Source organism: Pleurodeles waltl, chromosome 7 (genome assembly GCF_031143425.1).
Source record: "Pleurodeles waltl isolate 20211129_DDA chromosome 7, aPleWal1.hap1.20221129, whole genome shotgun sequence".
NCBI classification, from domain to species: Eukaryota; Metazoa; Chordata; class Amphibia; order Caudata; family Salamandridae; genus Pleurodeles; species Pleurodeles waltl.
In genome coordinates, this window is record NC_090446.1 from 186,089,049 (window position 1) to 186,161,137 (window position 72,089).

Genomic DNA, 72,089 nt, shown 5'->3' on the forward strand with positions numbered 1-72,089 from the left:
TGCCAGTGCACTGTTACTGAGCTACTGCCGGGATCAAGCGCTCACTTTATTTAACACCTCGGCATAAGCCCGGCCCCCTCGCCCTCAAACTGCAACATGTTATAGGAGAGCCTGGGTTGCTCTCTACATCCCTCCCAGGTTTTAGTCACAAGAACCCACTCATGCAAAAAGTCACTTGTTGAGCAGGTAATGGGAGACCTCCAAGGAAAAACAGAAGAAGAGAAAAAACGACACAAAAAACAAAATAGAAACATTCAAACCCTTTTTTTTTTCACCGCAATAGTTCACGAGTTAACATGCAAAATCGCTCAGTCTCTGACTGGGTGCTGGGTTGGGCCACAAGTGATACCTCTCACTCTGACCCATGTCATCTGTTGCTTGCACAGGATCTTGTCCATGAGCTAACTAATCACACGGTTCCTCTTCAGCCACGATTTCCTCACCTCCTTCTTCGTCATCCTTACCAGCATCGTATCTCCCATCCTCATGTGAGACTTCCACACGCTTAAAGCAAGACACGTTCTACGTAACCTTCCACTGTCCTCTTTGGGTGGTCACCATGATCCCATTTACTTGGGTCACCCTCCAAACACAGACTCATAAGGGGTCCAGGACTTTCCACTGTGATGCCGGTCCTTGACCACCACTAGGTCATCCACTCGAAGATCAGGGCACCTTGTTCTCCTCCGATTGCTTACCTTCTGATTAGTCATCGTTGTCTTTTGTTGAGCAGCTTCTACATCCAACTCACTGTGTTCCCAATGCAATCCAGCCAGAATACAGTCCCTTTGGGGTTGCCTGAACATCAATGGTGCTGGAACGCAGCCAGTGGTACTGTGGGGCGTCTGCCGATGAGCTCGTACAAATTTGTCTGTACACCACTCTACATCATACCCTTGTTCAACACCAATTCTTAGCACTCTATTAAGAGTTTGTAAAAATCTTTCAACTTCACCATTGGCCTGCGACCAGTAGGGCGTAATGTTTTGGTGACGGACTGCCAACTGACCTAAATAGTCTCAGAGCTCTTGGCCCTCAAACGGCGGCCCATTTTTCTGTTCTGATCTCATCAGGGAGGCCAAACATGGCAAACGTTTTTTCCAAGATTGGCCTTACATTTTCATACGCCTTCAAGGTGACTAGTTCCATCACTGGGAACCGGGTATAGGAGTACATCATAACTACAGTCAGCCACCTATCAGGAAAACTCCCAAAATCCATGCTGAGCTTCGACCATGGCTTGGAACAGGGCTGATCGATGGTGGTGATGGCACAGGAATGGCACCTCCGTATTAGGGTATCAACTATTACATCCATACCAGGGAACCACACCTTGGTCTGAGGCGAGCTTTGGTCTTGGCAGCCACTTGGTGCCCTAGATGAGCTAATTCAACTACCCCGTACCATCAGGCACCAGGGGAGTACCATCTTTGGGCCTCACAGGAAAAAACCATCACTCCAAACCGACCTTTCATCCCTCGCCTTCCAGACTCCTTGCATAGCCAACACTCTTCTTGGTCAAGCCATGTTATGCCCTCAAGGAAATGCTTCTATTCCCTCTGATTCAAGGCATCTTTGGCACAGCCTATGAGAGGGTCTCTCCCCGAAGCGTCGGCTATCTCCCAGTGTTAAGGCCATGGGGCAGGCCACCTACACCACCATTTTCACAAAACATTCCATCATTTCCCCCTCATCCTCTATCACGTCACCTGGTTGTGACACAGGGGGATGCCTTGACAGATGATCCGCTGGGTTGTTTATCCCAGGCCTGTAGGTGACCTTAAACCAGTACGGCTGAAGCAAGACTGCCCGGAGCTCAATCCTCGGGGGAGCCAACCGGGTGGGTCCTGCAAACAATGACACAAGGGGTTTGTGGTCTGTAACCACCTGAAATTCTTGTGCAAACAGGTACAGGTGAAAGTGTTGACAGGCTCAGTGCATTGCCATTGCCTCTCTTTCAACCTGTGAATAGCAAGCCTCAACCTCTAACAAAGCTCAGCTGGCATACGCCGCTGGTGCCCATTCCTGGTCTCACTGGTCCTGAACCAGAACTGCTCCTAGCCCTGCGGGACTAGCATCCACCAGGAACTCAGTCTTCCTCCTGGGGTGGAAATAGGCCATAGTCACTTTATCCAACAAGGCCTCCTTCACATCCTAGAAGGCCTTGCCCACTTTGGGGCTCTAGTCCCACTTGGTATCAGCCTTCGTCAATCGTCTCAGAAGTTCGGCCTTTGTAGCCAAACGAGGAATGAAACAGCCACAGTACGTAGCCATACCAAGGAAGTTCCAGACTTCCATGGCATTACGTGGAACTGGGACACTACAATTGGCAACCACCTTCTTGGGGTCCACCCGCAACCCCTCACTAGAGAAAATGTATCCGAAGTAATCAACTGAGTTCTTGTAAAATGCACATTTCTTTTTGTGGAGTGTGAAACCCACGTCGGACAGCCGCTGCAGCGTGGCGCTTAACCGGCGATGGTGGTCTTCCAACATCTCGGAGAAAATCAGACTGTCATCACTAAGTTTTAGCACACCCTCAAGGCCAGACAATGTCTCTCGGATGGCATTTTGAAAAACTTCAGCAGCAGAGGACACACCAAATCTAAGCCTTTTGAAATGCCGTAGCCCCATATGCGTGGAGAAGGTGGTAATATTCCTGCTTTCAGGTGCTAGATCCAGCTCATGGTAGCCAGAATTCAAATCATGTTTTGAGAATCATTGAGCACTATTTAAATCTGCGATGATGTCATCCATTGTATGGGTGATGTGTCATATTCTCTTGATGGCGTGATTCGACAACCGCATATCCGCACAGAGGGGGATGGCACCGGGCAGCTTGGGTTTGGGTGCGATCACCAATGGTGACACCCAAGAGGCAGGCCTCATAATCTTCTCAATCACCCCTTGGTCTTCTAAGGCTTGCAGCTCTTTCTCGGCTGGGGTTGGAACGGAACTTGGCAGTGCCACAACGCCGGGGGGTCACTGCGGGGTCAATATGCAGCTTGAACTTCCCCTTGAGCTTTCCAAGTCCTACAAACAACTGTGGAAAGTCATTGAGCATGGACTCTGCGTGTGTGTCATGGATTTGGCATGCAAAGAAAACAAGTTCCAGATCCTATGTTGTGTGGCACCCGAGAAGGGTACCCCGGCTCCCCTTTACAATGTAAAATTTTGATTTTGTCAAGCGACCTTTGCTGACCACATTAACTTTGATAACACCATGCAAAGATGTCTTACTCATCATATCTCATACTCCCTACCCCCACCGCACCTTTTCTAACACAGCCTTCTGCTTGAACCGTCTGGTTTGGCACACCTTCAAAAAATGATTTACCCTTCCGCACTTGTTGCAGGTTTTGCATTTTGCAGGACAAATACCAGGCATTTTGTGGTCATACCTGCAGCTTCCACATTCTCTGTCCCATTTCTTTGGTGCACATGGCGAGCGCTGGGCGTTTTGATGTGTTAGCAGAGCGTTAACCTGCTCTTCCTTTACCACCGTCTGTTTAGCGGCACCAGACGCTGCTGATGACTGCCCACTCATTGCAGCCATGGCATCTACCCGGGTGGTTGAGAGTTTGTTCGAACGAGGAAGGATCAGAATCTCATCCAACGTGATGCCAGGTTGTTGCATCAAAGTTTCCGGAGCATGTTTGAACGGCATCCCTGGATGACCTGAGCACGGATCTCCTCGTGCTGGCTGAGGCCTATGCAGATGCTTGCAAGTTTTCGCAACTTTGAGTAAAACATGTTCACTGATTCAGTGTCGGTTTGCTACAATTGGTGGAGCTTGAATCGTTCATAAACAGGGTTCAATTGGGTGTCGAAGTACTGGTTCAGTGCTGCTACTGCAGCGTCGAAGTCATTAGCCACACCGGTGTTTGGGAGTGTTCCGAAGAGCTCGTTAACTTCGTCACCACCCATGTGCAACATGAGGGACCTGCGCACTGCACCATCTGTCTCTCGGGTATCACAGAAATAGTTGTCAAGGCGGGCAAGCCAATGACGCCATTGCGGTGCCCCCATGGCAGGATCCGCCAGCTGGCTGAAGTGGGGCAGCACTGCCACTGACGAGTGGACCCCCACATTGGGTGGTGGAGGCTGCTGCTCACAGTTCTGCTGCGATTAGCTCATTGCACTTTCCTTGCACCACTCACTTCCTCCATGGTCACAGATGCCTACAGGCCCAGCAGGCCTTGGTCTCTGCAGTTTGTGTCCTCACTGGAGGCAAAAAGCCTTGTAGTCTTTTCCAGTGCACATGGACCGGCACAGAGAGAAGCGCCTCTTCCGTCGTGCAGAGCAGGAGACAGCAGGCGGGACCCTGCACAGGCCCTGGAGCGCCAATTAGCGCAACGGCACTGCAGGAGGAGAGGGTGACGGCCCCGAGGCGAGCGCACTCAAGTGCTAGCAGAACAGCAGTGTGCCCTGCCAGGAGAGCGGAACGCTGAGGTATGAGATGATACGAATCGGAGCCGAGACGATACCTGGGGCTCGTGCCGTGTGGCATTGCAGTACATCCTTGTCGCCAATGTAAGGCGTGGCAAGGTGCCGGCATAGTTAGAATAACGAGGACACAACACTGCGAGTGTACTGTTACTGAGCTACTGCCGGGGTCAGCAGAGCCCACTTTACTTAAAACATCGGCAGTAAGCCCGGCCCCCTCGCCCTCAAACTGCAACATGTTATAGCCCGGGTGGCTCTTTACACGTCATCGTTTCAGTAAATCTACAAAAGAAACATTTATGTAAAATGAAGTTAAATGGGAATCAGCTGCATTGTCAGTGGATAGTCAGAAAACCAGTGACATGGACAGAGAGTCATATTAATTGTAATTGTATTTGACAGTATTTCTGTAGCACTTACTACCCCTGACAAGGCTTTGATGCGTTTGCGGAGAGTAGCAGCTGCTCTGGAGCCCAATATTAGAGGTAAATAGTTGATTAGTTCATTTGTTTTGCTTTGTGCATTAGTTGTGTTACCTTAGCGCTCTTGATTTGTCAAGTGATAATTATATGACTCCATTCTGCACCCGGAGCGTTTTTTTTGTTTTTTTTTGCATAAAGTGAGTAGAGGACGTTCACTGGACATAAATACTGTATAAGAGAATAATTCTGGACATTAGCATAACATACTATGACTCTGCAATGAGGTTCGATCTTGCTACTGGTTATATGGAAACCAAACCATACTTAGACATAGATCGGGAAAGAAATACTGGTCAACTTGCTTACTTGAGTTCTAGGACGTGTTTAGAAAAGTTCCCAGTTGTTTTAGGACATCCTCGCATGGAATTATTTTTCTCACTAGATCGAGTTGTCAGGCTCATAATTGTAAGGCATCATTAATCTTACAGAGGTAACATTACAAGCTGGCAGTTCACATAGTAACTTTACATGACTGAAGCCTAATGAAACTTATTAGGCTTTGTTGCTGGCATTGTTGTAGATATGAGATCCGACCGTGGCTGTATGATGAAATAAAGCCCCTTGGTAACAGCCCCTTGGTAACAGCGAGCGGCTTCAGCCACACAAGGATTAACAGTAGAAAGGGAAATGAAAGGACCAATAGTCGACGAGAGGGCTTCATGCAGCTTCCAGTATGTGTATAAAGCGTTGCTATGGGGGCCTAGGGGCAAGGTCCTAGACAGGAGCATACAACCTGACATCCATGGTTTTTGTGTGCTCCATCTTGTCATAGACTCAAATGGGGGCTCAATAAGTAGATATCCTTCTCTGTCCCTTTGTAAGCTTCCCTCACACAATTGTGTGTTCCTACCCTTATACCTTTCAATTGAAGATAGAAGGCCTGCCCTCTAAGCATCAGCGAGGCAGGGCAGAACTACAATGATGAGTAACGATCTTTGGGACAAGCTTCTTTACAACATTAGAACATAAGCCCTGAGTCCCTCAGTTTAAGGGATTGCTAGACTTCTGGCTTCTTGATTTACAGTGCCTAACAATGGATTCCATATAGTGACCCCCTGTAGCTGCATTAAGGACAGCTCCTGACTGTGCAAAAATCGTCTTGCGCACCTTTGTTTCATAGTAGCAGCGTTTTAAATACCTTGTTATCAGTTTTTACCATGTCCTATGTTGTGCTTTACTCAGATATGCATATTAAAGGATTCCCTAGACAGTGACGTTTTATGAAGTGATTTCCAACTGAGAATGCTACGAGCAATTATGTGATATTTTGTCTTCAAATTTTATTCTGTTCATAGGTAAAAAAAGAGCATGAGTCCAAACGTTGATTGGGCATATCACAAAAAGTGGCTGCAGCCCTGAAAAAAGAGGCACACCAACACATTTTTACACAGTTGTACCCGCAGGCTTGCTACACTAAAACAAGAAAGAGGTGCCAGACAAGTGTATACACTTAAGGTTCAACTTATTCCAAGTGAAAACCTCAAATTCTGCTGTTGTGACCAATGCAGTAATATGTGGGTTGTGCTCTAAAGTTATATGTGAAAAAAAGACTAAAGGAAATCAAGGGGCATATTTATAGACACCTTGCACCTCCTTCTGCAACAGTAGTATAATTTATTTCACTAATGTGGTGTTAAGGAGGCAATTTCCCTGCGCTATATTTACAAAGTGGCTCAATGCATACACTGCACCACTTTGTAAAGTCCTGTGCCACATTATGCCTGCAACAGGTATAATATGTGCAAGGGGGGCATCCCCCCCAGGAAGGCCTGAAAAAATGGCGCACTGAAATCTACAACATTTCCCTGCACCGTTCCATAATTTTTAATGCCTGCGTAAAAACAGGCAGTTAAAATGACGCACCCATATGAACCTATGGGCCTCCCTGTGCTTTGCTACACTATCATCAGCATTATTGGTGCTAGTGCAGCAAAGCGCCGCAATAGCGTAAAAAATGTTGTCCTCCCGGCCACCATATTGTAAATACGGTGCAACCATGGTGTTGTTAGCTGAGACAGGTGCTGGAAGAATATACATTTGGATGCTGGATTTGCAATCTACCTCCACACACCTCCTATTATCCACACCCTGCTACCCATATGGTAAATTAAGTAATGGAGTTCTTTTAGCAAGAAAAGCTCATAAAACTCTTATGGCTGATATGAGGTAATAGTATGTTTTCTATAGTCACCTCCCACTGTTTATATCCACATACAACACCCTCTAATGTTAATAAATATTGTTTCAGTAATATCATGAGACAAAAATATTGTGTCAAAAATATTGTGATCTCAAAAACATTTTGGGACAGAATAGAGAAGGTAAGCATATCACTTTTGTAAGTCTCATATGGTGTTTTTAAATATGCTTGGTCATAATATTCTTTTTTAAATTATTTACTTGTATTTTTTTGCATTACATAGCTATGGTTATTTTAACTTTAATTATGTTTCACATATTTATTTTATATCTTTTTTGGTGATTTTAATTATGTTTCACATATTTATTTTATATCTTTTTTGATGAGTTATTGGCTCATAGGGGAATATGGTGGGAAGGTTTTTAAATAATCTTTTAATTGATAATACATTTTTATGACTTTTAGTTTGTTAATTAGATAATTAATAATCGAATTTTGTTTAGTTATTTAAAAGATAAAGCTAAAAATATAGTAATACTTTTATTTGTCAATTGTTTATTTCGTTTATTTACTGTATTTACATCATTTTATTAATATAAATATTGTATTATGATTAAAGCTTTGTGTATGATATTTAATTGTAGTGTGTCATTATTATTTAACATAGTGCATATTGTTAATTTTTGTTATTATAATTAGATTTTGAGATTAAGGGAATTATAAGGTAAAAGAGTTGTACGTATTTTAAATCTATTTTTAAAATGATGTGACTGTCATAATGTTTAATAGAATTGTATGTACTGTTAATTTTTTTGCGCTTTTATAATTTGCATAAATTATATAATTAAAATAACAATATTTCACAGAAGTATATATTAAGTTTATTTATTTTATGTATATAAATATATTCATTATTTTGTTTTTTATGATATGGAAAATTTGATCTGAGATTTGTAAAATTTATAATTCTACCTGTGGTTGATTATGAAATTGGGGGTGATAGTGGTTCTGACCCCTCCAAAATGCAACACATTCCCTCCCTTTGCTCAGCATGCAATGAGGATAGTAAATCTTCCCCTTTCAAACTACACCACTTTCCCTGATGTTGCTAGGTTTGGAGTTGGGATAGTGAAATTTCTCCATCAAAGTCTATTTTTTATCTGACTTTTGAACATTTTGTAACATATAATTTTTTTTTTTTTTTAGTTTTAAGTTAGTTTGATGTAAAATCTTTTTTTATTTATTTTTTGTAGGAATATATGTGTTACATTATTTTTAGTTTAACCCCTTCTGTGCCAGGGACGTAATGGTTATGTCCACCAGCACAGTGCTCCTGTGCAGAGGACGTAACCATTACGTCCTCAGCCTGGAGCTTGGAGGGAGCGCTAGCGCTCCCTCCGTGGGCTTACCTCCCACCTCCCCCAAGGCAGGGATGGAAGGGGAAGCCCTTCCCCTTCCACCCCTGCCCTCCCCAACCTAGAGACGTCAGCGCGCGATCGGGCGCTGACATCATTACAGGGTGCCGGTCGCGTTGGAAGCCATTTGCTTCAAGCGCGATTGAAGGAGAAACAGGTGAGTTTCTCCTCCGGCGGGTGGGGGATTTGAATCAAAGTGGCTTCAGGGGAAAGGAAAGGGTTTTCCTTTTTCCCGGTGTCTCTTTGAGCATTCCTGCTGCGATCGGGGAGCAGGAATGCCCACTAGACTCCGAGGATTTTCTTTTTTTTGTTTATCTTTTATGTTTCTGGGGCGGGGAGCGGCCCCTTGGGCAAGGGTCACTCCCCTTTGGGGGGCATGTGTTTTATGGCCATTTCTGTCCCCCTTGGTAGCAGATCTGCCTATTATTTTTTGGCTTATCTGCCCCCAAGGGGGGCAGAAACCACTGGAACACCAGGGATGTTTTTTATATTTGTTCATTTATGTGGGGGTGCCCCCTTGGGCAAGGGGTGCCCCCCCCCCAAGGGTGGCATAGAACTGTTGGCCTGTTCTGCCCCCCTTGGGGCAGATAGGCCTATTTCTTTAGGCCCATCTACCCCCAAGGGGGGCAGAAGCCACTTAGGCACCAGTGATAGTGTGTGTGTGTTTAGTGGATGGGGGGTGGCCCCTTGGGAAGGGTTGCTCCCCTTTGGGGTGGCATGTGTTTTATGGCCATTTCTGCCCCTCTTGGGGGCAGATCTGCCTATTATTTTTAGGCTGATCTGCCCCCAAGGGGGGCAGAAACCACTGGAAAGCCAAGGATGTTTTTTATTTGTTTATTTATGTGTGGGGGTGCCCCCTTGGGGAAGGGGTGCCCCCCCAAGGGGCGCATAGAACTGTTGGCCATTTCTGCCCCCCTTGGGGGCAGATCGGCCTATTGTTTTTGGCCCCTTGCCCTCAAGGGGGGAGAAGCCACTTAGGCACCAGGGATAGTTTGTGTATGTGGGTGTGTGTGTTTGTTTTGTTTGGGGGGTGGCCCCTTGGGCAAGGGTTACTCCCATTGGGGACTCACTACTAAAGGTATTTTCTGCCCCCCTTTGGGGCAGACAGGCCTATTTTTTAGTAGGCCCATCTGCCCCTGTGGGGGAAGAATCCACTCAGGCACTAATTTGTTAATGCTTGATGGTGGGGCGTTCGTCAACTGGCAAAGAATTTGCATTTGTGCTGAAATTTTTTTCTCCTTTTTGTTCTAGTTCAAAGCTTTTGCTTTCTTTGCTGTGGCTCATTGTGGTTTTGGCGGTGGTTGACCTGCAGTTTGCATAGGTGCATGTTTAGATAAGTAAAAACTATTTACTCCAAAGGAGTATTGTTGCCATGCATGAATGACATGTTTGTAGGTGGTGTACTTAATGCAGGATTGTGTGTGAAATTGTCCTTAGATTTGTGCACAATGATATTTGTGTTGTCTTATTTCTAATTTGCTTTTCTTTCTTTCTTTCTAGTGGGATATCACTGGGGATTGCTGTGTCTGTGCAGAGTAGTTGCTGGTGATTCAAGCAAGTGAGCAATATAGTTTCTGAGTTTATAACTCTTGCTGATAAAGCTACACTTTATTACTTATCTTACACAGTGCTGGTTGTTGGAAGTGTATTTGTCCAGTTACTTTTCATAGGAAAGATCATGGCTAGCCGCAGGATGACTGCTCAGCAGGTGATTGGTATGCTTTTTGAGTCATTGTCTGATCATGATTATGAGACGTACTCTGCATCTGAGGCAGAGGAGGAAGTGAGAGATTCTGGCAGTGAAGTTTCTGTCGGAGAGCAATCTTCTGATGTGGAAGCCACTCTCAGTGCAGATGAAGGGCCTGTTTTAGAGGAGGACACTGGTGTGCCATTAGTGCAGCAACCTGGGGCTGAAAGGTTTCCCGTTAGAAGACCTGAACTCTGGGTTGTCCTAAACATGGAGCAGCCAGAGTTGCCTGCCTTTACTGGTCTCCCGGGGTGTAGAGTCAATACAGAGAACTTTTTGCCTGTCAATTTCTTTGAGTTATTTGTGGATGATGTGTTTTTCGAAGAGATTGTTGAGCAGACTAATTTTTATGCAGAGCGGTATTTGAGGGACAACGCTGCTAGACTTAGGCCACACTCCAGAGCTACCCGGTGGATTCCCACAAATATGGAGGAGCTGAAAAGATTTTTGAGTTTGACTCTTTTGATGGGGTTGATGAGGAAGCCGTCACAGGCTTCTTATCAGTCTACTAGTCCCTTGATGGCAACAGCTATATTTCCTGCAACCATGAGTCATAATCGGTATTTGCTTCTTCTTAGGATGCTACATTTTGTTGACAAAGCATTTGCCTTGCCACAAGATCACCCTGATTCTGAATGTCTTTTTAAGATTAGGCCTATCCTTGATCATTTTGTAGATCAGTTTTCAGAGGTCTATGTTCCAGGCAAAGAAATAGCTGTGGACGAGTCTTTGGTCCTTTTCAAGGGTCGTTTGGTTTGGAGGCAGTACATTCCTAGCAGGAGGGCATGATATGGAATTAAATTGTATATGCTGTCTGAAAGTAGTACAGGATATGTGTATAGTTTCCGTGTCTAGACTGGTAGGGATTCCAGTATTGACCCCCCTGGTTTCCTCCCACTTTTGGAGTCACTGAGAAAATTGTGTGGGAGCTTGATAGACGACTGTTCAACAAAGGTCACCATTTGTATGTAGATAACTTCTACACTAGAGTGCAGTTGTTCAAGGAATTGTTTAGAGTGGACACTGTTGCTTGTGGCACAATTTGTTGTAACCGGAAAGGCTATCCAAGGAAGCTTGTCTGTAAAAAACTTGAAAGGGTACAGTGCAGTGCCTTGTGGAATGATGAGCTGCTAGCTTTGAAATTTTCACACAGGAGGGATGTCTACATGCTAAGTACCATCCATGATGGTAGTACTTCCCCTGTGACTGTTTGGGGACAGGTTGCTGAAGTACGCAAACCTGTGTGCATTTTAGATTATAATAAGCACATGGGAGGTGTAGATAGAATTGGTCAGAGGTTGGAACCTTATACTGCTATTCGTAAGTCTTACGTTTGGTATAAGAAGTTAGCAATTCACCTCTTCCACTTGGCAACTTTTAATGCTTTTATTGTGTTTAAGGATAGGTCTCCTAGGTCAAAGATGACATTTGTGAAATTTCAGGGGTCAGTGATAGAGAGCCTTATTGTGGTGGAACAGGCAAGAGTTCCTAAAGAAGCAGTGGTGGAGGATGTGGCTAGGTTGAAAGATCACCACTTTGCTGAGCACATTCCTCCCACGCCCAAAAAGGACTTTCCAGCTGAGAAATGTAGAGTCGGTGCTCAAAGAGGTATCTGGAGGGAGACTCAAATGTACTGCCCAGATTGTCCTTCAAACCCTTGGCTGTGTGTGAGTGGTTGTTTCAAGAATTACCACACCCCAAACAATTACTGGGAACTACCATGAGTGTAAACTGCCTGTTTTATATTTTCATGTGTTCGGTTTCATGGTTGGCATTTCTGTCATGTACTTAGTTAGAGCTTTTGTGTTTGTAGTTTTGTAATTATTTCTAATTAGTTAGTGGTTTCTTTGTGTTTAAAACAAACAAAAAAGTGATGCCATTGTGTGTGGAGTGTCGCTTGGCTGACGGTGTACATATTGACTTGCTGTTGGCTACTGCAACAACGCAAGTCCACACACTCCATCAGCTGGTGTGATTGCTGTATCAGGCATGTGGGCGTATGTAAGTGATGGGCCCTTGAGTGGCACTGTCTGTCGATGCGAGTGTTGTAATGTGCTGGGCCCGTTGCTAGCGGCGTGAATGGTCTTGTGCATGTCATGTATGAAAAGTGTGTGAATGGACTGTAAAGCGGTTGGTGACTTGTCGTGGCTTTACAGCTCAAGAGCTCTGAGTCAATGGTTCAGTTTTTTGGCCTTTCAGTTATTAACAGTGCATTTCATTTTTGTGAAATCTCTTGTTAATAAAATTTGATCCACTGAACCATCACTCACCCTCGTGCCAAATCCAACCAGTATGTGTGGTAAAAATGACAAAACCTTCTCCGCTGTGATCAGGCGTTGCAGCACACCTGTGACACGCTAGGTGTCTCGGTGGGACCCCGATGATGAAGCATTCCACCAACTTGGTTGGTGGGTGAGGGGTCTTTTTAACATAACCTAAGTGTGTTTCTTTTCACAAGTTTAGTGTTTGGAACATCACATAAGTATGTGAACACACCAAAATGATCTATTGCAAAACTACCTGTGTTTGGGGGGGGGGGCACCTATGTTTTTGGTCCCGGGTGCGGCCTTCATCTAGGGAAACCTACGAAACCCAGATATGTTTTAAAAGTAGACACCCCAAGGAGTCCAAGGAGGTGTGGCTTGCCTGGATCCCCCAGCATTTTCTTAACCAGACTGCTCTGCAAACCTCAAAAGTTGCTTAAAATAGCATATTTTCCTCACTTTTCTTTGTAGGATCACCGCTGCGGCACAAATTTCCTACCACCCAGCGTTCCCCTCAGTCTCCCAAGTAAAATGATACCTCACTTGTGTGGTCCCCAAAGCAGAGTCAGCCTAAAAGATGTATAAAAGGAAAATATGTGCTTATCAACTCGCTGTTCTATCCCTTCAATCTCTACAGGTTGTTGCCATTTTTCTGTTGCAGGCACCTGGGCCACCCACACAAGTGAGGCATCATTTTTATCGGGAGACTTGGGGGAACGCTGGGTGGAATGAAATGTGTGGCTCCTCCCAGATTCCAGAACTTTCTGTCACCGAAATGAGAGGAAAAGGTGTTTTTTTGGTCAAATTTTAAGGTTTGCAAAGGATTCTGGGTAACAGAACCTGGTCAGAGCCCCACAAGTCACCCCCTCTTAGGTTCCCCTAGGTGTCTAGTTTTAAAAAATGTGCAGGTTTGGTAGGTTTCCCCAGGTGCCGGCTGAGCTAGAGGCCAAAATCCTCATCTAGGCACTTTGTAAAAAAACTGCTCTGTTTTCTTTGTGAAAATGTGATGTGTCCATGTTATGTTTTCGTGCATTTCCTGTCGCGGGCGCTAGTCCTACCCACACAAGTGAGGTACCATTTTATTGGGAGACTTGGGGGAACGCTGGGTGGAAGGAAATTTGTGGCTCCTCTCAGATTCCAGAACTTTCTGTCACCGAAATGAGAGGAAAAAGGTTTTTGTTGGTCAAATTTTTAGGTTTGCAAAGGATTTTGGGTAACAGAACCTGGTCAGAGCCCCACAAGTCAACCCATCCTGGATTACCCTAGGTGACTAGTTTTAAAAAATGTGCAGGTTTGGTAGGTTTCCCCAGGTGCTGGCTGAGCTAGAGGACAATATCCACAGCTAGGCACTTTGTGAAAAACAGCTCTGTTTTCTTTGTGAAAATGTGATGTGTCCACATTGTGTTTTGGGGCATTTCCTTTCGCGGGCGTAGGCCTACCCACACAAGTGAGGTACCATTTTATTGGGAGACTTGAGGGAACGCTGGGTGGAAGGAAATTTGTGGCTCCTTTCAGATTCCGGAACTTTCTGTCACCGAAATGAGAGGAAAAAGTGTTTTGCTGGCCAGATTTTGAGGTTTGCAAAGGATTCTGGGTAACACAACCGGGTCAGAGCCTCCCAAGTCACCCCATCTTGGATTCCCCTAGGTGACTAGTTTTCAAAAATGCACAGGTTTGCTAGGTTTCCCCAGGTGCCGGCTGAGCTAAAGGCCAAAATCCACAGCTAGGCACTTTGTGAAAAACAGCTCTGTTTTCTTTGTGAAAATGTGATGTGTCCATGTCGTGTTTTAGGGCATCTCCTGTCGCAAGCATTAGTTCGACCCACACAAGTGAGGTACCATTTTTATCGGGAGACCTGGGGTAACATAGAATAGTAAAACAAGTGTTATTGCCCCTTGTCTTTCTCTACATTTTTTCCTTCCAAATGAAAGATAGTGTGTAAAAAGGAATTCTATTTGAGAAATGCCCTATAATTCACATGCTAGTATGAGCACCCCGGAATTCAGAGATGTGCAATTAAACACCGCTACTCAACATCTTATCTAGTGCCCATTTTGGAAATACAAAGGTTTTCTTGATACCTATTTTTTACTTTTTATATTTCAGCAAATTAATTGCTATATACCCGGTAAAGAATGAAAACCCATTGCAAGGAGCAGCTCATTTATTGGCTCTGGGTACCTAGGGTTCTTGGTGAACCTACAAGCCCTATATATCCCCGCAACCAGAAGTGTCCAGCAGACGTAACGGTATATTGCTTTAAAAAATCTAACATTGCAGGAAAAAGTTACAGAGTAAACTGTGGGGAAAAATGGCTGTTTTTTTTACCTCAATTTCAATATTGCTTTAATTCAGCTGTTATTTTCTGTAGGAAACACTTGTAGGATCTACACAAATGACCACTTTCTGAATTCAGAATTCTGTCTACGTTTTAGAAATGTTTAGCTTTCTGGGGTCCAGCACTGGTTTCTCATCCATTTCTGTCACTAACTGAAAGGAGGCTGAAAGCACAAAAAATAGTAAAAATGGGGTATGTCCCAGTAAGATGTAAAAATTGTGTTGAAAAATTGGGTTTTCTAATTCAAGTCTGCCTGTTCCTGAAAGCTGGGAAGATTTTAACACCACAAACCCTTTGTTGATGCAATTTTCATGGAAAAAACCACAAGCCTTCTTCTGCAGCCCTTTTTTTGGAAAAACAAAACAAAATGTTCACTGTGTTTTGGCTAATTTCTTGGTCTCCTTCAGGGGAACTCACAAAGTCTGGGTACCTCTAGAATTCTGAGGATGTTGGAAAGAAAGGACACAAGTTTGGCATGGGTAGCTTGTGTGGAGAAAAAGTTATGAGGGCCTAAGCGCAAACTGCCCCAAATAGCCCAAAAATGGCTCGGCACAGGAAGGGAAAAGGCCTGGCAGCGAAGGGGTTAAAATGCTTACTGGATATTTTGATCATTTCAGTATTTAGTATTTGTGATTATAATTACTTTTTTTACTATTTAATTTAGATTTTTTAAATAATTATTTATATTTTCTGTTTGTAAGTTCTAGTCTTCAATCTATGTTTTCAATTCTAAATCTATTTTTAAATGCATGATTTTTACAGTTAATATATGTTTTTAAGTTAATATATAGTGTAGACTAGTTAAAATTTTATAAAATTACCTATTTTTTTTTTTACAAATGTTTGCTTTTCTATATTTTTTGATGCTATTTTTGTGTTTACATTTTTGCCTTCGATGTTTGTGTTGCAGAAATTTTTGTCAGCTTTATTTCATCTTACAGCCCCTGTTTTATCTCCCACGCTCACAAAACACTGCACAACACCGGACAAGAATACCTCAACAGATGGCTCTCCTTCTATACCCTGACCCAGCATATCTGCTCTGCCGATCTTGTCCTTGCAACCGTCCCATGCGTCCAGAGAACTACAACCGGCGGGAGATCATTCTTGCACCTCGCCACCAAAACGTGGAAAACTCTTCCCACCCACCTGGGCCAGACCAAAGACCTTCTTAACTTCAGGAAACTTCTCAAGACCTGGCTGTTTGAGCAGTAGCAGCACCTCCCTCCCCCTTCTCCTCAGTGCCTTGAGACCCTCACGGGTGAGTAGTGCGCTTTACAAATTCCTGATTGAATGATTATCTACAACAAAACACCTGTATTAATCACCATCAGTTGGCTCTCAATTAAAACCGGAAGTCATTTCAAAATAACATGTATTACTCACAAGGCCTTCAAAGTGGAACTCCAAAATACCTATCCGGTGAAGCTATTGATTCAGGGAGACCCCACACTCTCAGAAGTGTGAACAACTTGATCTAGAAACACCTCTCCACCAAACAATTTAGCACACTGAACCAATTCTTCCTGGGCAACGTCCCTAAGATCAGGAACTCAGATCCTTTGCCCAGTACTTCCAGTCATGAATCTCATACACATGGACACTCAACATGTCTCAAGAAGAACACATGGAGAATACAATAAATCATCTGTGGAGTCATCAGGTGGCCACCTTCTGCCATTCTCCAATTGAAAGTGCCCTTAATCTACATCTAACATACTCTCTATTTTGCAATCCTCCTTTGAAGGGAGAACCTAATTCTCCTCACAGCTCCCTGCACATGATATTATTCCATGTAAATATCTCTTTTCTGTTTTGTCCTTCTAAATCTACATGATCTTATTACATATTTACCCTGATATGTGGTCTTATCAATCCCCCAAAAGACGCTTCAAAACATTACCAATTAGGTATTAATGCAAACTGTTTCTTGCAATAAAGCACCGTAATACTCAATTAGGTCTGGCTGTTCTGTATAAATCAGCAATTAAATAAATAAAGAAATTTCAATACATGTTCAGATGCATCTTCCATCATCAATGTTGAGATATCACTTCATAGCTATAGCTCATGTGATTTACATTCAAGAGCACTTCCTCTCATCACTATCCAAACACACCAATGTCACCAATGTACAAATGCACCTCCTTCTTTCAATATCTCAAACCATGTTTTATCATTATTCTCCCTGTACATCCCACCCAGTGCAAGATTTGTGTGGGTGGTTGCTGGTTAGGGGCAGTGGAATTCATTTTAGGTCTCGTCTGCTGAGAGCACCAGTGCTGTATCTTTAGGGGTTACTATTTACTATGAGGAGTTGGAGCTGTTCCATTGCTTACCATTCATTGAATTCATTGTCAGTCTTTTTGCTGCCTCCTTTTGTCCAGTTCTTCTGGGGATCACTTTGTTTGCATTCAGTGGAGTATGGACCTAGCACAGATTGATACATCTGAATTAATGTCAATTTGCTTCTTGTGCTGTGATTGAGATACTATTTCTTCTTCTGCTCCCACCCACCGATTTTCCTTTGTGCTCCTTAAATGTCCCACCCTCCCATGTCATTGTTGCTTCTTGTACCTCCCACCCCCCTTCTCTGGGTTGCTTCTTCCCCTCTCAGCCACCCCTTCTCCATGATGGGGCCAGTTTGTGGATTTTCCACCCTTCCCCATCATCGTTGTTTGCCAGCCTGCTGCATCCTTCACAAAACAGCACTATCACATGGCACCAGCCCTGGCCATGTCATAGCATTGTTTTTATAACTTTACTTTTAGCCATGCTGCACGGGCATGCAGCTGTACTACCTGGCTAAAATCCAATAGCTCTGGCATAGGCAACACCTATTGGCTTCGCCACTGCTTGTGTTTTATCTTTCAACATCAAACTTTGACCCACAGCATGAGAGAAAAAGGCAGAAAAGACAAAGGAGGGTGATAATTGTAAGAGTAAGCCTAAGAGGAAAGAGGAGGATTCAAGACCAAGCATCCTTGATACTCATAAGCACAGCATTTGAAAGCACCAACAGAAGGCTCCTGGAAAATAGTTTGGCACATGCATGTATATTTTTATAACAAAACAGGCTCTGCTCCTATTATCAGTGCGCATCTCCTATCACTGATGATGAAATGTAATCTGAGAACTTTTGCTGCCCTGGAGGCCGCTCCTTCAAGTGCTTCAAAGCTGCTCTGTGTTTCACTGTACAGGCGACAGACCATCTGCACTCACTTTAAAGAGGGATTAGAGATGTATTTGCAGGCTGATGTAGTGAATGACTGAACCTGCCTGAAAGAGGAGGTCTGGGGCACCATAGGATCCCTTTCCCCTTCTCCAGAGAGCTGCAATCAGGGGATGCACTGACAGTGTACCACCTTTTTTGTGGTGCACTTTCAGTGCACCTCCTCACAGCTTCTTTGTCTTTGCCCCTGTGTTCATAATACGACATAGGTGCACAGGTAAAGAGATTCCCTCATTTGGCTGGGGCCACTCCTCTTGAGATAGAGCGGGTACTACATTTGCACCAGTGCTACCTGTATCACAAAGGGGTCGTACAAGTGTGTGAAGTCCCTTCTGTAATACAACCAAAGTGTTCAGTGTGCACAAAGTGGGCACACATGCCCGTTGTGTCTTAAGGGAACTTTTTGTAATACAGCCCCAGATAGACTATCGGGGTCATTACAACATTGGCGGTATAAGGCGCTTACCGCCGTGCAGAAGACCGCCAATACAACGCCGCGGCAGACCGCCACAGCTATTATGACACACATCACGGAATCCGCCGAAATTCAGACACCACACAACACCGCCACACCAAAGGTCAGCGATAAACTGGCGGAAACAAATCCTCCACCTCCACGCCAACAGAAACACGCCCATGCAATTACAACCCACGAATCCACGCGGCGGTCTTTCAAACGCGGTATTCAATTGGCGGTACACACCGCCGCGCTCAAAATACACACACATATACAAAACACCGCCACATTGGACAATTCCAAATACACACACCTGATACACATACACACACCACTCCCACACACGCAATACAATATAAAACACACACCCACATCACACACAAACCCCTACAACCAGAAATTCTGAGAGAAGGCCAGAGAGACAGCACAGCTATTGACAACCCCATCACACAGAGGCACACAACACCATCACCCACACAACATCCACGCACAAAACACCACATACCACTACACTCACCACACTCATCAACACATACACCACCCCACACATCACACATAACACCCCATGTCACGCCAAAGACACCCCCGCTTCTCCGAGGAGGAGCTCAGGGTCATGGTGGAGGAAATCGTACGGGTAGAGCCACAGCTATTTGGCTCACATGTACAGCACACATCAATAGCCAGGAAGATGGAGCTATGGCAAAGAATAGTGGACAGGGTCAACGCCGTGAGACAGCACCCAAGAAATAGGGAGGACATCAGGAAGAGGTGGAACGACCTACAGGGGAAGGTGCGTTCAACGGTCTTCAGGCACAACATCGCGGTACAGCGGACTGGCGGCGGACCCCCACCTCCTCCCCCACAACTAACAACATGGGAGGAGCAAGTCCTGACCATCTTGCATCCTGAGGGCCTCGGAGGAGTCGGTGGGGGATGGGACACTGGTAAGTCAAATCTTAACTATCACATCCCCCACCCTACCTGCATGCTATCACCCCAAATCCTCACTAATCTACCCATAACACAAACCACCCAACCCAACACCAAGCCCTGCATGACACAACTAAGCATGGACACCCCTCACTAAAGCATGCACACTGCACATACCCAGAACATCCCCCCAACCATCACCACACAAGCTCCCACACAGGAATGCCTGCACTGGGGATCACGCACACCCAACCATTGCACACCATTACACACACAGATGCAATAATCATGTTCTCATACCCCTGCAGGAACCCGAAGGAACGTCACCACACCAGAGGGTCCAGACAACACCACTCCACCCCCAGAAGAGGCCCACAGTGACGAAAGCAGCTCTGCCCCACTGTATCCGGATGACCAGCCCAGACCATCGTGGGCCTCGGGACAGTCGGTTCCCCTTGCCCAGCCACAGCCCAACACCGAGCTGCCACCCTCTGGTAACACCAGCACAGCACCCACCCAGCGGGCCCAAACCTCCCTACCCAGGACAGGTCAATCAGCGTTGTGTCCACCACTACAGGGCACCCAGGCTAACCCACCACCCCAACAACAACAGGGACCTGGGGGCAGTGGTAGTGGGCACACGGTCCAGGGGACGGAGGCACAGGAACACCGGGGAACTGGGAGGGCTGCTGTGCGACAGAGGGAGGACAGGCCAAGGGAACCAACTCTCCACGAGGCCCTATCCTCCATCATGGGAGCATACCACCACTCCCAGGAGACGATGGCCACGGTCCTGGACAAGTTGCAGGAGACCCTGCGTCTGCAGGACGAACTGTATTTGGGGTTCAGGGAGGAGCTCAGGACCATCAGCTCCGCCCTGGGCACCATCGTAGGGGTGCTGACGACCATTCAAAAGACCTTGAGGGACACCGTGGCACTCCAAGGGGCCCGTGACACTAGCCAGGATGACGAACTGCCCACCACCTCCGCCGGCGCTAGTGGACAGGACGCCCCGCCACAGGACCACCACACCAGCACCCCATCCCCTGCAGATGGACAACCACCACGCAAGCGGTCCCTGAGATCCAGGAACAGGACAGAGCAAGATGGCAAGACCAACGCCAGGAAATAAGACCACCCTGATTGTCCCCCCACTGTCCCACTTTGTCACCCTGTCCAGATTGGAACTGCCCCAGCTCCACTTCCAATGCCCAGATGGGAAGTGCACCTGTGAGACGACTAGACTGGACTCTGCCATGGACATTCCTCCACCATCACCCATCCCCATTTTACAACCTTCCTTTATTTATTTAGCACTTAAATAAACACCCTTGAAAGACAAAAAAATCTTGAGTCAGTCTATGATTTGGAACTTTGTATTATCAATTACAGTGTCAAAATGGGTTACCCATTGTAAGGCTAACATACCAATGTCACACATCACAAGCCCTTGAAGGATGCAAGCAGTTGACACGTAGGTTACCACACTTGTGAAACTGAAATGGAAGGGTACAACTCAATTAACAAATAGTGAGTGAAATGTAGTTACAGGATAGAGGTAGACGTGTGGAAGTCAATGTAATGTTAAACCAGAAAATGTTCTCACCCGTGTGTCACTGGAAATATTGCTGTATGACTGACTCCCTGTTGTCGTTTTCTCCATCCTCAGCTTCATCCTCATCACTGTCCACTGGCTCCACAGGCTCCACAGCTGCCACAACACCGTCATCTGGATCATCCTCCTGCAGAAAAGGCACCTGGAGTCGCAATGCCAAATTATGGAGCATGGAGCAGGCGATGATGATGTCGCACACCTTCTTCGGTGAGTAGAATAGGGATCCACCTGTCATATGGAGGCACCTGAACCTGGCCTTAAGAAGGCCGAAGGTGCGTTCGATTACCCTCCTAGTCCGCCCATGGGCATCATTGTACCATTCCTCTGCCCTGGTCCTGGGATTCCTCACTGGAGTCAATAGCCAGGAAAGGTTGGGGTAACCAGAGTCCCCCAATAGCCATACACGGTGCCTCTGGAGTTGACCCATCATATCAGGGATGCTGCTATTCCGCAGGATGTAGGCGTCATGCACAGAGCAAGGGAACATTGCATTTACCTGCGAGATGTACTGGTCTGCCAAACAGACCATCTGGACATTCATGGAATGATAACTCTTCCGGTTCCTGTACACCTGTTCACTCCTGCGGGGGGACCAGAGCTACATGGGTCCCATCAATGGCACCTATGACGTTGGGGATATGTCCAAGGGCATATAAGTCACCTTTCACTGTAGGCAAATCCTCCACCTCAGGGAAAATGATGTATCTCCTTACGTGTTTCAGCAGGGCAGACAACACTCTGGACAGCACGTTGGAAAACATAGGCTGGGACATCCCTGATGCCATGGCCACTGTTGTCTGAAATGACCCACTTGCAAGGAAATGGAGGACTGACAGCACCTGCACGTCAGGGGGGATTCCAGTCGGATGGCGGATTGGTGACATCAGGTCTGGCTCCAACTGGGTACATAGTTCCTGGATTGTGGCACGATCAAACCAGTAGGTGAGGATGATATGTCTTTCTTCCATTGTCAACAGGTCCACCAGCGGTCGGTACACCGGAGGATTCCGCCATCGTCTCATATGTCCCAGCTGATGGGGCCTAAGAAGGACAACAGCGAAGAACCAGTCACTATTCCTCCAGGTATGTACCCACAGTTACACACAAGACTACACCAGACAAAAAAGCCTTCCTGTATGTGTGTTGAGTATAGGCCTAGCCATGTGTGACGCAGTAGTAAATGAAGCCATGTGGGCCCCTGAAATGGCGGCTGCCTGACCTCTAAACCGGGAGAATGGGATTGTGGGGTAAATGCTCTGGCGTTGCACACCGTCGCGGTAGGCGGTCGTAGACCGCGGCGCAATGCTGCATTGGTTAACATTGGACCCTATGGGTCCCAGGAGCCAATGAACAGGTGCGCCGGCGGTGATGATGCACACCGCCGCGGACGTCACCGCTATTTTCTATCTCTTCACTCACTAGATACCTGACCTTTGACAGGAGAGGACCTACACTGCTAGTGCTGCTGTGACCTCGGTCTGGAAGCGACGATGGCTGCTGCGTCTGGGGAAAGGGCCCCTGCCTTCACTGCACAGGAGTTGGAGAAACTTGTGGATGGGGTCCTCCCCCAGTACACACTACTCTACGGTCCTCCAGACCAACAGGTTAGTACACAGGGAGCACGTTGTATGGGCTAGGCCTGGGTGGAGAGGGCTGGGTGGAAGAGGGAAGGGGGCAGAGTCCATAGAACAGTTATGCATGGGAATGAATGGGCCACATGGCCAGAGTAGGGAGGGGGCCACTCACATTGACGGTGCAGTTGGTAATGACTGTTCCTCTTTCCTTGTGCATGTCATGTCATGTAGGTCAGCACCCACCAGAAGAGGGACATTTGGCGTGCCATCGCCAAGGAGGTCCGGACCCTGGGGCCCACCAGAGACGGGGCACCCACTGCCGTAAGAGATGGGAGGACATTCGCCACTGCAGCAAGAAGACGGCGGAGGCTCAGCTGGGGATGGCCTCCCAATGTGGGAGGGGTGCCCGTCGCACCATGACCCCCCTGATGTTCCGGATCCTGGCGGTGGCCTACCCGGAGTTGGATGGGCACTTGAGGATATCACAGCAGACACAAGGGGGTGAGTACAACCTCATTCAGCCCACTTTGCGTGCAGTGGAGGGGTCTGGGTGGGGGAGGTGGGCTGTGGGTGTCCCTAGGCCAGGGCGAGTTAGGTAGGCAAGGCCCCTAAGCAATGTAGGCCATGTGGCACTCAACCCCACCTCAGCAGAGTGGCAAGTTGAGGTATAGTTGCCCCTGTGGCATCCATGTGCGCAGATTCCCACCATTGCCATGTAGGCCATGTCCCAGAAATTGCATGTGCAGAGGTCAGGAGCACGGCGTAATGCAGGGGGCTGCTGCGTCTGTCTTGTCCGCCAATGGTAGCGGTATGCCATGCACTAAAACTCTCTTTGTTCTGTCTCCGCCCCTTTTCCTGCTCTCCCTGTTCTTTTGTACATCAGCATCATCAGGCGGAGGTACAGTGGCACCGGAGCACGAGGGAGCTGCATCCCACATGGCCATGGAGGGCCACACCACAGACTCTGAATGCACCAGTGGGACGGAGGGCGAGGGGAGCTTCACGTCGGCCACCGGATCACCAACCAGTGACTCGGACTCGTCCGCCGATGGGAGCTCCCCTGTGGTGGCGGCACCACCTGTGCGCCCCACTTCTACAGGTACAGCTGCCACCCCCCCTACCAGCACCGCCCTCCCAGCAGCCCCTCAGCGTTCGCCCCGTGCCCGCTCACCCAGGAGGGTGGGCATCACCTTCGCCCCAGGCACCTCAGGCCCTGCCCCAGTCACCCCTGCTGCCCTCAGTGAGGAGGCCATTGACCTCCTCAGGTCACTCACTGTTGGGCAGTCTACCATTGTGAATGCCATCCAGGGTGTAGAAAGGGAATTGCAATACGGTAATGCATTCCTGGAGGGCATTCATTCTGGTCAGGCTGTCCTTCAGCGAACCCTGCAATCTCTGGCCTCAGCACTGATGGCAGCCATTGCCCCTGTGTCTAGCCTCCCCCCTCCGACTTCCTCCACCCAGACCCAATCTCCTGTACCCCAGCCCATCCCAAGCACACCTACAGACCAGCATGCATACAAGTCAACACACACAAGTAGCTCAAGCAAACATAGGCACCACACACACCACAGGCACTCACGCAAGCCTCACCAACATACAGACACAGCAACATCCACTGTCTCCACTGTGTCCCCCTCCTCCTCTTCTCCGTCCTCCCTCCCAGTCTCGTCTAGACACACACCTGCATGCACCACATCTACAGGCACTAGGACTCGCACCAGGACACCCAGCACCACAAGCCGCTCACCTGCACTCACCACCTCCACTGCCATTTACACGTCCCCTGTGTCCTCTCCCAATGTGTCTGTGACGCCCCCTCCCAAAGTACCCAAACGCCGGCAATCACTCACCCAACATCCATCCACATCACGACAGCCTCCAGTACCTGCACCTGCACCCAAAACATCTAAAGTGACACCTCCTACAACCACCTCCCCTTCCTCCACTCCCAGACCCCCTCCAGCTACCCGTCCCAGTGTTCGTCAGAAACTGTCCCTCTGTCAAATTGACCTTTCTGCCCCCACCCCTCCTCCCCCTCCAATTCATCAGTCCCGTCGTAGCGCCTCAGCCAAAAAGCCTCCAGTACCAGTGGTGCGTGTTCCAGGTTTTTGGAGTGCACCGGCCACCAGGGCAGGCAGTAGGACCCGGAGCCAAGGCAGTGGCAGCCCACCCCCTGTAAAGGCTCTGAAAATGGACAGTGGACGACTGGACCGTCTTAAGACTCCTGGTGGGACGACAAATGACATGGGATCGAAGGCGATTGGTGAGTCAGCTGTAACTCCACCAAAGGTGGGGAAGGTCCAGAGGAAGTCTGCCCAGCCTGTTGTGAGTGTCACGGCGGAGAAGTGCGCCATCATATCCGGTGGTCCAGACACAACCGCCAGCACCGTCGTCACTGGTCCAGAGACCACCGCCAGAGTCACAGCCCAGGAGGGCCCAAGTATTGTCACTGGTCCAGAGACCACCGCCAGAGTCACAGCCCAGGATGGCCAAGTATCATCACTGGTCCAGAGACCACCGCCAGAGTCACAGCCCAGGAGGGCCCAAGTATCGTCACTGGTCCAGAGACCACCGCCAGAGTCACAGCCCAGGAGGGCACGAGTATTGTCACTGGTCAGGAGACCACCGCCGGAGTCATTGCCCAGGAGGGCACAAGTATCGTCACTGGTCAGGAGACCACCGCCAGAGTCACAGCCCATGAGGGGCCAGGATGCCACAGCCCCGCTGGGCAATGATGGAACGTCATGCCACACACCAATGTCCGTATCAGAACCGCCATGTCAAAGCACCGCTGAACAGGGCAAAGACCGCCATGGCAATACACTGCTGAACAGGGCCAAGACCGCCATGGCAAAGCACCGCTGAACAGTCCTGAAACGCCATGGCAAAGCACCGCTGGACAGGGCAAAGACCGCCATGGCAAAGCACCGCTGAACAGGGCAAAGACCGCCATGGCAAAGCACCGCTGAACAGTCCTGAAACTCCATGGCAAAGCACCGCTGAACAGGGCAAAGACCGCCATGGCAAAGCACCGCTGAACAGGGCAAAGACCGCCATGGCAAAGCACCGCTGAACAGTCCTGAAACGCCATGGCAAAGCACCGCTGAACAGGGCAAAGACCGCCAGGGCAAAGCACCGCTGAACAGGGCAAAGACCGCCATGGCAAAGCACCGCTGAACAGTCCTGAAATGCCATGGCAAAGCACCGCTGAACAGGGCAAAGACCGCCATGGCAAAGCACCGCTGAACAGGGCAAAGACCGTCATGGCAAAGCACCACTGAACAGTCCTGAAACGCCATGGCAAAGCACCGCTGGACAGGGCAAAGTCCGCCATGGCAAAGCACCGCTGAACAGGGCAAAGACCGCCATGGCAAAGCACCGCTGAACAGGGCAAAGACCGCCATGGCAAAGCACCGCTGAACAGGGCAAAGACCGCCATGGCAAAGCACCGCTGAACAGGGCAAAGACTGCCATGGCAAAGCACTGCTGAACAGTCCTGAAACGCCATGGCAAAGCACCGCTGAACAGGGCAAAGACCGCCATGGCAAAGCACCGCTGAACAGGGCATGCACCTTGTAGGAATGAATGGACCGCCACATCAGGCATCCTTCTCCCATGTGCAGGTGGGACAGTGACAGCACAGGAACTTTCACGTGGAGACTCATCCAGTCTGGGCACCAGTCCCCCTCCACAACCAGTGGAGACCTGCATCTACTTGAGAGACTGTGGCTTTGCACTCCCCAGGATGGCACAGTGGGAAAACCACCCACTGTAGTGACTTGAGAGACTGTGGCTTTGCACTCCCCAGGATGGCACAGTGGGAAAACCACCCACTGTAGGGCTTGAGAGACTGTGGCTTTGCACTCCCACCACCCACTGTAGGGCTTGAGAGACTGTGGCTTTGCACTCCCCAGGATGGCACAGTGGGAAAACCACCCACTGTAGGACTTGAGAGACTGTGGCTTTGCACTCCCCAGGATGGCACAGTGGGAAAACCACCCACTGTAGTGACTTGAGAGACTGTGGCTTTGCACTCCCCAGGATGGCACAGTGGTAAAACCACCCACTGTAGTGACTTGAGAGACTGTGGCTTTGCACTCCCCAGGATGGCACAGTGGGAAAACCACCCACTGTAGTGACTTGAGAGACTGTGGCTTTGCACTCCCCAGGATGGCACAGTGGTAAAACCACCCACTGTAGTGACTTGAGAGACTGTGGCTTTGCACTCCCCAGGATGGCACAGTGGGCAAACCACTCACTGTAGTGACTTGAGAGACTGTGGCTTTGCACTCCCCAGGATACATCAATGGGCATGGAGCCCTGTTGTGGATCTGGCTTCGCATTCATCTGGCTGAGGTGCCCCCCCTTCCCTTCCCCCTGAGGTGCCTGTAGTGTTTCTATCTGATGCCCCGGCAGTGTTCTCTCCGATTTTGGTCAGGTATCTATTGTGGGCCTCGCCCATGCATTTTTGGACTGTTGGTGCACGGACATTGTTGTGTACATATCTGCACTACTTCTCGGATCGTATGTGTAAATAAGAGTGATTTTGAGATATGTATATCTGTATAATTTTGTATGACATGTATATTTGCACATTACAATGTTTGCCCGAATTTCGCATTGTCATTGCATTCTTCCGGGGGGATTGTGGGTTGTTACTGTGATTTCTGTGACTACATTGGTGTGTATGTTGTGATATGCGAGGGTGGGGGTGTTTGGTGGGTGTCCCCCTAACTTTTGCCTCCCCGTGCCGTAGGTGCAGTACTCACCGGTATCTTCTGCGCCTACGTAGCTGTTGGTCGTAAAGGAGCAGAAAAACAAGGGCAGGTAGGATTTGTAATTCGGGCTCCATGGTGTCCTCCTTCCTCGTGGGATGTGTTCAGGTGAGCGTTTTCCCATAGCAAAAGCTGTTTCCGCCGTGTTTTTGTTCGCGTTGGTTCCGCCCCGGAAAAGGTGCCGGATTGGCGGGTTGTAAAAGTGTGGGCGGTACATTTTCTCCCGCCTGTCTGTTGGCAGTAATCGCCGCGCTGCTTGTCTGTACCGCCGTGGCGGTCGAAGTGTTAAAGTGGCTGTCTTTGTTGGCGGTTTCCGCCACGGTCATAATTCCTTTTTTTCCGCCGGCCTGTTTGCTGTATTACCGCCGCTTTAACACCGTCCGCCAGGGTTGTAATGACCCCCTATGTATTATCAGTGTCCCAGAGTACCCTATCCACTCCTACATAGTGTCCTTGAGACCACTACATTACAAGATAATTATAAGTTAATAGAATAGTTCAATCAATGGTTTATAGGGTTAGGTAGACTATGTAAAGGTCAAAGGAAATAATAATAGTTTACTTAACAGGATGATGCAGTGTTAGGACATGTAATGGATGTAAATGTAGGTTGATATTACTGACCTATAAGCAATGTCATACAGCCACTAAGAAATTCTCTTGTCTAGATATCTACTTATCAACATCTATAAGAAACATTCTTATAGAGTCTGTCCCTATTACCCTATAGGTCGTGAGTTAATGCACCTTTTATAGTCAGCGTCTGTTTTGCTGCAAGTCTTTTTTCTTAGTTTGCAGTCAATTAATTTACGTCCCTGGCTTGCATAGATGTTTCATCTGCTTTCCATGGTAACTTTAATAGGAATGCATTCTGAGCATCCATTGTGTATTTTGCACAAACCAGTCCCATTGTCCTTATCTCTGGATGTAGGGAGAATAAAAAGACGATTTCCGATGTTTAATCCGTTCCTAAAATCTAGAATGTTGAATATTTATTGATGTAGTTTTGTATGGCAGAATGTAAACAAATGTTTGTGTGCATGTAATTTATTATAATTGTGTTTTATTTAATGTTCTATGTCTTGTTTTCGTTCAAAAAATGTAAATCTATAAAAGCTTTGAACAAACACGGACTGAATTGAACAAATAGAAACAAAGAATATGTAGGGAGGGAAGTTAATTACGCTTGAGAGTCAACCGAGGCAGACACAGAAACACAAAGATACGGAGTAGCATAAAAACCATAGGAGATAATAGCTGAAGATCAACAATAAAATCAGGCCCATATTTCTACTTTTTGGCACAAACCAGAGCCACCGCAGGTTTGCGTCAAAAAAATTACAGCTGGCTAACGCCATTCCAACGCGCCAGGCGGGCGCCTTTTTAATGGATTGACGGTAGCCTGCACTGTGGGCTGGTTAGAATACAAAAAAATGACTCTAACCGGGCAGCGCAGGCGTAGGGAACAATGGGGGTTGTGCGTCAAAATATGGTGCAAGACGTTAGAGTCAAAAATCATGGCTCGAACCGGACTTGCTCCTTTTTTTTACGCAAACCCCCATTGAAATGAGTCATGCCCCTCTGCCCAATGGCCATGCCCAGGGGACCTATGTCCCCAGGGCAATGCCATTGGGCACAGTGGCATGTATGGGGGCCCAAGTTAGGCCCCCCTATGCCACTTAAAAATATATAAAAAAATACTTACCTGTACTAACCTGAGATGGGTCCCCGCTTCCATGGGTGTCCTCCAGGCATGGGTGGGGTGGCAGGGGGTGTCCCTGGGGGCAGGGAAGGGCACCTGTGGGCTGCTTCCATGGTCACCCAGGCATTAAAAAACGGTGCACACCAGGCTGTGCGCCATTTTTTAAGGCCGCCCCCCTCCTGTGCGTCAAAATGGCACAAGAGTATAAAATAAGGCACATGGGTGTTTAAGTCATTTTTTGAACGGGAACGCCTACCTTGCATGTCATTAATGCAAGGTGGTTTCCCGCATCCAGAAAATGACGCAAACTGCAGAATTTTGGTGTTCGCGGGCTCGGGCGTCAAAGTATAAATATGGTGTTAGGTTTGCGCCAAATTTGCGTCAAAAGTTTTGACAAAAACTCGGCGCAAACAGAGTATAAATATGGGCCTCAGTGACAAACAGATAAGGTACAAATGGAAGGTACCAATGAAGAAATAAGCAACATATGCACAGTTGAGCCAGTGAGGGGAGTCTACACGCACGACCGAAGCAGACATAGGAACTATGAATCTGTGAAAATGGAAGAGATAAATTTAAAAGCAGCATGATAAGAAAGAGACAGAGAAAAGAGTGAAGAAGAGAAGAGGTAATGTAGATAGATGGGAGATAGAAGCACACTTAAACAGAGAAGAAGTATTTGCAGAGGTAAGTGAAATGACACAAAGTAAAACAGATACAAATGGAAAGCAGAATAGAAAAATTGTGCAGTGCACCAGAATGCCAGAAAGAGGAAACAAATCAGATACGATGAATAAGCAAGACTACACAATGGAGTCGGAATACTAATCAAAGGGGCAAAAATACTAAAAAACACAAAAGATGTCTTTCCTTCCTAGCAGTGTGACTGGCAGACATGCTTCTGCCCTAGTATACTCTCTAACATGGCAGCTTCTACTAGAGTCAACATAGACCTTGTCGATACTAGTGCACTAGACTCCACATGCTTCAACAAACTGTTTGTTTCGTAACGTGTATGCAAGCACATTCTAGGCTCTTGAGAACTGCTATGAAGGATGCAGACACTTGAATCAGGTCCGGCTTTAAGCATGGGCGAGCTGGACCCAGACCTGCTGTGTCTACAGTTGGAGAGAAGGACAGGGAATTGACCTCCTTCCTTAGCTGCCTGGAATTAATGTTTGATTCCAGACTGCAAGTTAAATTCATCGCCTTCACGCGGTTTGTAAATATCTGCTTTTTTCAATTTTCTCAGTCTCCCTTGATTACCTCTCTCCCACTCCCCCTTTGTTCTCTCACAGCCCCTACAAGGGACTCTTTCCTACAGTTTAGCAACTGAGTAGGTCATTGAGGTGAGTGGACCAGGTGCAAATGTGTATTTGCAGGCCACTGTCTGAGGTATTTAGCCAGGAGGTGACCTGTGAATACAAAAGGGCCCCCACTAGGATCATCAATGGTAAGGGGAAGGAGTAGAGGAGGACAGGAACCAAATTAAGGGGCATATTTATACTCTGTTTGCACCGAATTAGCGTCATTTTTTAAAACTCTAATTCGGTGCAAAACTAACTCCATATTTATGCTTTGGCGCTAGACCCGTCTAGCGCCAAATTTATGGAGTTAAAGTCATTTTTTGGAAGTGGAAACCTACCTTGCCTTAATGAGATGCAAGGTAGGCGTTCCCGTGCAAAAAATTACTCAATGGCCTTTACACCATATTTATTCTCTCGTGCAAAAATGGTGCACGGGAGGGAGGAGAGCTCGCTTTGCCCCATTTTTTAAAACCTGGGTCAGTGCAGCCATTAGGGGACCTGTGGGCCTATTTCCATGGTGAAACACCATGGAATAAGCCCACAGGTGCCCTCCCCAGGCCCCAGGGACACTCCCCCTACACCAGAGGAACTGCAGAGCATGGGAACCCCATCCCAGGTAAGTACAGGTAAGTATGGGGAAATATTGCATTTTATTTTTTAAAGTGCCATGGGGGGCTCATTTGGCAATGGGTGCAATGGCAATGCCCAGGGACCCTGGCCCCCTGTGCTGGCCATTGGGTGGTGGGTATGACTCCTGTCTTTTCACAGAGGTGTGAGGGAAGGCTGGCACTTCTTGGGGTGAGTGTAAAGGAGCATTTTACTTTCACAGACAATTCCTCCAATCCTAAAACTTTGCAGACTGCAGTGTGGACTAGTTAAAACAACCATCAGCACAGGGTTCAATTACTGTTTAAGAATTTTTAATGTTTTTAATGGTGACACAACTCAAAAATGCTAGCTGTGAATGGGATGCAAGAATTGTGATGCATAAATAGGATCAGTGAAAAGACAAAATGGACGTAAGAGTTATATGCTACAATTGAAAGATGCATGCTACGCAACGTCTTAATTCCCTTACCCCGGATTTTCCATGCTGCAGAGCACTAAAATGCTGCATGCTTCATGTTACAAAAAAGAAAAAGTTAATACATATGAGAGCCAGGCTACAATAACATTTAACCTCTTATTCTGATCGGCACCAAACACAAAACAAATGTTTTCACTTGCCAGAATGTAGGATGCTCTAATAACTATAACTCCTGCAGCCGGCACGCAGAATTTTGTCGCCAATGATAACATTTTAAATGTTGCATTGATGTTATCAGTGATGTCATAGAGTGATGTCATTGAACTTGACAGGAATGTTGTAATAAAGAAAGTAATTAACAATGCATGGCCAGGTTATAGTTACCTTGAAGGCAGGGGTTAGTTACTTGAGATCTCAAAACTGATGAATTTCGGCGGTGTTGTTTGTTTAAAACAGGTGAATGAAAAGCAAGATATAATTGCAATGCTGAATAATAACATCACTTTAACCTTTTTTTATGGATTTTTTTTTTTTTCATGTAATGTAAGTTGTTCATTTGCATGCACAGTGTATGTTTGGATGCATGCCAGGCCCTACGCCCAACACCCCACCAGTGCCTTAAACCCCTACACAGCTTTGTCAGATGGTCAGAATACAAAATATAGGAATTGTGTCTATTGTCTTTATCTAGGAGTCCGCAAGTCAACACATATAAAAAAGAGCTATTGACCTTGTAAGGAAAAAAAACAGTTATTATAATCCAATGTATATTTCATTAATTCACTAACTGCAATGTTTAATAAAGTGAATGTCATAAAATAAAATATAAAAAAGTCTTATTAAAAATGTCAACATCTCCTTGAGTCTTTCTTTTAAAATTTCTCAGGAGGCAAAATGCAGCCATAAAAACAACTACCCTTGCCCTCCAAGAGAAACGCATAGATCTCCTTTTTGGAGTGTTTTTAAAAAATAAGGGAGATTTCATGACCTAGGAGACATAGGCCCTCATTAGGACCCTGGCGGACAGCGGTATTTTGGAGAAAAGTACTGCCAACAAGCTGGCGGTATCTCTCTACAAAATATGACATTGGCTGTTTGGCTCAACCCAAAATGCCAATGTACCACTCCGTCCACCAGGGTGGTAACAGTCGCCGGGCTGGAGACTTTAGTCTCCAGCCAGGTGGCCGTCACTGTCCCACCTGTGGGATTATGACCCCGCCTACCGCCATGGTTTTTCGTGGCTTCCTTACAGCCACGAAAACCATGGTGGTAAGTACTATCAGTGAAAGGGAATCCCTTCCCTGTCACTGATAGGGGTCTTTCCCTCCCCCTCCCCAGGTTTCCCCCTACCTCACCCATCCAACTCCAGACACCCCATGACATACACGCACATGCACTCACCATCAAAGACACGCATTCACACACATACCCACATTCACCCACGCATGCATACACCCATTCACACACACATCCACGCACACTGACATACATACTGGCACACACGCATTCACACAACACAACATACACGCACACTCACAGCCATACATGCACGCACGCATTCCACATGCCACACACCCGCATACACGCACGCACCAACATACACACACACCCCCCCCACACACACACACAACACCCTCCACCCCCTCCTCTGTCGGAGCACCCAACTTACCTGATTTCAGGGGGTCCTCTGGCAGGAGATGGAATTGGGTGCCACTGCCAGCAGCAGCGTCTGCCAACGGAACACCGCCAGGCCGTATCTGCAGTGGTCTACTGGCGTGGCGCTGCTGCTGGCAGCAGCGGCACCTTACCGCCATCCGCTGCCATGGCCGCAGCCAGAATTCCGCCATCTTGTGGCAAAATTCGGGCTACGGTCAAAAAATGGCGGACGGCTGGCAGCCGCGGCGACGGTATTTTGGCAGCTGTCACCACAGCAGTAGGCGGTCTGTACCGCCATTGTTATAATCTGTCACATACTGTTTTAGTGAGGGGCTGCTGCACTCTCTGCAGCCCCAAGACTTAAAAAAAAACACAATACTTGGTGGTGCCTCAACCCTTTTTGGGAAATGACCAGGGTTCAAGCAATATATTTAAGGGCATTATGGGGCAGCCCATGCTAGAGCAGTGAACTGTATATGAGCAGCTCCACTCATTTATTATTCTTTTAATCTTTTTTAAACAACTTTGGGTGCTCTGGTGCCCCAGTTCACCTACATCTGTAAATTTTAGATGGGGGCCACAGGATCAGCCCCAAGGCCCCATATCTCCTTGCAGCCTGCTAGGCACGAGACTACCACCTTTAAATTTTTTGGTGGGTGCCCCGGTTTTTGTTTGGGGCTTCATGGGTGAGCCACATGGCCACAGCAGTCCCTGCTGGCACCCAGGGAGGAAGCCAGACACTTTTTAAATCGTTGATGGGTGGCCACCTGAGGCAATTACATGCTGGTAAATGATGGGGGGTCACAGGGTGCCCCGGGGCTGTCGTAGACCCACCCAGCTTCTTGGCCAACGCCATACTGGGTGCTGGCGAGAGCCTGCTCCATTTCTTTGCTCCTGTCCAGGGGAGGGGAAGGTTAAGGGAAGATAAGCATTTTCCACTTCTCCCACCTGGGAGAGAGGAAATTTGTTTTCCCTGCCCAGGAGTATGCAAGCAGGGTACACCTGCACTCTTCCAAGCAGGTAACACTAATGTCCCTTGGGATTGGGTCACCGTGACCAATGAGCTGTAAGGGGCCCATGATGATGAGTCGCTGGCCCAGCGGCTATATGGGCCCCTTCCCGAAATGTAGTCTCGGCCCAGATGTATGAGGTTCCTGGGTCCTCAATGAGTCAAGGGGATAAGGGCTGCATGCCTCTCCCCTAATAATCTGGATTGGCACCAGAGAATGGGGTCCCTGGAGCCTCTATAAGGTCCACAGGGGATGGAATGTACACCTCTTCCCATTTTACCAGATATGGCCATGATGTGATGGGCTCCATGCCGCCTAAAAAAGAATCAGGGCAGGGGCCACATGGGGCTAACCCTGGGGCCTGACTCATCTCGGACGACTAATTTTGAAAATAGACAGGAGTCCGCCATTTTTCTTTTCTGCAGTGACCCTTGATAGATCATGCCAAAAATAGAAAGAAAGGAGCTGAGGTGGAAGAACATTTGTTTTGGAAAGTTTCATGAAGATTTGTGAAACTGAGCCAAAGTTATTGGCAAACCAAAAATCTCATGTATTCACTTCTTATGGAAATATGGTCCCAACTATAACTACCCAGTGGTGACCGGTACAAAGGTAGAAAAGTAATATTTTAGTTACTCACAACACTGTAAACTATAAAACTAGCACACTAATGGGATGATGTCATCACGGATGTTGTCAGTGACATCATCAGTTATGTCATTTGAGGTATCATCAGTGACATTATAAATTATGTCATAGAACATGTCATGCGGGATGTCATATGTAAGGTATTAAGCAGTGCATGGCTGTGGCACGAGTTATGGGTAGCGCTGCTAATTTCGAATGGTGAATTTCTATGGTACTTTAAGTTCAAAACGTTAATGTTGTCATTGTTAAATTCACCCAACTACAATATTATGTTTTTTTCCGTGAAAGGTTTTTAAAAAAAAGAAAGACAGATCTTTTTATCACAACTAACTATAACGTTACTTTGAACTTTGTTTTCTTTCAGTGAATTTATAGAGTATTTTTAAATGGATGGACTAGCCTCTCTTTTGAGACTTCTCTCCTAGATGATAGATGTGTGCAGTAGGGTTTGTTGAGGAACTGGCCTCTCTGCTGAGACCTTGCTTTTGGATGACAGATTCAGGTCGTAGGGTGTCTGGAGGGACTAGCCTCTCCACTGTCACCCCTTTCTTGGATGACAGGTCTGCATAGTTTGGTGTGGAGAAGTACCTGCCTCTCCACTTAGACCTGATGGATGTACACCATAAAGTGTGCATAGGGACTGACCTCTGATGATACCGCTCTCTGGAATGAAGGGTGTATGTAGTAGGGTGAGCAGAGAAAGACATCTCTCCATTGAGACCCCTCTCTTGAATGACAGGTGGGGATAGTAGGGTGTAGAGAGGAGCTGGCCTCCCCATTCAGACCTCGCTCTCAGATGATGGGTGTACATAGTAGGGTGTGGGGAGAGACTGGCCTCTCCTTTCAGAACTCGCTCTCTCAGATGATAGGTGCGCATAGTAGGGTGTGTGGATGGACTGGCCTCTCCACTGAGACCCCTTTCTTGGATGATGGCTGTGAATAGTAGGGTGTGTGTAGGGACTGGCCTCTCCACTGACACACCTCTCTTGGATGACAGGTCTGTGTAGTTTGGTGCAGGAAGGTACTGGCCTCTCCCCTGAGACCACTCTGTGATTTTAATGGATGTGCATAGTAGGGAGTGTGGAGGGACTGGCCTCTCCAGTGAGACCTCTCGCTAGAATGACAGGAGTGCATAGTAGGGTCAGGGTAGGAAGTAGCCTCTCTGCTGAGACCCTTTTCTCAGATGACGGGTGTGAGTAGTAGGGAGTATGAAGAGACTGTCCTCTCCTCAGATTTCTCTCTCAGATAATGGGCTGCATCGTAGGGTATGGAGAGTGACAGGCCTATTCTTTTAGACCTCTCCTTCAGACAGCAGGTGTGCATAGGAGGGTGTGTGGAGTGACTGGCCTCTCCTTCCAGACTTCTCCCTCAGATGACTGGTGTGTGGAGCAGGATGTGGTGAGTGACAGGCCTCTCCTTTCAGTCCGCTCTCTCAGATGATGGATGTGCATAATAAAGAGTGAGGACAGACTGGCCTCTCCTTTAAGATCTCGCTATCCAATGATGGGTGTCAGTATTAAGGTATATGAAGAGACTGGCCTCTCCTTCGAGATATCTCTCTTAGATAATGAATTTGCATAGTAGGGTGTGGGCAGTGACAGGCCTCTACTTTCAGATTTTTGTATCAGATGATAGTGTGGATAATAGGGAGTGGGAGTGGCAGGCCTCTCCTTTCAGACCTCTCTTTCATATGATGGGTGTGCATAGTAGGGTGTATGAAGGGACTTGCCCCTTCTTTCAGATCTCTCTCAGGCAACAGGTTTGTGTAGTAGGGTGAGGGTAGTGACAGGCCTCTCCTTTCAGATCTCTCTCTCACATGACAGGTGCACTCAGAAGTGAGTAGCAAGGGGTTATCTCTCCTTTCAGACATCTCTGGTAGTTGATAGGAGCTTGTAGTAGGGTGTGTGGATGGACTGGCCTCTCCCTAGAGACCTCTCTCTAAGATGATTGGTGTGCATAGTAGGATGTGTGGATGAACTAACCTCTCCCTTTAGACCTCTCTCTCTGAGATGATGAGTGTGCTTAGTAGAGTGTATGGGGAGCAGCTGGCCTAACCTTTGAAACCTCTCTTTCAAATCATGTGTGCATAGTAGGAGTTGTGGATAGCCTGGTCTTTCCTTTGAGACCTCACTCTCAATTGACATGTGCACAGTAGTGATTGGGGAGGGACTGGCCTATCATTTCACACCTCTCTCTCAAATCATGGGTGTGCATAGTAGGTTGTGTGCCTATACTACTTTGTCCTTTAAAACCTCTATCTTAGATATTGGGTGTGTGCATAGAAGGGTGTACGGGGAGCGACTGGCCTCTCCTTTAAGCCCACTCTTTCAGAGGATGGTTGTGCGTAGTAGGGTGTGTGGATTGATTGGCCTCTCCTTTGAGACCTCTCTCTCTAATGACGAGTATCCATAGTAGTGAGTGGAGAGGGACCGGCCTCTCCTTTCACACCTCTCTCTCAAATGACAACTGTGCATAGTAGGGTGTGAGGCTGGCCTAACCTCTCCTTTCAGACCTGTCTATCAGATGGCAATTGCACATAGTAGGGTGTGTGGGAAGATACTGGTCTCTCTGATTAAATCTCTCTCTTGGATGACAGGTATGCATTGTAGATCGTGTGCAGGGACTTCCCTTCCCACTCACACCCCTCTCTTTGATGATAGGTGTGCTTTTTACAGAGTGGGAAAAGCCTTAGCTGTACTTGCAACCCTTTCCAAGCCAATAGGCATAATTAGCACGCTCTGACAAACACCATCTCCAGTAAGACTCTGTCCTACAATAACAAGTCTATGTCCTACAGTGTATTCAAAGATCACCTATTCCTTACTATTTTTCAGAATCCTGCAAGAGTCTTATGAGATCGTAACCTTTCTGTGAAAAAGAATTAACCTTCTACTCAACACAGTACTTATCTCTTACACACTTCGCAACACAACACTTCACAACACTTCACAACACTTTGCAATAACAAGAGCATAATATGCATTCCTGCTAGTAAACTGGAGTGAGAACTCACCTGCTCCTTTTTACTATTTACAAAGCCACAGGAGTCCCGCAAGATTGTAAAACATTCTTTAAAACAATATAAATTTATGTCTATCACAGTAGTTATCCTTTGAAGCCCTCCTCTCTAAATCTAGGGGGACATCAGACCTTTCTGCTGCCCCCCTTATGTAGCTTTTTTACTTTATTTTCAAAACACCTGCAATTTTTCACAGTAAACAGTAAGCAAATCAGAGCACTCACTTTTGCGGGTCTCGTAGGATCCTTTTGCTCCCATAAAAGTGTGAAAACTCACAGGAACAATGGGCCTCTTGACGAACACAGGGCTCCATTTTTGATTTTGCACACTCGTGGGATACCCAGGAGACTCACATGAGCCCAACTGCCAAAATGTACAACACACAAATATACTATTATTTTTGACCCTCAATTTCTCAAAAACTACTGAATGAAATTACATCAAATTACAAAAAGCACAAACTGTAAACTAAGATCCAGCTTTCTGCCAAAATTCTGCCAAATTAGGTGTCATTCTGTTCAAGAGTTTTTGCTGAAGGCCATCTTAAAGAATTCTATGGAATATGCATGAGGATCTGGCATTTTGAGACCCCCTTATTTATTTCCCCACTTGACAGATTACCCCAAACCTTGTCATGCATAAACTAGTAAAAAAGTAGTACCTTTTAAAAAAATGTCATGAAGATTTGTCAAACGGTGACAAAATTATCAACAGCAGAAAAACACTTTTCCTATGTAAACGTAGACAGACCCAACTATAACTACTTAGTGGTTAACAACTCTAGCTAATATATATGTGTGTGTTGGTGTGTGTGTGTATATATACACATATGCATATTTATGTATATATATATATATTTATATATATATACACATCTATAAATATACATATATATATATGTATATATATATATATATACACATTGTAGTGCTTTCCTCTTATCTAGTTTCTAAGCACTAACATAACACAACAGAAATGCACTTCTGAGGTCAAAGAAGACTTTTATTGTTGTTAATTCTTCCCCAACCCCAATTTTTATGTATGACGAATTAGTAGCTTTCAAGTCCGCGTTAATCAAACAAAATATATCAGTTTGCAATATACACAGCAGGTTATATTTATAAGATATTGAATGCAAAGCAAAACAAATACTTCACCGTGTGGGAACTATTTACAGCTTCATCTTTCTAAGGTCTGCAAGCTGATGACCCCTGTCAGCCGCGAGAAAGAGATTCATCTACCCACACGGGATTGCTGGCAGCTGGCGCCAAGCTCCAGCACGAGGTCCGGCAGATTCGAATCTGACTCTCTGCAGCCTGTTACATTTGTTACAAAGGTGTGCCCCCTCCTCTCAGACCTGGGAAACTGAGCAAGCCTTTTGGAGACTGGCCTGGTCTCCAAGACTACTCCTGTTCCCAAGCTCAAGCGAAGAAAAAACAACACCCATGTACTCTCTCTTATCATGTCTAGTCTACTGTGAGAAAAACATCTTGGTTCATCTTGTGCAAAAACACAGCTTGGAAAAATACAGCTTGGATTCTCAACTGCAATGTCTAACTCCACGTTAAAGGCAATGGGCAGCTAACCTAAATATCAAATGCAATGTCTAGTGTCATGTCAAAGCCAACAGGCATCTGAGCTGAATACAAAATGCAATGTCTTATATTATCATGTCAAAGCCAATAGGCAGCGGAGCTGAATACAAAATGTAATGTATAATATCATGTCAAAGCCAATAGGCAGCGGAGCTGAATACAAAGTGTAATGTATAATATCATGTCAAAGCCAATAGGCAGTTAAGCTGAATACAAAATGCAATATATAATATCATGTCAAAGCCCATAGGCGGCTCAGCTGAATACAGAAAGTAATGGCTAATGCCATGTCAAAGCCAATAGGCAGAATACAGAATGTAATGACTAATGCAATGTCAAAGCCCATAGGCGGCTAAACTGAATACAGAAAGTAATGGCTAATGCCATGTCAAAGCCCATAGGCGGCTCAACTGAACAAAACATACCATGTGCTACTGGTGAACATTGAGCAACTAATATGCGCAGTGGTGAAACACAAAGTCATTGGTCAAAACAAAATTTAACAAATGGCAGTACATTCCGCCCTTTGACCAATGAATTTTTGTTTCACATATCTCTTGTTTCAAACAAAAAAAAAAAAAAACATCAGCACAAAAAAAACATTATCAGCAAGTCACATTTGAATGATCAAAACAATCCCTGTAAAGCAATAGAAGTGAATTAACACATTGATCTCATAACCTTTCACATCAGATACATCTACATAGAAAAGACTGAGCAATTTTTATACTCTGAATGAGTCTCTAATTCAACAGTGTTAGCAATTTGATGTGGCATGAGTTCTACTCATGTAAAGGGGCACGGTCCACCTGAAAGGTTTGCTGGAAGATAAGCAAAAGTCAGAGTTCCATACGAGAGGGGAAAAAAAAAAAACACAGCTTAGTTCCAGTGGAAGAATGCAATCAAACAAGTTGAACTTGAACTGAAGGCACAGTTTGCGCAAAATGGATCCATGGTGCTGGCACTTTACTCAGCCAGGTTCAGGTTGGGGATTCGGTCCCTTCCCCGACCCCACACGCACACACCGGAAGGGGGACCACACAGCACACTCAGGGACAGTGGCGAAACGTGGTAGGATCTTGCAAATAACATTTTTCATTTAAACTGCACCCTTCCTCTTTCTTTCCCTGTTTTATAATCAGCAGGACGTTTTTGGGGCCCTTTGTTATATTCACTGCAGGTTCTGGAGGGTCACTTGGGGCCTGTAACCATGCACGTCCTTCAGCCGTGTGTGGCAGAGTTGGCCGCAGGGCCCTATAATCACGCCAACCCTGCCCCATGCACGTCCTATGGCTGTGGTCACTGGGTATACAAATACTTCCATAAAGGATTACAGATACCTTTTCAAGGATGGAGGGAAAAAAACACTTGCTTTGCCTTCACCATGGTCAACATATTTGGATGACTAGTACTTTTCAGAAGTAGAGCTTCAATTTGAGCACCTGCTTTGTTTTATATCTGTAAATGCTTCCAACTGAGGTTTTATTTCTGTGAACTGAGCATTGTGCCATAAGGAATCTTGCCCTGCGTATTTATCCAAAAAGAGGTCATCATTTTCTGCAGAATGTCTGCCAAACTGAAGTACTTTCTACAGGCTAATTAGTAAGTGCTACCTTGTTGGTTACATGCATAGTGCATCTCCTACACAACAGCTGCTTAAAGGAATTTGAGACAATGTCTCCAGTGACGGTGTGTGTCTGTAACTTTGCCATTATGATTGTTCCTCCAGCAACTTCATCAGATAACTTTATTGGGTGGAACTGCATAGAAAACACATGTGGATGATTATTACTTTACAGAAGCAATCCTCAAGGCCCCTACTGGCTCTGCCAGCTCCCCGCCTCCTGGGGAAGCCGGCATGGCTCCTGCACGCAGGGAGCAATACTTTCAACTCTTTCCATGCTCACATGTCTGTAATCAAGGAAAGAGATGTAATTTCCACTTTCAGCAAGCAGAAGCATTTTTAAAGCTCCTGTTTGCTGAAAGCAGAGTTTAGCTTTTGTTTAGCTCCTGCCAATCAAAAGCAAACATCTACCTCCCAAGGGTGGGCACCTCAGGAAGTAGCAGGAACCGACCTTGGGGGGGTTATGGTCCCAAGGACCATATATGGCTGCAGGAGGGAAGCCGAGCGCCCCCATCCTTTTTATTTCTAGTTGGCCCCAGGGAAGTGGTGATCCTCGTCATGGGGGCTATGCAGACACCCTCTTTCTTTGATGTTGTAGCCCTGTGAGTGGACAGTCCCTGGGACTTGGAGGGAGTCTGCAGCCTCTCAATAAACATTCTACATTTGGCCCTGGAGAGGTGGTGGTCCTGGGGCCCAGGGGTCTGAATGGCCCACCACCTATTGCATTATTTTAGCCCCGAGGAGTTGGTGGTCCCTGGGGACTGGGTAGATCTGCAGAGACGACCTGTTGATTTTCCATTACTTGCCCTGGGGTGGGGGTGGTTCCTGAGGTGCAGGAAGTCTGCAAGGTTTCCCACATATTGCAAAATTGTAGCCCAGGGAGCTGGTGGTACTGGGGCCTGGAGGGTCCGCGGGTCCCCCTCTTTTCATTTTCAATTTCTTTACTCTGGTACGTGGTGGTCCCCAGAGCCTGAGGGGTCCATGTGACCCCTGATAATATAATATTTAGCGCCTGGTAGGTGGGCCCATGGGCCTTCCTCCTTTATTTTGGGACTGCCTGCTGGACCTGACCCACCTGGGGGCAAAATCAATTATAATTGTGCCAAACCGCACTTTTTAAAAATGTACTGTGAAAATCACGAATATTCATGAATTTCACTATGAATCTAAAAATAAATAAAAAAATACCCTGGCAGATATCCAGGGAGACCCCTGCACCAAGGTAACCATTCCATGCTACCATTTTTCTTTTTTTCGTTTGTTTTTGAGTTGTGGCTGAAGCTTTGTCTTAAAATGGCTGTCAACAATTCCTAGTTGAAACTCTGGTAGATCTCTACACAAGATTGGAAGTGTTCACGTCTGTAGACATGCAAATTAGTTTTTTCTTTATTTGTCTAAAAGTACTGAACGGATTTATTCCAAATAACAAAAAGGCTTCTTTCTAGACAAAAAGCAAGCTTTCTCCCATATTTGGTTGTAAGGCCGTCCAGCAGTTCAGGCTGTGGAAATTGAAATGGGAAACAGCTTTTTTTAACCCCCCACTTTTTCTCAGCGCCCGCTTGACGGATCACCCCAAAACTCACCATGCACAACAAGACCCTTGGGCACACTTTTTTGGAAACTTTCATGACAATTCGTCGAAAGATATAGTCAAGTCAAAAAATGCTTTGTCAATGGAAAGTAGGTCCTAACAATAACTACTGACTGGCAACTGCCATATTACCTGTTGATATTGATATTGATGTAGATATTTCTTATAAAGCATACAAATACCAATCAGTGTCTTAGATCTAAAACTGCAGAAACGGGTAAGGGGAAGAAGAGAAACAAAGCCAATTGCCAGAAAAAAGATGCAAATAGGAAAACAACCATGTCCTGAGGAGATTTCTAAAGCTGAACAAATTTGACTGGCTTTTTTAAAATAATTTGGTAGCTTATTCAGCATTTGAGATGAGATGTGAAAAAAGCTCCTACCTCCTCAGCAACGTCTTCTGGATCTTGTAACAATAAGAGACTAAGAAGATGCTGAGTGGAGAGATCTCCTTAGAATGTACCAAGTACAATGTTTGAAAAATAGGCTTGACTTTTGCCATAGAGGGACTTCCGCACTAGGCATAGGGCTTTAAACTCCACTCTTTCCCTTATGGGAAGCATGCAACTCGCACAATGCTTCCGCCACTGATAGAAACTTTGGAATTTTCATCAATGGGCGCGCATATGCATTTTGTACACTCTGCAGTTTACTTAGAGAATACTGCTGAATGCACAGATATGAGGCATTGCAGTATTGCAACCTTGATAAAATCAAAGCAGTAACCACAGATTTTTGTAAATCATATGGAATAAAAGCCAAGACCTTTTTAAGGGCACAAAGCAAATAATAGCAGGATGAAGCCAAAATATTAACTTGTGCATTAAAAGACAACCTGTTGGTGAGTGAGTGGTTGTGTGACGTTTCAGTATGCTGGTCGTGGGTGCGTGTTTCTTGGAGGTATGCTTGTGGGTGGTGGTTGTCTTTTGGGTGGGTGAGTGAGGGCGTTTATGTGTGTGGGATTAAGGGGGCTGGAGGTGCTGGGGATGCCGCGGTGGGTGGGTGTCTGTCTGTTGGGGTGGTGATTGCAGTTATGGTGGATGTTCTGCATGTAGTAGTGTCTGTGGTTGTGATGTCTGTGGGTCTGGTGATTGGGGTGGATATCTGCGTGTCTGTTGTATGTGGGTAAGATAGGTGTAGTGGCTGGATCTGTGAATGTTGCTGTGGTGTCTGCAGGTGTGCCAGGTGTTGTGTATGTAATGCTGAGATTGGTGGGGCTTTCAAGGCAGGTAGTGACTGTTGATGTGTGTGCAGGTGTATGTTGCTTCTGTGCATGCCAGTGGTGTGTCTTGTGGTTCCTGTGGTTGACGAGCTCCCCATGGATGTGGATGCATGCTAGTCTATCTGTGTGCTTTGGCTGGCTCGGGAAAGAGGGGTTTGGGATTAGGAAGAGGAAGATGGCGGGGGGGACGGAAGACAGAGGGTGACTGGCTGCCGTCATTGTGGAGGCCAGAGCCTGAAATTATCTCTGTAGGCTAGCCAGTGTACCATGAATGCCCTCCATGAATGCATTACTCTGTTGGCCTTGAGTTGCCAGCTCCTGGATGGCATTCCCAGTGGTCAACTGACCCTTAGAGGTGGACTTCAGCAGGTCAATAGCCTCCTCACTCAGGGCAGCAGGGCTGACAGGGGCACGGGCAGAGGTGTCTGTGTCAAAGGAGACACCCACCCTCTTGGGTGAGCGGGCACGGCCAACTGGGTGGGGAGCTACATGGAGTGCGGCAGTAATAATGGTGGTGGTGGACAGAGATGGTGCTGGAGTGGTCCCAGATGGGTCCACCGCTGCCAGGGAGTGTCCACTGGAGGAGGGTCCCAATGAAGACGATGTCGATCCTATCTCCCCCGTGGCACCCCCCTCACTCTCCAGGCCACTGGGTCCCCTGGTGTCAGTGGTCTCAGCACTCTGGGTCTCATGGCCGAGAGCTTCCCCACTCGGCTGTGCCCCATCTCCTTCACCGGCCGATGTTGATGCACACAAAGAGAGGGGGGTCATCACATTCTTCACACATATATACATTGCAACATGCACACCTGTTACAAAACATCTCTTGCTAATAAAGCCCCAGTCAGAAACCATTCAGAGTTTACACCATGTCACAAAAAGATACTTCCAAATTTCCCACATGACAACAGTCTCACCCACAACATAAACCATCTGACCACTACTTCACCATCCCATCAAATCAGTTGTAATTCAGAGCTTCATGCACAAGATGGATTGAATACATCAAAAATCTATCCCCATGCAAATCATCACTGTCCATCATCCAATAAGTCTAAGGAAATGCAGTTGACTGATAACACAATATCATGCCGACTCCTACACGACACCTGCCCAATCCATCACCAAAACTCATGTTCCATGAAAGTAAACTCATCTCACTTCACATATGACACAGCATATTGCTTTCCTACAACATGCCTATCTGATCACTCTATGCTCAACTTACACAATGGCAAAAAACGCAGATGAGTACACTACATGTGGCATTCCCATACCGTGTGCATCACAAAATGACATAGCATGTCATTAAAACATCTATCTAAATACAAGGAAAAGATTCATTAGGAGATTCTGTGGCCACTAATCAGATACATTGTCACATAGACAATAGTCCTATGTACTGCATTGGGGGCCTACCTAGCATGCAGTATACACCCACAGACAACAGCAGGGAGCATGGTTACACCAACAAAACAATAAACACCAACCAATGTCCATGAAGGGCTCATACAATTCCACCATACATGCTGAATAGAAACCTCTACATGACAACATATGAACACCTACATCGTTAACAACTGTGATTCACACTACTGAATTCCAAAACGAACACTTACACAACTGATTACTGTTGTACCCATTAGTGACACATACACTTAGAGTCGACCTAACTGTATGACAACATATCCCACAAAAACAACAGGTGTATGTGAAATATTACACCTGCTCCACCATTGAGTCAGGCAGAAATGAGCATAGCCATACCAAGACTGTCCAAATAGCCTCAGATTTGCAAAATGTATATCTGGAGAAAAAAAGAGGCTACACTATCAATTCAGGCACAAAGTATCAATTAAGACATGATGTAGGCAGCAAATGCACCCAAAGAGAGAGATATGTTGCACTCATATAGGTATGGGATTGGCCTATGTAGCATGGACAATACACATGGGCTAAGGGGTCAGCAGCCTAGCCCCTTACTTTCTCTACAGCAAATTAATTGGGATAAAAGGTATTTGTGCACATTTCAATGTCATACCATGAAATGTCAGTGCCTTATTGTCACCATAAGTTCCCCATTGTAGTATTGTATGAATCTGCCATGACAATGGGGCCACCAGCTCAGACCTCATGGGGACTCAGTCACATGTGCATCTCCACATGCAGTCATGCTATTTGGTAGACAAAGCTGATTAACCTCTTCCCTTGCACAATAAAATGCTGCGAGGTACTGGTATGTGTGTTTTGTATGTTGTGCAGGTGTGTGATGTGTGCTTCGTGAAGTGTAAATGGGTGCCTATCCTTACTAATTTTGATGCTTTGGGATGTTCGTTGTCTTTGGCTGTATGTGGAGTTTGGATCGCAAAGGACTGTGGGTAGTGTAGGGGTATATTATATAGTGCAGTGAGTAGGCGTGTTGTGTGTGTGGACGTGTATTAGGTTTTGGGTATTCAAAGTATCCAATGTGGTGTGGTGTTCTGACAGAAGTGAGCTGAGTCTGCTGCGGTTTCACCGCCAATGGTTTTCCGCCATGGAAGAACCAATGTCATGATTTATTGATCGTAATATGATCGGAGGGTTTTTGTGGGGCTGGTGGTGATGGTGGTGGAACTGCCTCTTTTCCATCCTCCACTGTCTGGCGTTTTCAGGAATTTGGCTTTTTTTTGGCGGTCTAAATAGTGTGACTCAATAAGGCAGTCACCGCTGTGGTCTTGCCAAAAGATCACCAAAGTAGTGTTGAGGCCCTATATGATTTTGCTATCATTTATATTTTTGAAATACGAAAGTCCAACACTTTCATGTGATCTTATATTAAAACGCTTCTGGAGACTTGGGCCTAATTGATGCTGGCCATAATAGATGTAGGTTGTCCTGTTGTTTGACATGGTATACATATGCCCACTAGGGCTCTATTACTGTAATTATTTTCTTGATACTAAAGACATTTTAACTATTGAAATGAACCGTGAGAACACGTGGGATGGTAAAAACGAGCGCTCTTAAGGTGGTCTGACCAATAGGCAATTAACAGACTCACTAAAAAATAATTCTTTTGGTGCATGTTATTCTACAGTTATTGAAGGAATATAAGTGTACCAGGAGTACATTTATTTGTTTTTTATTCATGTTGAAAGGATGCAGCATTAACCACTCTGGTCCCTCTTTCGACATGGGACATGCTGCTATGATAATAATGTTAAGATATGGAATTGAGGCTTTAATAATTTGTATGTCACAGTCATCAAATGGGTGAATGAAGTAATTGACAATTCAAAATGAATTCAATGTTCTGTATGTAATATTTATAGATATAAACATAGGTTAGAGATCCAGTATAGTTGCATGAAAAATTCTGTGCCAACTTAATAAACATAACAATTTAAACTAAAAAAACACTTAAGTTCTCCAGTTATTATTATTCCTGTAACTGTAACTCGTGACATAAGGTAAGTATAAACCACTCCGCTGACATGCACAGTCTTTTTCATGAAACCTGTCTTGTAAATGTTGCACTGATGTTATCAATGATGGCATAGAACATGTCATGAATGATGTAAATGGAGAAGGTAATTAGCAGTTCATGGCAAGGGCGCGAGTTATAGTTACTTTTGGGAATGAGTTATAGTTGTTAAAGATAACTATAACTGGTGAATTGCAGCATTTTATTTGTTTAAAACATTAGTTTGGAACTGAAATTTTCACCGAACTTCAATGTCAATTAAACCAGTTTTGTTTCAGTGAAGTTCTAGGGTTTTTTAATGCAGATTAATATTTTATTACCATACGTAAAGCCAACTTCCCACCACCCATTAAACCTTTGGTTGTACTTACTGAAAAACCCAAAGGTTAACACTTAGCTATAGGTAAGAACATTTTATTTATTCGTTGCATGCAAACCAAACTTAAACTACACAAATATTAGATATTCAAAAGTTATAGTTATTAGATTTTACACACCACCTTCAAATTATTATAACTCATGCACCTCCAAACATAGGCCATCATTATGACCTTGGCGGCCAGGTGACCGCCACACCGGCGATGACGGTAGTACCCTTGCCAGGCCAATGGTAATGACCGCCAAAAAATGACCATGGCGGTGATCCCTTGCATAGACAGCCAATGTACCACACCAACTGCCAGCACGGTACAATCACTGAACACGGCGGTAGCCACCTATAGGCAGGCGGAAGACAAGGATCTGCACACCATATTATGACATAGCACACCTCCAGGATTTCCAGGGCGGTAGCAACGCCACCAAAAGCCTGGCGGAAACACATCATATAAAAGGAGACACTCACCTCCAAGGACACAGAGAAGTCTGCAGCCGCCATGGAACTTGAACTGCAAGTCTTCCCGATGCTGTACCACACCATGGCCGTTGTTGAGTACTAATGCCGATGAAGACAACAATGGTGAGTACAGCCGCCTAGCACACAAATGAGGGAGGGGAGAGTGACACACACACACGCACAACACACACCACGCAGTCAAAACCAGCTGCAGAGTAAATTGACTGAAGCAGGACCCAGGAGCAAAGAAAGCCAGGACACATACATCTGTTCCAACCACTGTAATCCTGTTGGATGAAGAGTCCAAATCCCAAAAATACAGACCTGCATATTTACATGCAGGTCCAATGGCCAGTTCAAAGTCTGTGATGGCCACAGGGAAAAGTCCAAGCCACAACTTGACTCCTGAAAACATCGGGACTCCACATTTCAGAGGCATCATGTTGGAAATGGGCAGGCACCTCAGGGGGCATGGAGGATGGGGTGGATGGGGGGGGGGACTTCTCATTGGGAGGGGACTCCTTGGCCTCTGGTTCTGGAGGGGGCTCCTTGCCCTCTGGTTCTGAAGGGGGCTCCTTGTCCTCTGGTTCTGTAGGGGTCTCCATGGCCTCTGGTTCTAAGGGGGGGGGCTGCTTGGCCTCTGGCTAGGGAGAGGGCTCCTTGACTAAGTTTTGGGAGGGGCTGCCTTGCCCTTAGTTTTGGGAGGGGTCTCCTTGGCCTTTGTTTTGGGAGGGGTCTCCTTGGCCTTTGGTTTTGGAGGAGGCTCCATGGTTTTGGTTGTTTGTTTGGGAGGGGGTGGCACTTTAAGGCACTTTAGCCCTCCGTTTGGGGGGCAGAGGAGTGTCCTTGGGGCAGGGGGCTGGCGTCGCACTCATGTGCCCCATAGTGGCAGCTGGAGACTTTGGGGGTGGAACAGGGTCAGACTGGGTGCTGGAGGTATTGGGCTGGGAGAGTGGGACCTTCCTCTTATGGGCAGCAGGGGGGGTGAGGGGGAGGGAAGAGGTAAAGGCAGGAAAAGAAGAGCTTCTTAGGGCCAATGGGGTGGATGTGGGAGAAGGGATGGGAGTGGAGGTATCAGGAGTGGTTGTAGGAGGAGGAGGTGTGCTGGACTTGGGTGCAGGTGCATGGACAGTGTGCATGTGAGAGGTGGATGGCTGTTGGGGATGTGAGTGTGAGCGTTTGTGTGTCTTTGGCGGGGGTAGACAGAGTGGGGAGGTTAACCAGGACATGTGGATGGATGCTGTGGCAGTGTCTGCAAGCTAGGTGAGTGTGCTGCATGAGGTGATGGTGGTGACTGCACATGTGCTATGTGGGGTGCATGTCTGTGGGTCTGCTGTTGTGGGGACTGTGGGCAAGGCTGTGCAGGTGGCAGGTTTAGGGACTGTTGACGCAGTGCATGCAGGTGTGAGTGCCGATGTGACTCTGAGGGAGGGGTAAGAGGGGGAGAGATTGGAGGCAGTGGATGATGTTGTGTGTGCATCTGTTTGTTGGCTGTGTGAGTGCTTGTGGACTGAAGTGTGCTGCCTGTGTTTGTCTGAGTGAGTCTTGTGTGATATGTTGTGTGCCTGCTTGTCAGAATGTGTGCGTGGGATGGGTTTGGGGTGAGGAGACTGGGACTGGGAAGTGGTAGTTGGAGGGGGGAAGGAAGAAACAGAGATGCTGGCTACCGAAGTGAAGAGGCCAGAGCCTGAAACGATATCTATAGGGCCGTCAAGCCACTGTGAATGCCCTCCAGGAAGGCATTGCATTGCTGCATCTGGAATTCCAGCCCCTGGATGGCATTCTTTATGGTTGGCTGCCCTGTAGAGAAGGATCTCAGGAGGTCAATAGCCTCCTCACTGAGGGCAGCAGGGCTGACTGGGGCAGGGCCTGTGGTGCAGGGGCGAAGGAGATGTCCACCCGCCTGGGTCAGCAGGCACAGGCAACTCAGTGGGGGGCTACTGGGAGGGCAGTGCTAGTACTGGGGGTGGCAGTAGAGCCTGCGGCTGGGGTGGTCACAGAGGGCCCACCACCTCCAGGGAGCTCCCAACGGAGGAAGATTCAGAGTCAGTGGTATCAGCTCCTGTCCCCGCCGTGGTGCTCCCCTCGCCCTCCATCCCACTTGTCTCCTCTGCACTGGTGGACTCTGCCTCCTGGATCTCGTGGGCTGCAGCTCCCTCACTCACCGGATGATGCTAATGCACACAAGGACAGGATGACAAAAGGAGAGAGGGTGGAGAAAAAAGGGAGCACAGGGTCATTCACAGCACCAACAGCACGGATGGCATACACATCACTATCACTCACTGGGACTGAAAATGGGCAGTACGGACCACACTGGCACACCATTGGCTAGGTACTACAGCAGGAAGGAACCAAACACTGCCAACTGCATAACAACTGGGACCAACTATGCCCTGTCCACCATGGAAAGCCAGCTATCTAGCTATCAACAACATGCATTTCACCCAATTAACCAAAGCTGGACAACACAGCAATGTCTAAACTAGCATATTGGGGCATCCACTGACTAGTACCCTGCACCCAAATCCCATGCCAGGCAACAGAGATGGTTGTCAAACACACTGTACTCACCCCCTTGCGGCTGCTGTGATGCCCTCAATCGCCCATCCAGCTCTGGGTAGGCCACAGCCAGTATGGGGGCCATCAAGGGAGTCAGGTTCCGACGGGCACCCTCCCTAGTTGGGAGGCCATCCCCAGCTGGGCCTCCGTGGTCTTCCGGGCCCTGCATTCAGCACAGGCGGTTGCCATTTTCTACTGCTAGTGCACATGTACAGATTTAGAAGTGCGTCATTTTAGTCGAATGTACACACCTAGACAATTCTGGTGTTCAACATACAAGCATGCTCTGTGAACACTGCTCGTAGTTCCTGTTGTCACTCCCTTCTTACTTGTGGTCCCTTAGGTACAAACCTCTGTGGAGAAATAGGAGGAGGAGCCAGAACCCGTGTACAGACCCTTTATGGACTTGGCTGCACTGGAGGACAGGCACATCATACTCTCCTATCATCTGGACAGGGCCACTATCACAGAGCTGTGTGTCCAATTGGAGCCTGATCTGCTACTTGCTATCTGTTGCACAACAGTAATACCCCATCTTGTGCAGGTACTCTCAGTGCTCCATTTCCTGGCAACTGGCTCTTTCCAGGTGACAGTGGGGTTGGCTGCAGGAATATCACTGCCAATGTTCTCTATTGTGCTTGCAAGGGTTTTGACATGCTCAAACACATGTGCAGCTACATCGCATTCCTCCCGGGTAGATGAATTACCCACTGTGAAGTCTGGATGCCATGCAATGGGACATATACCACATGTTATTGGGGCCATTGACTGGGCCCATATTGCCTTAGTCCCCCCCAGGGCCAATGAACAAGTGTACAGGAATCAGAAGATTCAATGTCCAGATGGTGTGCCTTGCTGACCAGTACATCTCCCACGTCACTGCCAAGTATCCTGGTTCAGTGGATGATGCCTTTGTCCTGAGGAATAGCAGCATCCCACAGCTGATGGCACAACTACAGAGGCAAGAGTGTGGCTTATAGGTGAGCCTGAGTCCCCACCCAATGTGTCAGTATATGCCTTCAGGAGTCAGACACCCTGCCATTGTGCAGGGCTAGTGTGTATCCCTCACTTCTTTCAGGTGATTCCGGCTACCCAAACCTGTCCTGACTCCTGACCCCTTTTAGGAATCCGTGAACAGGGGCTGAGAATAGGTACAATGATGCTAATGGGCATACCAGGAGGATTGTTGAAAGGACCTTCGATCTCCCGAAGGCCAGGTTCAGGTGCCTCCATCTGACAGGTGGATCCCTATGCTACTCCCATGAGAAGGCCTGTAGGATTGTTGTTGTGTGCTACATGTTGCACAACTTGGCCCTTAGACGCAATGTGCCCTCTCTACAGGAGGAGGGGGGTGACAATGCAGCTGTGGCAGCAGTGGACACTGAGGCCAGTGAGGAGGAGGAAGAGGAGGTGGGTGTGGACAACAGGACACATATGATACAGCAGTACGTACAATGACACTCAGGTAAGACTGTTGTATTAAACATTTCTCCATTTCAGTGTTGTGCTGTGTGGCTGTAGCATAATGCCAGTCATTACCTTTGTATCCCACCTGACTGTCACATATGCCTTCCCTTATTGCAAATGTTGCTGTGGTTACAACAGTGTAATGCTGTAATGTGTACAGACTGCTGAGACACATTTGTAGAATGGATCAACATATTACTGGACATTTGCACAGGATCATGCAGTTCATTATAGTTCAATACATTGTACATTACCTTCAGATTAAGCACTATTACTCAAGTTGTGTCTAAGGGCGTTTATTAAAAAGTGGTATGCAATTCAAAGTGCAATAGAGTGAGGTGATGGTTGGGAAAAGTCCTGTGTAGTGGGCAATTCTGTTTGTTGGACAGGTCCAGTGTCCAAGGGCCCATTTGAAGGAGAGCAATGGCAGTTCTAAGTGGACAAGGTGACACAGTGTGACACAAGGAGGACATTCAGGAGGGGCTCATTTCCTGGCAGGGGTCTTGGTCTTGGTAACTGTCTCTGGTGTCTGTTTGGGTCGCAGGGACCATTTGCGGGGTGGTTCACCTTCTACAGCTGGGGAGGTGCTAGTGGCCTGTGGGTCCTGTGGCAGGGCCTCCTGTCCACTAGCTGCAGCAGATGTGGAGTGCTCGTCTGTACACTGGCTAGTGGAAGGGACCCGCTGGTGTGCTGTGTAGTCTCTAAAGATGTTGGTCAGCACCCCTGCAATGGAGACCATGATGGTATTCTGGGCCTGCACTTCTTGCTTGATCTCCTGATGGTGTTCCTTCTGCAGCCGCTGGTTTTCCTGCATGAGGTTTAACACCTGACCCATCTTGTCCTCAGATTGGTGGTAAGCCCCCAGGACATTAGTGAGTACCTTCCTGGGCAGTCGGCTCTCTGGGCCTGTCCTCCCCCTGGTGCACAGCTGTCCTCCGACCATCCCTGGCCCCTGTGCCTGTGTCCCCTGAATGATGTGACCACTCCCACTGACCCCAGGACCCTCATTGTGTTGCCTGTGAGGTGTGGACTGTGGTCCCTGTGCAGGTGGGCACACTATTGATTGACGTGTTCTGGGGACAGAGGTCTAGGGATGTTGGGTGGCTGCTGTGGTGTTGGATTCTGAGGGGGGAGGCTCTGTAGTGGACTGGGTGTGGGATGGGGGAGCCGACTGACCAGTAGTCCCTGATGGGCCAGGGAGTTCATCCATATCCAGAGCTCCAGAGTTGCTGTCATCACTGGGGGCATCTTCTGGTGGGGAACTGGATAGCCATGGCCCCTCCTCACTGCTGAGATTGGCTGGGGCTCCTGGGGGGATGTAAGTGGTGTATTATGCTGCATGTCTGTAGCATATTCTGCATCATTAGCTTCCCCTATATTACTGCTGTTGCCATGCCACCTTTGGTTGTGTATGGTGATGGATTGTTAGTTCTCCAAGCAGTGCCTGCATTGGTGGTGGGTGTACATGCAGGGCTGGAAGGGATGTGCATGCAGTGGGTATGGCATGCAGGGCTTGGCATTTCATTTTGGTAACTGTGGTGGTGCACTGTGTTGGATGGAGTGGGGTGGTGGGTGTCAGGGTGCGGGGTCATGGTGGCATGCAGGTATGGGGGGTGATAGGTAGTAAGTGTTGACTCACCAGTGTCCAGTCCTCCGGCTACACCAGTGAGCCACTCAGGATGCAGAATTGTCAAGACTTGCTTCTCCCATGCTGTCAGCTGTGGGGGAGGAGGTGAGGGTCCACCTCCAGTCCCCCTGATGGCAAGCTGGTGCCTTGCTGCAATGGAACGCACCTTTCCCCGTAGGTCATTCCACGACTTCCTTATGTCATCCCTTGTGCGTGGATGTAGTCTCAGCGCATTCACTCTGTCCACGATCCTCTGCCATAGCTCATTCTTCCTAGCAATGGGTATCTGCTGGACCTGTGCTACAAACAGTTGTGGCTCTACCTTGACTATTTCTTCAACCATGACCCTCAACTCCTCATCGGTGAAACGGGGGTGACTTTGTGGTGACATGGGTGTTGTGTGGTGTGTGTACGTTGTGCAGAGGGTGATATGGTGGGGTGTGTGGTGTTTGGTGCATGTCAGATGAATTGGTAGTTGTGATATGTGTGTGCAGTTCTCATTGGATTAGTGTCGCAAAGTGTAGCCGTCTTCTCATGTTAGCAAAGGATTGTGGGTGATGTGGGTGTATGTTTTATAGTGATGTTAGTGGGTGTGTGGGGTGTGTGTATTTGTGTCAGATGTGTTTTTTTTGTTCTGGCCAAGGTTGTCTTGTTTTGTATTTGGGTGGCCATACCCGCCGCGGTGGGGTTCACCGCCAATGGTTTACTGCTGTTGAATGTCCGCTGTGGTGATTCATGGTTCATTATTTGGAGGGCAGAGTATTGGTGGCATAACAGTATGGGTGGTAGTACTGACAGTTTATCACGTTCAGTGTGTCTGGCGGATTTGTGGTTGTGGCTGTCTTCTGTCAGTTTTGTATGTATGCGTCATATTCTGGCGGACGGATGTCCGCCTCTGCGGCAGTATGCTGGCGGCAGTCAGTGCGACGGTATTCAGTATTTACTGCCAATGTCAAAATTAGGGCCATAGTGTTGTGAACCTTTTTTTTTTTTTGGCGGTATACAACATCATATGACCAACAATCACTCATTGTCTTCGCCATATTGACAATTCTATTCTGCGCATCAATGTACATTCGGTATCTGTGTCACGTCTGTTCCTTTGGAGCTGTGTTAACAGTACTGTATTGAGCACAAATAAGCGAAGGCTTGACATGATTACCCAACCCTATGGAGGCCATATGTGAAAAGATGAGGAGGGGAAAAGAGAGAGGGGGAAGGGAAGAGAAACACATGCACACTCTGAAAGCATTTCCAGGTTTATAAGGGTGCGCTAAGGGCATGTCCCGATAGGAAATTTCCTCAGGGCAGGTAGGTGCATCTAAGCGCTATGCAGTAAAGCCGCCTCATCTAGGTCTGAGGCATAAGATACATCTGAAGGGGATCCAGATATCTGTCAGACGAGAGCGGGCGGCATCATCTCCCAATAAGCTGTTAGCTTCTCCTGGTTGTAAGCTGCGTCTTTCAGCCAGTCTACCTTGTGTGCTACATGCTTTCTCCCCCAATTAATCGCCACTCTGTGCTTTGCCAATAGCAGCAGCAATCCTACCAATCTCCTCAACGTAGACTGTACGTCTTTCATATACTCTAAGACTGCAAACTTGGGGGTGCGCGGGCCCTCAGTCCTATTATTTCATCAATTGTACCCAGTACCTTTCACCAGTAGCCCTGTATCTCACTGCAACTCCGAGCAGAGGGCAGAAAGTCAGCATCCAGCGATAGGCATCTAATGCATCTAGCATCCACTTTGAAACTCATATGGTAAAGTCCCTCCAGTGTATAGTATATGCGGTTTAAGAACTTGAAATGGATTAAACGCAATCTACAGTTAGTGGAAAGATCACGCATATGCACGCATCAGTATAGCCATACTTCATCTTCCAAGGCCTCGCCCAGTTCCAACTTCCACTGCATTCTAGCCTTTGGATCTGTTGAGGGAGCGGTGGCCTGCATGCTAGCATTCAGCCCGGTAACTAGTCTGCAGGGCGATGGGGCTTTATATAGTAATTCAAGCTCATGAAAACTCTGTGGTGCAGAGGCGAATCCTGGATGCTGCGCGCTCACCTCTGCTTTTGTTTGTAGATACGTCAGACAATGCAGCATTGTATTAAAAGGTTCACAAAGTGCAGCTTCCAAGGAAATGAACTGGCCCTCTGGGTGTAGCAATCCCAGGGTTGTTAGTTTCATATTGCTGAGACACGTGTGAGCCCCCCTCCCTCTGCCATCTGCATTCATGGAAGATCTGAAATTGGCATAGAGGATGCATATGTCTCCAAGGTCCCAGTCCGATGGAGCAGCTCCTGCCAGGCAAGAACATTGCATGTCACAGTCCACTTAAGGGAGTTGATGTATTGCACTGGTTAGTTTACACGGCCACACAGCATCATGTTCCTGGGCTAGGTGAGTTAAGTGTCTAATGGGATGGGTCCAGAAGTTAAAAAAGTGTGCCTGGGAGCAATAATAATACAATTCCAGATCAGATGCTGCCAGTCCCCCCTTCTCGAATGGTTGAGTAAGCATTTCCCATGAGATTCTGGGCTGTTTGCCTGCTGAAACTAGCGATATCAGTAGCGTTCTCAGTCGCTTTAGGAAGCTGGTTGTGAGTGAAAGAGGGATATTGATAAATAAGTATAAAAATGTGGGTAATACGACCATCTTGACTATTGCTATCTGGCCTATCAGCGACAGCGGGAGAGATCGCTAGGCAGAGACCTTGTCCTCCAGCCATGAAATAGCTCTACCATCATTCTCAGCCCAGAGCTCATCCACCTCTCTACTAATCCAGATTCCCAAGTAGCGCACAGGCTCAGACGCCCAGCGCAGTGGCTATTCAGAGAGGTGTGGAGTTGTGACATCCGATAAATGGGAACACTACCAATTTGGCCCTGTTGATGGTAATGCCCCAAAGGTGGCCAAAACTCACAAATTCTTCTTTGATGGGGTCCAGATGGATCTGCGGATCTCGCACAATCAGGGCAACATCGTCAGCGTACATCAATACCAGAAATGGGCGCTGCCGAAAGTCGAGCCCACAATTATTGTGGTTCTGTCTTAGGCGAACCCCCAGTGGTGAGAGGGGGCATCCCTAGCGACTGGGATGGGACTCGTAACGCTACAGTTGATTCTCAGTCTGGCTGTGGGGTTTGTATATAGTAAGCGGGTTAAGTGAATACATTTGTGGCTCAGCCCCACCCTAGCTAGTAGGCTGAACAAATAAGGACAAGAAAGGCAGTCAAAAGCTTTTGTTGCGTCTAAAAAAATTGCCACAGCCAGATCTTCTGGATCCACCGTCTGGGCTGCTGCAAAGAATGTACGGAGATTGTATACTGTGGAGCACGCTGGCACAAATCCTGATTGATCCGGGAGTACTATGGTTGATAGCAGAGATTGCAATCTGGATGCTATTCATTTTGCTAGAATCTTATTGTCTATTTTTATAAGCGACAGTCGTCTGTATGAGTCGCATAAACATTGATCCTTGCTGTTATTCGTTATTTTAACTATAAGTGTTTCACGGAGCGAAGGGGGAGGCGTCCTCTCCTCCAAGGAACCCACGTTCCTTTCTAGCAAATGTGGCGCCGGGATATCCGTGTATTCTTTATAAAAGCTCCTGTTAATCCATCTATACCAGGAGCTTTGTGACCAGGAAGGTCGTGTATGCCCCAGGTTATGTCTTTGACCGTGAATGGGGATATTTTCTATAGGAGTTCTCCAGACACAGTAGGCTGATGGTGTCGAAATATTTAGTGTATTTCAATGAGTTGGGCCCCTCCGGTGTGGAACATAAAGAAGTATAGAAGTCTGTCATCAGCCTCTGAACTTCCACTGTGCCTGCGTGACAAACTCTGCTTGGATCTAGGAGCTCAAAAATATAGTCCCTAGCCCATGGTTTACGTAGCATTGACGCAAGTGTCTTGCGGACCATGTGTGTTGACTCAGGGACTCCCAGGATACAGAAGTTGTTTCTGCGTGACCAGGCCTTCAGGTCCTCATTCTTTTGGTGAAACAATTCCAGCATCCGCTCCATCTGGAGAAAGCGTTCCTCCTCACCACGTTGTCCATCTGCCAAGTCTGCGGTTCAGGACTCCACCTGTTCCAAGCTGGTGTCATGGTCATCTGCATTGTCTTTCAAGCGGTCGATCCAGTTCGTGAGGTCGCCTAGTTTGGCATTGATGCATGCCAGGCTTTGTTTGAGGTCCATAAACATGGCTTTTATTGTGGTCACTCTCTTGAGACTGCTCCAAGTACATCTCCTCTGCTGTTCTCCTTGCATGTCCTGCATTCTTCTCATTTTTAAATGAAAGTTTGGCCTGCTTACGGTCCGACTTCCCCATTTTGTCAGAGTGGCTGTACCCAAAGTCGCTCTCCTCCACACTATCAGCGGTAGGTTAAATACAATGTGGGTCCAAAGGGTGCTATTCAATGTTATCCAGCAACTGTACTTTCATGTCGAGCCATGCACTCACCTGGGAGGGCCCGCATCACTCTGCGTCCCACAGGACAGACCCCCCCAGGGCAGCAACAGACACCCGACTGGCCTTCAGAGCCCCGCCAAGACCAGGCCCTGCGCACCCGGGCCAGGTGCCTTGGTTCCCCTCCCTTCCTTCCTCCTCTCCTCTTTGCCGCTCTCACCTGCTCCACTGGCGGCCCCGGCAATTCCTCCCTCCGCCGATGCACCACCCTGCCGGGTTCTGCCTCCTCTCCTGCATACGGTATATGGGTCTCCCCTTCCGGCCACACAGTTTCAGTCAGTCCTTGTGGTCCACCCAGCAGCACTGGGGCCCGTGGCATTGGCTCCCAAGTTGCGTCAGCCCTCCGGTGCATCCACCCGCAGGCCCAAGCACCTCTCCCTTCCCGCAGATGAAGGAGTTCAGTGGGTCGCCACACACTTCAATTTCCAGCGCGACTGGGGTCCTCGCTCACCAGTCTGCCCTCTCCACCTGTCGTAGGTCAGTCCTCAGGTTCCCCTCCGCAGTGCTGCCGCCATTTCCTCCTCCACCGCTCCAGTTTCTTGTCAAGCTCCCATGAGACGGTCCGGGGCAGCCCAATGCCACGCGGCCCAGCCTGATCTCAGCCACGGCAGCATATCTTTATTCCAACGTCTGTCCGCCAGCAATTCTCCCTCAGTTGGTCCACTGACGAGGCGATGGGCTTGTTATCATCAGGATTCTTCAATGGGCAGCCCCTGTACCCTGATAACTGTAGGATTAATTCTCCTGCTTCTCCGGCCCTCACAGGGTGGCAGCCATCCTGCGGGCCAGCTAGACCACGCCCCTTAGTGTTGTGAACTTGCAAGCCACATTACAGTAAGTGCAACTTGTGCCCTTATATAACTATAATTCACTCCTCCACCATACACAGTTTTGCATCAATGATGTCGCATTAAATGTTTCAATGATGTTACCAGTGATATCATAGAACATGTCAAGAGTGATGTAATGTGTGGGATAATTACCAGTGCATGGGGAGGGTGTGAGTTATAATTACTTTAGTGCATGTGTTATAGTTAATGTAGTGTCAGCCTTCTTTTTTTCAACTCAATAGCCATGCTACATTGACTATAACTCATGCCTTCTCCATGCACTGTTTACACCCTTGTATATTATATTAATTATACCATATAAAATAATAGCATTTAAAATAACATTTATAACATTGCAATCCACATGATTTGTGAGAACATAATGCATGTTAGAGTGACGATTTATAACTAATGGAGTGTGACTATTGAGTCCAATACACTGTGTACGAAGGTAAACAATTTAAACATATCTTGAAGGTGCTTGATTGAATTAAAATAAAGGTATGAGTTAAGAATTTATCATTTTTGCATAGTTTAAGTTTGGCTTGTATCTCAGGAATAAATAAAGTTATAGTATTTTAAATGTGGTGCATAAATTATACATTTATGATATAACTATAACTTTAGAATTTGTAACTTTTGTCTAGTTTAGGTTTGGTTTGTATAAAAATAATAAATACAATGTTCCTAACTGTAACAAAGGTTTAACCTTTTTCTCAAAGTTTTTTAATCAAATGTATTTCAAAGAATACAGTTATGTGTAATTAAGAGAAGTGTTGTTAAGTCGAATGTCGTAAACTATAGTAGATGAGAGTGTCATACACTGTAGTGCCCTAGAACGTAGTGTTGTATCATGTAGTTCAGTGGAGTGGAGTAAAGTGGAATGTGGTACAATAGAGTGACACACAGTTGAAAAGTGACAGTGCAGAGGTGTAGAGTGGAGTGACATGGAGTGGAGTCTTCTTTATTTCAGTGGTGTACAGTGAAATGGCATAGAGTGGGGTGGTATAGAGCGAAATGGGGTAGAGTGGAATGTTGAAGAGCAGAGTGGCTTAGAGTGGAGTGACATAATGTGGAGTGGTGTACAGTTGAATACCAAACAGTGGAGTGTCATATAGTGTATTGCCGTAGACTGGAGTGGCATAAAGTGGGCTAGTGTAAAGTGGAGTGGTGTACAGTAGAATTGCGTACATTGTAATAGCATGGAGTGGGGTAGTGTGAACTGTCACAGAATAGAGTGGTGTAGACTAAAGTGGCGAAGACTGGTGTGCCATAGATTGCGTTGGTGTAAAGTGGCATAGCATAGAGTGGTAAGTTGTACAGCGAAGTAGGGTAGAATAGAGTGGGGTAGGGTAGTTGCATTCAGTCTAATAGTGTAGAGTGAAGCAGATTAGAGTTGAGTGGTATACAGTGGAGCTGTGTAGAGTTCAGTGGCATCAAGTGCAGTTTCATATTGTAGAGTGGCACACAGTGGAGTAGTGTACAGTGGACTGGTGTGGAGTGAAACAGTGTTCAGTGCAGTGCTGTATAGTCGAGTGGGGTAGGGTGGAGAGGCATACAGTGGAATTGCATTGAATGGAGTCGCAAAGAGTGGAGATGCGTACAGTGGAAAAGTGTAGAGTGGGGAAGTGTAGAGTGTAGTGCCGCACAGTGAAGTGATGTACACTGCAGTGGCGCAGCTTAGAGTGGAATAAAGTGCAGTAGCGTAGAGTGGAAAAGCATAGAGTGAAGTAGACTGCAGTGGGTTACAGTATTGTGGTGTACAGGGTAATTGTGAAGAGTGGAGTGGCATACAGTGGAGTGGCATACAGTGGTGTGCTGTACAGTGGAATAGCGTAGAATTTACGGTCATAGAGTGGAGTGGCAGAGAGTGGAGTTGATCCATGGAGTAGCATGGAGTGGAATGATATAGAGTGGAATAGGGTTGACTGTATTGGCATAGAGTGAAGTGATGTAGAGTGGAGTGGCATACAATGGAAAAGAGTGGAGTGGAGTAGAGTAGAATGGAGTGGCGTATACTGGAATAGCATATAGTGGCGTAGTGGCATAGACTGGAGTTTGCCATACAGTGTAGTGGCATACCCTGGAATAGTGTACAGAAGAGTGGCAAACAGTGGAGTGGTGTAAAGTGGAGTGGCATACAGTGGAATAACATAGAGTCTACTGGCATTGAGTGGAGTGTCGTACAAAGCAATAGTGGAGAGAGGTGTAGGGTGGTGTGGAGTGTTGCAAACAAGAGTGGTATACAGTGTAACAGCATACAGTGGAGTACCAGACAGTGAAATAGCATAGAGTGGGTTGGCAAAGAGTGGAGTGGCATATAGTAGAATAGCAGAGAGTAGAGTGGTGTATAGTGTAGTAGCGTAGAGTGGAGTGACATATAACAGAACAGCATAGAGTGGATTGGTATAGAATAGAAGTGGAATAGAGTGGAATAGCATGAAGTAGAGCGACTAAACTGGAGTGGTGGAGAGTGAAATAGTGTACGGTGGAGCACCATAAAGTAAAATAATGTAAAGTGGATTGGAGCAGAGTAGAGTGGCATACATTGGAATACTGTACAGTGTAATTGCATACAGTATAGTGCTGTAGAGTCGGTGACATAGAGTAAGATAGAGAGTGGAGTGGTGTAAATGAATGTAATAAAGTGGAAAACTGTAGAGTGCAGTAGCATAGTGTAGTGGCATAGAATAGAGTAGTGTACAGTGGAATACCATACAGTAGAGTGGCATACAGTGGAATTGGGAAGGGTGAAGTGTCGTACAGTGGAATGGCTTAAAGTGTAGTGGTGCAGAGTGTGGCTGCATGCAGTGTAACAGCGGAGGGTAGAGTGGCATGGACTTGAGTGGCATAGACTGTAGTGGGGCACAGTTGAGTGGCTTAGAGTAAAATGTTGTAGAATGGAGTAGCCTAGAGTGGAATAATGTAGAGGGTAGTGTCATAGAATATAGTTGTGTACAGTGGAATAGAGTAAGGTGGAGTACCATACAGCAGTGGGTCGTACACTGGGGTTGCGTATAGTGGAATGCTGTAGGATGAAGTTGTGTAGAGTGTAGTGGTTTTGAGCAGAATAGCATAGATGGTAGTGGCATAGAGTAGAATGCCACAGAATGGAGTGTGATACAGAGGAGTAGCATGTGTAAAAAATAGAAAATACACTGTAGTGCACTATATTTGTAGAATATAGTGTAGATCGGTGTCTTCGTAATTTTTTTAAATATTTATCTTTTTACATTTTTAAAGTACTGTGGTACTTCCTAGGAGGTACTGTGGTACATCGTACATTTTTTGTTTAAATATACAGAAACGTATAAATATTTTTTCCTGCCTATTGTCACTTCAAAAAAGTGCTAATAGGTAGGTAAAACATGTCAAACCTGATACTTATGTATATCTAAAGGCGTAACGCAGAATACAACCAAAGTGTACCTAAAAACAACATGGCAGCCTTTAACTTTTGTAAAGTCAGTCATTATCCAATCACATAATGCTGTGTCATCACTGTGTATAGCGATACTTCAGCAACATAATGTGAAATATTGTGAAAATACCGCAGCAACAGATATTACTATGTTAAATGCCTTAAAACATACTTATCATACCTACCTGTAGTAGTAAAAAGGATCATCTGTGCACCATAATGTGTAATCCTGCAAAGATTTATGGAAATGCTTTCAGCTGGTTTTATGCTACATAAGATAGAAAACTAAATGGAAAATTAATTGGTGGAAAAATGTGTTTTGGGACACCCCCTTTTATATTTGTAGCCCCACAATTTGTACCAATCACCACAATACTTTCCATCCTCCACTAATATAGACAACGTCTGAAACGTTTTGTGAAGATTTGTCGTACAAGGGCAAAGTTATTAGAGAGCAAAATTGAGAGGAATTCCTATACCTGGGAATCCTAACTATAACTTCAAAGTGGCTACCATCCCTCTGTAATATTATATTTTAGTGCTTTATTTGTATTATTGTTTTCTTGCACAAACAGCAGTGACATGAACGTCCATACAGAACAGGGACCTGTGGAATGTAGAAAATATTTACAAAATTTAATCATTACAAGGACATACCATTAATCACTCTACAGAGCTTCGACTTTGTTAGGGCTTCTAGGAATATGCAGCATGGAGGACAAAATTATGCAGTAATGTTATCCATTTAAGTTAAAAACAGCATTTCATGTCAAATATGCAGATTTTACAAATTATGAGGCAAATTGTCTAGTTGAGGCAGTAAATCTATAATCACGTGGCAAATGCTGAGGCCACAGAATTGCACAAATCCACTGACTTCACCATTTGCCCATCGCTTTTATCAATAATTTCATCTTGAAAGGTAAATCCTAATCAATCCAATTTCAGTCCGTGTCCATTGTTAGCTCCACTTTGAAATTGCTTTTTCAGCTACTCAAAAATAAACATGTAATATTAAAAATACATAACAGGTACGATGTGGTGATATACTCCTCTATTGCCTTTGGCCTCTCTCTCTCTTTCTCTCTTCTCTCTCTATCTTTCCCCGTCCCTGTTTCTTCCCCCACCTTCTTCCTTTCCGCCTGCCCCCCACCTTTGAGTTATAACTCTATCATACTGCGTGAATGATGGACAAGTAAATTAGCAGAACATACATAACGGGACATGTACGAATACATTTGTGACAGCAATTCATATACGTCCAACTCAGATGACAAAACTACAAATGCATTTACTCACTTTTAGTTAACGTTAAATATCTTTTAACAAATCTCAGTAGCTATAGTTGCAGACCATTGGGTAGTCGTAGGGAAGGCAACGTATGCCCTTTCAATTGCACTATTTTAAATTCAATCATACGTCTCATCCCTGAGACAATGTTGGGAAGAATGCACGTAGCCTCCTTTTTTTCCTGTGCAGTGCTGTGCACATAGCTTGACACGCATTTGACACCTTACTTTGTTTTCAGGGACCCATTATAAACTCTACCTTGGACAAAAAACCTAATATTACAGATTTGTACTGCCATACCTCATTACTACTTATTGGCAGCACCTGGTGTGTTTTCCTCAATATCTGATTTAAAATGCAGGAATAATAATAAATAAAAGTAATGATTCTCTCGCATTAGTATTAATTTGATATTTGTTTTATTTATAATTTCAGATATTTTACAATTACATTTTCCAGCAAATGTGTTTGATCCAGGGCGGCATGTCTGTAGGGTTCGTGTGACTTCTGGATGAAGATTGTCCAGTTAGCTGAACGTTGTGCAGGTCTTTCTGAAATTAGGACAGGTTTTCTCCTGAGATGTGCACTCTGGCTCCTAGCTTTGCAGACACGTAAGTTCTCATTCATTCCAGAGGTCACAGATGCAAAGTTTCACACCATAATCCTGACTTTGACCTGTCTGCAAAGAAAACAGTAAGTAGCAGAGGATGAACTCGAGCCAAAGCATTTGTTATTTACTGGCACATAGGCCCTGATTTAATACTTTTTGATGCAAAACTGCGCTAACGCTGTTCAGCGTCAAAAAGTATACAGCTGGCTAGTGCCACCCCGATTACCGGCCAGACATCATATTTATGGTTAAAAAAAAGGATGCTAGCCGGGTGGGAGAGGCTTAGGGGGAACAGTGGGTTAAGCTTCAAAGGATGACGTTAGTACGGGCAGAGGCATAGAAATTCCTCTAACCAGACTAGCGTTTTTTTCTGACGTTAAAACCCCATGGACATGACTCTTGTTTCAGTTAAGACAGTTGTCATACCCACCACACCAATGGCCATGCCCAGGGGACATATGTCATATGGGTCATTGGGCCCAATGCCATGTAGGGGGGCCCAAGTTATGCTCCCCTATGGCACCACAAAAAATAAAAAAAAAATACTTACCTATACTTACCTGGGATGGGGTCTCCATCCTCCGCTGTCCCTCTGATGTATGTGGGGATGTCCCTGGGACTAGGGAAGGGCACCTGTGGGCTCTTTTCATGGTCTCTGACCATGGAAAAAGGTTCACAGGTCTCCTAATGCCTGTCTTGACCCAGGGGTTAAATAATGGCGCTAAGCAAGCTTAGTGCCATTATTTAAGGCCCCCATCGCCCTGTTCTTGATTTTAGCACGGGGGATAAATATGGCGCTAAGACCATATTGTCATTTTTTGCCCAGGAATGCCTACCTTACATCTCATTGACGCAAGGTAGTTTTCCACAGGCAAAAAATTATTTGAACTTCAATAATTTGGCGCTAGACATGTCTAGCGCCAAAATATAAATATGGAGTTAAGTTTGCGCTGAATTTGCGTAAAAAATTACGCTAATTCAGCACAAACGGAATATAAATATGCCTCATAGTATCCATAAAAAGTAGAAAATAGTGTCATGGGAGGGCTTTGGTGGTGCTGGGTGGGGTGCGGTGACGGAATGTTTATCCTACTGTGCTTGTCCATGTTGGAAGCCAGTGCAAGACAAAATACGTATTTTTTTCAAATGATCAAAAGCTTCTCAACTCAAGAACAAGTGCATCCTTTCCATTCTGTCCAGCTTTCCACATTTTCTGCAGCATGGAGTTACAGGTCTGACCAGTTTCAACTGGTCATGTTGACTTTGCCTACCCAGAATCCAATGCAGGACACAATTGCTGAGTCCCCAACAGCAATACAGGAAGATGATAGAGGAACAGACTTCGTTGGACATAGAGAAGCCTAAAAGCAGGAAGGAATGAGCTTTCAGCCTCCACCCTTCTACCTGGCATTATAGGTTTCAGAGAAGGGATCCTGAGAAGCAGCAGTAGCAGGATTGTGTTTCTATCCTGGATAAAGTCATCATGATTGAAGGAGAGCCACCACCTAAAGTGACATGTAGATTAGTTACAAATGGACCCCGCAATGTATTCAGCACAGGTAAAGCCCACACAGCATACAACTATCCACACAACATTCACATATATCTCTTACTTCAGGGAAGCAAAGGATGGCAGTTAATTGGGGACTTATCCATCCTTTGACATAAGTGAGACAGGATGCATCCTCCCAAAATAGTACAGATTCTAAAGACTGCATTCCTGGATGAGGGGTACCAGAAGTTGAGTGCCTCAAGACTTTTAATATTTATTTTAATTGTCAATTACTTGTCATGGGCATCCAATAGATGTTAGAAATGGAGTCTCTGGTTGGGAGTCAGTTTGCAGTCTGTCCAAGCAGGGACCCTCACTCTAGCCAGGGCAATGGAGATACACACTTAGATAACCCCTGCTCAACCCCTTGGTAGCTAGGCACAATCAGTCAGGCTTATCTTAAAGGCAATGTGTAAAGTATTTGTACCAACACACAGAGTAATACAGTGAAAACACTACAAAAGGAACACCACACCTGTTTAGAAAAATAGGTAATATTTATCTAAATCAAACAAGACCAAAATGACAAATATCCAACTTACACAAGTCAAGATATGAATTTTAAAAAGAATAAGAGTCTTATTCCCTAGAAAACAATGCAAACATTGTTGCTACACAAAGTACTTGATTTGCTCAAAAATAAATCCGCACGGGCAAGAGTGCGTCAGAAAAGTCAGTGATGCATTGATTCCTTACTCGCAAGTGAGGTATTGTGTCGTTTTTCTCTCCTGCAAGAGAGAGATGTGTTGATTTTCAGGCAGGGCACCTCGGATCCACGCAGGTTCACAATGACTCTGACACCCAGTGACGATGGGTGGAAAATCTGGCCGCACGGTGTTGAAAAACCATGCTGCGTGGGGTTTGCATCCTCATCATCAGCAACTACAAGTGGGTATTGCATCGTTTCTCCAGCCGCGATGCATCAATCTCCCAGCTGTGATACAGGTGGAGCGTTGATTTCAGCTGTAAAGCGGGTGGCGCGTCATTTCTCAACTGTGTTACAGGAGGCGTCAAAGTTTTCCCCACCCGCACGTTGTTCGGTACGTGGATTTCAGTCCTCGTTCTGCCAACGTCGCCTCTCAAGGGCCCAGGGACTGGATAGGGCACTACTTGGCAGGGCAGGAGTCTCAGCAGAGAGTCCAGGTGCTGGCAGAGGAAGTCGTTGATGGCCTTGAGATTTCTAAACAGGAGGGAAGCTCAGTTCAAGCCCTTGGCGATTCTTCACAAGCAGGAATATACCACAAAGTACAGTCTTTTTCCTCTTTCAGGCAGAAGCTGCATATGCAGGATAGCCCAACAAAACACAGTCACAGGCAGGGGCAGCACTCCTGCTCAGCTCTTCAGCTCTGCTCCTTGGCAGAGGTTCCTCTTGATTCCGGAAGTAATCTCAAAATTTGGGGTCCACTACTTATACTCCTTTGTGCCTTTGGAGTTGGCATGCTTCAAAGGAAAGTCTCTGTTGATCACAAGATCCTGCCTTGCCCAGGCCTGGCTCCAGACTCACCACAAGGGGTTTGGAGACTGCATTGTGTGAGGGCAGGCACAGCCCATTCAGATGTAAGTGACCACTCCTCCCTCCACTGTAGCTCAGATGGCACATCAGGATATGCAGACTACACCCCAGCTCCCTTTGTGTTGCTCTCTAGAGGGGATTAACAAAAAGCCCAACTGTCAGTCTGGCCCGGACATGTAATACACAAGCAGGCAGAGTCACAGAATGGTTTAAGCAAGAAAATACCCACTTTCTAAAGGTGTAATTTTCAAACAGACAATTTAAAAACCAACTTTACCCAAATATGTATTTTTTTAATTGTGCATTCAGAGACCCCAAACTCCAATTCTCTATCTGCTCTCAAAGAGAAACTGCACTGTAAAGAAATTTAACGGCAGCCCCCATGTTAACCTATGAGAGAGATAGCCCTTGCAACAGTGAAAAATGAATTTGCAGTATTTCACTCTTAGGGCATGTAAAACACATCAGTCATGACCCACCTTCAATATACAGTGCACCCTGCCCATTGGGCTACTTAGGACCTACCTTAGGGGTACCTTACATGTATAAAAAGGGAAGGTTTAGGCCTGACAAGGGTTACCCTTGCCAGGTCGAATTGACATTTTAAAAAAGCACACACAAACACTGCAGTGGCAGATCTAAAACATGTTTATAGGGCTACTTATGTGGGTGGCACAATCAGTGCTGCAGGCCCACTGGTAGGATTTGATTTACAGGCCCTGGGCACCTCTAGTGCACTGTACTAGGGACTTACTAGTAAATCAAATATGCCAATCATGGGAAAGCTACTTACTAATACAATTTATACAGTGAGCATATGCACTTTAGCACTGGTCGGTAGTGGTAAAGTGCCCAGAGTCCTAAAGCCAACAAAAACTAGTCAGAAAGAATAGGAGGAAGGAGCAAAAGGTTTGGGATGACCCTGCAAGAAGGGCCAGGTCCAACAATAGATGAACCAAAAAAACATAAACTACTTGGTGACACATCACATCTTCGCCGCCATCCAATGACACCCATAACATGTATACACAGCACAAACAAAAGCAAGTATTACTCATCTCATATTTGACATTTTCACATTTGACGCAGCATTAGAGCTCTCAGACATGCGACCTACTTACAATCCGGAGAAAAAAAGTTTAGCAACAAGAACTATTGGGTCTAGTATTCTTGCAACCTATCATGAATGACCTGGGTGATTTTCCCAGCCTCAAATTATATTGAAGCTTATGGAATCACTCTTGTATGTGAGATGTCTGTGATGTTCCTCTCCTGCGTGAAGTGTTTGCTTACAGGCCCACAGTAATAAACTTACCAGCGAGGCTGCCTTTTCTCCCAGGACCTCTATTAGTCTTGGGCTTCCAAACCAGCAATATACAATATACAATTAAGAGGTTGCAGAAATCTGAACATCCATGATTTTTGCAATGGTCTTCCAGTCATTCTTTATACAGGTGGTCTCCCACAAAATGCGCATTAAAGTACTCATACCTTCAAGCTGCTTCTAGCAGCTTATCAATTTAGTCTTCTCTGGTGCATGCATGCATTGAGGGGTGCACTACCAACCTAGGCAAAATCTTACTCTGATTCCAGTGCCTGTGATTCCCATATGTTTCTTTCTCAAAGCAGTTCCCATTTATCTTTGGTTAAAAACAAGTTTAATTTCCTCTCCAAGTTATCCTGAAATTTCCTTTACTCTTCTGTATCCCTTTCGAGCAGTAACATATACATTCTGGATATTAGATCAGTATCATTCAACATTTGAATCGACACTTGTCATAGAAGCATCTCAAGTGGTGTCAGCAGTGGTGTGATGCTTCTTTGAGAGAAGCGAGCATGATCCAGTGTCTGATATGGGTCTTAGGATATCTTCTTTCTCGTGCAGCACAGTCTTTCTTAATTGATCAAAGTATTTTATCATTTCTTTTTCAAACTGGTGTTTAATTTTTAAACATCTTGAGACCTGCTTAAGTAAAAAAAAAGCTTCCCTAAATCGGCCAAACTGAGCTCGAAGTTGCCATAAAGAGAGAAAGTTTGTGAGTTTGCTTTCACTCCTTCATGTCCCAGACGAGTATTGCTAATATGATGGGGGACTGCATCTCATTGATTGGCTTATCCCTTGTGCTGCACCATGGAACTTCCCAAAAAGGTTGGTTTGCTAGAGTATGGTTCTGAAAGAACAAATGCCATGCTGTCTCTGCCTTGGACCACTCCAAAGGTTCTGAAATATGAAGCTTCACCATATAATATAAAGTTGGCAATACCCAGACTTCCTCTCATTAGCAAGTTGATATCCATAAATATTTGGACCCCCCCAATCTTCGTCCTCTTTCTACGAAGTCAATATATATGTACTGAACTTGATTCAAAAGCTTCCACCGCAGCTGTATCAGGAAAAAAACATGTGTCTTGTGAAGCTAGTATTTTTTTTAAAAGGCTCTGTCCCAAAGCAGGAAAACGTTCCCAAAGCTGTTTACATTCACGAACTGCATGCTGCAGCTTGGCAGCTGAACACCTGTGACACCCTGCTGCTGGAAGTCCACCTCTTGAAGTGGGAATTTACTCAGTAGCAGCCGATTATCCATTACCACTCAGGGCTATTTACAACCTTGAGAGGAAGCAAGTAAAACATCTCCACTGATGTCCCATGGCTAGATTCATCGTTACCAGATGCACCTTCCTTCTACTGTGCCATTGTCTGGGTATATTTAAACTTTGCTTAGAGTGGAAGTTGAGACACTTCACCAACGTTTGCGAGGGGCAATGTCCCCTCCACTCCCTAGAAAAGTTTGTAACTTCTCCAACTGTGAACTAGTAACCTCTGTCAACATCATCAGTCACAGTCTGGAATGAGTGGGCAGTTTTGGTGCACCCGTGTCATTAGCACACCGCTCTGTTGATGAGCGGGAAAGAAAAAGATGGAATACCTTCAGCGGATTTGCAGATTTTTGAATTCACTGGATGGAAAGGCCACAGCAGGGTTGGTTCAGAACAAAAAAAAGAAAAGAGCACTACAGCATTTCCAAACCATGTAGTAAAATTCCATCTCAACAGCATAATAGCTACAGATATTCCAGTTAGCTTACACAACACACGTAGGCATCATAATATGCGGCTACAGAAGAATTTGATTAGCTGTATGAGATGGCGAATGGATGAAGCTGGATCCACTGCACTTGAATAAAAACACAATGCACAGTTTCTCTCAAATTAAACTAACTCATCTATCTTATCAGTTTTTTTTAATTTGGGAACTTATAATTATTGTTCATTTATTGAGCCAATGGGAATTATGGCACTTTTGGTGGTAGCGCCATTACCATTGATGTCGTCATTATTCAAAATGCTCAAGGCTGACCCTGGAACTATGTCCTCTTACAGACCATTTGCTCTGCTACCTCTGGCTGCGAATGTTGTGAAACTTCAGTTGACCTGCTATCAGGAGGGGCATAGCTTCAGCGGGAGTACTTGGGGTGTTACACCGCCTAAATATATTTATTTTTTGGTAAATAGGTGGGTCCAGGTGCTTTCAGTCAGGTATGGTGTGGTGTCTATCGGATTTCACCAGGAATGTTTTCCATACATAGAGGCACAAACACTCTAGACCTCTTTGTTTTGAAAGTCTTAAAAATTGTGGTTTATTTTACACAATATTCTGTTTTCTCTCACTTTGTACCCCTGGAAATCTGCATTTGTTGCCCCTTCCATTGCCCTTTTCGCCTCTCTAATGCACCCTGCTTGTATAATGTATTTTAAACTACACGCCAGCGTGACTGTTGGAAAATCTGAACCTCACAAATCCCTAATCTTACTGACCAAGTTACACCCCTGCTGAAGGATCACCACTTCTTCTGCCCTTCAGTCAGGTTTTGGTGAAGTGGTGAGATTTTGGCACTAACCCTGAACAGTACATCAATGGCGTCAAGGTGTGCTGTATTTTAAATATGGTGCACACATGGTGATGATAGTGGGGCTCAAGGGGAGCAAGGAAAGTGGCGCTGCAAAATTTTGGTGCTAACCCTGAACAGTACATAATGGCCCATTGTAACCAATGGTGTGCCCACTGGCTTTTTGAATGCTGAAAAAATAGAGCAAATGAATCTTTTAGATTTCTTTGTGCCATCTTTTGGACCCCCATTAGAGGAATGCCCCGTTGCATACATTATGCCTGGTGCAGGAATAATGTGGCGCAAGGGGACCCAAAGTGGCACAATGCATGCATTGCACCACTTTGTAAATATGGTGCAGAGTTTTTGCTATAACATAGCCACATTAGCGTAAAAAATGATGCTAATGTGGCACAAGAGGCTGTTAAATCTGCTTCAATGTTTTGTAAAATAACCATTTTTGAAAACTTTCAAAACAGAAGGAGAGTGTATGTGTGTGTTTTTTTTCTGTGTGATTGTAAAACAATCCTCATTAAATCTGACACCTCACCATATCCGACTGAAAGCACCTGTACCCAACTATTTATCAGGAAACGCTAGGGAATTCATTGGTTACCTCTTTGTAGGTTTTATGTAATTCTCTTTGTTAGTCCATCTACCTAACCAAACTACTCAAACTGGTTCTGAATGCTTAAACCCATCTGGTATTGGGCTGCATACTCACATTTCTCCATATCTTGC